At 40.3% G+C, this 72,089-nt stretch overlaps 1 protein-coding gene across 1 annotated transcript; it reads left to right on the top strand.

Moving 5' to 3' along the window:
• Positions 1-14,067: 14,067 nt before the first annotated feature.
• On the top strand, positions 14,068-32,292 carry LOC143033695 (uncharacterized). The gene is made up of 2 exons (XM_076199181.1): positions 14,068-15,431; positions 29,712-32,292. Exon 1 carries the CDS (start codon positions 14,115-14,117, stop codon positions 14,508-14,510), a length of 396 nt encoding a protein of 131 aa, XP_076055296.1. The 5' UTR covers positions 14,068-14,114; the 3' UTR covers positions 14,511-15,431; positions 29,712-32,292.
• The last annotated feature ends 39,797 nt before the right edge of the window (positions 32,293-72,089 follow it).

Here is a 72,089-nt window from a genome sequence, read left to right on the forward strand (position 1 = left end):
TAGTATTGGACATGTGATCGACAACAACTACCCTATCGGATCAATGGGTGATGATGTGACCTTACACACACACACACATAACCACAACCATAACCACACATACACACACATATATAAACACACATAGATCAGGCACATATGAGCTTTGATATCTTATCCGGGAGGGTAATAGATGGCGATAACGTGTCCGACACGTGATCAAAGATTATGGTGAATCACGTACACACACATACACACACACGCACACACACACACACACACACACACACACACACACACACACACACACACACACACACACACACACACACACACACACACACACACACACACACACACACACACACACACACACACACACACACACACACACACACACACACACATTTACATAATCATGAAAAGCATGGAAGTCCTTGACAGAGAAGGCTTATTAAAGTGGGATGAAAAAGGGAACCTGAAAAGAAAATCAAAAAGGAACAAACTAGTCGAAACAATAGTGTGTGCAAACACCATACAATATTTTAAGAACAAACTAGATGTTGCGAGATACAAAGACACAAAGACGGGTCATTACGACCATAGCTCCCCTTCCCGTATAATAAACCTAGGTAAACACACACACACACACACACACACACACACACACACACACACACACACACACACACACACACACACACACACACACACACACACACACACACACACACACACACACACACACACACACACACACACACACACACACACACACACACACACACACACACACACACACACACACACACACACACACACACACACACATACATATAACAAAGGCTTTTTCCCACTTACACGGGAGGTAGCCAAAAAGAAAAAGGCATAGAAACCACTCCCACCCATTCCATCCCCTACCTACTCCACTCCCCTCCACCCTCTTCCCTCCCTCACATCTTGGCACCTCCTGGATGACGGGTCTTCCCTGCATCTTGTCCACTACCCTGGATCAGAAGCAGTGTCGCAAGACAGCACATCTACAACAAGGCCGCTTCATTAATTCGACGACCGCCCCCTCTCCGTCCCCTCATGCAGAAAAGGAGAAGACGGGAAGAAATCCCTTCGGGCTGCGTCAATTTATTTCTCATACATACTCCCTCACCCCCCATCCCCCACCACCTCATGCATCACAGCATCATCCATACACAACCCTTTTCCATTCACTCCTATCTTCTGTCCTCTCCCGTCCTTCCTCAACAGACATTCCTCTCTTTCGTAATGCCCCTTTTACCCCATCCATCCACCTCATCCTAGGACGCCCCCTCATATTCACTCCTTCCACCTCTGCCTTCCACACCTCTTTTACTAATCTTTCTTCACTCATTCTTTCCATGTGTCCAAACCATCCCAATACTCTTTCATCAGCCCTATCTCCCAGCTCCCTTTCCACCCCTGTTCTCCTCCTCACCTCCTCATTTCTCACTCTATCTAGTCTAGCAACTCCTATCATACTTCTCAGACATTTCATCTCAAACACATTCAAACTCCTTCTCTCTTCCTCTCTTATGTTCCATGTTTCTGCCTCGTACAGTGCCGTCGGCACAATCACTATTCATACAATCTCCTCTTAGCATCCATTCCCAGATGTCTATTTCTCATTACAATTTTTAATCCACCAAGACATTTACTCGCTTCTCTCAATCTACATTCTACCTCTACCCCCACTCCTCCCTTTCCTGCCACATTCGCACCCAAGTATTTAAATCTATCCACTTTCTCCAGTCTTTCTCCCTTAATATTCACTTCCAGCTTGCTGCCACTCTCTCCCCTTGTACATCTACACTCACAATTGTCACCCTTTCCCTTGTAAAATGGAACTATACAGGCACTCCTCCAGTCCTCCGGCACTCCACCCTCTCTTAAACAAACATTAAATAACCTCACCAGCCAGTCCACCATAACTGTACCTCCTTTTTTCAGACATTCTGCATGGCATAAATCCAACCCAAGTGCCTTACCTGCTTTCATCATCTTAACAGCTGCTTTTACTTCATCCTTTCCTATTTCTCCTCCATTTTCCTCATTCACCACTCTCATTTTCCTAGCGCTTCCCACTGCAACTACCTTTCCCTCCCTATCCTCCTTCACATTTAGCAACTCACATACACACACATTATACATATACATATATATATATATATATATATATATATATATATATATATATATGTGTGTGTGTGTGTGTGTGTGTGTGTGTGTGTGTGTGTGTGTGTGTGTGTGTGTGTGTATACATATGTATACATATACATATACATATACACATATCTATCAATCAATCAAATCAGCCATCCTAAGTCCACTGCTGAACAAAGGCCTCTTTCATAGCATTCCACGATTCACACGACCTCGCCAATATCTGCCACGTCTTTCCTGTAAACTTCTCTTTCTCGTCTCTCTATCTTCTGTCCGGTCTACCTCTTCAACGCTTCCCATCTTGCGGCGTCCACTCAGTAACAAACTTGCTCCATCGCTCATCAATCGTTCGGGCTAGCTTACCTGCCCAATTCCACTTCCCTTTTACCGCCTTCATAATATCTTTCACTCTAGTCTGCTCTCTCACCCAACTTGCTCCCTTTCGGGTTCTCAGCGTCTTTCCCATCATTCTCCTCTGTAGATTCCTTAGGTTCGTCTCCATCGCTTTCGTCAGTTTCCAAGCCTCACATCCGTAGATTATTGTTGGCAGAATGCATTGATTGTAACCTTTACGTTTTAAACATAAAGGTAGAGAGCCTTCCAGGATTTTATTATACTTACCAAACACTTTCCAGCCAATTGTAATACGCCTTTTTCATTATCATGATCTCTGGTCACTTTCACCATCTGGCCTAAATAATTATACTCTTCAGCCTCTTTCAAGACTCTCATCAACGATTATGATCTCTTTACTTTAAACCTTCGTGTTGAACATTACTTTGGTTTTACTCTTATTCATCTTTAAACCTAGTTTGAGACTTTCCTTGTTCAGATCACTCAGCATATCTTGCAAATCTTCTGCTCTTTCTGAAATAATAATACTGTCATCCGCAAATCTTAGGTTGTTCAAATATTCGCCATTAATCTTCAAACCTTTCTCTTTCCAACTAAACCATCTGAAAATCTCTCAAGCTGTAAATAATTTAGGTAAAATTGTATCGCCTTGTCGTACTCCTTTCTCGATCTATCTGGATCTTTATTGTATCTTTATGTAGTCGAATTACAGCGGTATCTTTCGCATAAACCTTTTCTAGAACCCTTACGATCTGTTCGTTTGCACCCTGCTTGCGTAGCGAGTTTAGTATTACTATTTTTTCTACCGAGTCAAATGCCATCTCATAATCTACAAAAGCTAAACAAATAGGTATATCATATTTTGTCGTTTTCACGATTAGTTGGTTCATCACCTGCAAATGGTTTAAAACTTGAATTAGTTTATTTGTAAGGATCTTGGAGAATACTTAATATACATTTGATAACAAACTAATCGGTCGGTAGTTACTAAGGTCCTTCTGATTTCTTTTTCTATAAAGCAAAATCACTATAGCATTGCACCAGAATTCAGGAACACTTTCTTGACGTAAGCACTGGGTGTATAGCTGAGCTAACTTAATATGAACTTGTTTCCCTTCTTCCTTTGTAATTTCTGGTACACTACTAACATCTACAGATGGGTTTACTGACTTAACTACGGTCTTCGACAAATAAAGGTCTTGGTAAATTCTTCTACTCTTTTTACCATTCTGTCTCTGTATTTAAAGATCTCTCCATTTCTGCCTTTCAAACATATCATTTGCGGTCTAATTAAGGCATGTATGCGCTCAGTTCCTTTAATACTTTTATCTTTCTGAATAGTTTCTTCTATTTCATCCATGATTCTCTTTCTTTTCTCTGATCTCTGTTTTTTTTTATAATCTTGTTTAGTTCTACTCTCTCTATTTCGTCTCTCCTGCATTTAATTTGCATAGTCCTTCTTTTAATTAGGTCATTTGTTACTTTTGGAGTATATGTTTTCTCTAATACTTTTTCCACTTCCTACTTTCTCTGCCGATTCCCCAATGATATTAATTAAATTCAAATTCATGCCTTCGACGGTGTCCTCGTTAATTCTTGGAACTTCGAATCTATTTCTAATTTCTATCTGAAATTCTTTCTTATCCTTAACCTTTGCATAGCTTATTTTCTTTTACAAAAATAATTTATTTCTCTCGGCTCTGAAAGTGAATTTAGCTGTGCGACCTACCATTCTATGGTCACTACCTATGTTCATTTCATTTATGACAGTAACATTGATAACGCTCTTGCTCTCATCTTCTAATATGAAGTTTACTTCGTTCATTGTTGTTTCATTTTGACTTTTCCAGGACTGTTTACGACCTGCACGCTTTTGGAAGAAAGTGTTTATTATTTTCATGTTATAGCTCTCTGTAAAATTGACTAACACCTCACCTCTGTCATTTCTTTCACCTACTCCAAACTTCCCAATGTACGACTCATCTCCCATCTTCTTCCCCACTTCAGCATTAAAGTCGTCTATTATCAATATATATTTACTCTGTGAAGTTGGTGCATAAACCTGAATTATTTTTTGAGTGTACCTTTTACACAGCCTAAACACAATCCAAGCTACCCTGTTTGATAAACTACTGAAATTTACTACATTACCAGCAACCTCTCGGTTTATCAAGAATCCTACCCCTCTAGATCATTCTATTTCCTTACGTCCATAGTAGAACAGGTGGTGACTATCTTGTAACTGTATAAGTTTTTTTTCCGCTCTTCGGATTTCGCTCAGTCTCACTATGTCCCACTGGATACTGTCTAGTTCTTCCATTAAACTCTCCAGTCTGTGGTCTTCTTTCCAAGACTGGGTATGCTTGGACAGAGCTCACTCACATTCAGTGGCACACTGCCCGTAAGAAATACAAGGCTTGGATCTTTATGAGGCAATGATGCAAAAGGAACGCCCGGTTATCTTTTGGTTGTGCAATTCATTTTTGCTATGAAGGAATCTCACCTCCCTGCTAACTGGTTTCTGGTGAGATATTTCTTTGGTGTCATCTTATTCAGTATATTTGGAGGAGCCCTAAATATCTATAGTGTGCCCAATGGTCCACGCCGTCATTATGACGGTACCCCATCTATCTATGAGGAATTTCCCTTTTCGTCATCAGGGACGTGCCAGTTAGCAGTGGGCAGTGTCTCTTTTACAAAACCCGTTCGATATGGGTGACCCTGCAGAGATATCCTCTCTAACGACATAGCTTTTAAAATCATTAAGCACACATCGGTAATAGATGGTTTTGTCGGTATCCTGAAGTCCATGATGGCTGTAAGGCGCTCTTCGGTCGGCTTGTACTCGTATGTATCCCAGTCCGGGTGATAGACAATAACGTTGACCTCTCTGTGACAAAAACGAAACTTCTCTGTCATTAGTATCACTCCAGCCTTGGCACACTTCTCCAAGAAATTGTAAACGTGCCAAAAAGCCTCCTCCACACTTGTGTCGTAGAAGAGTTTGTCATCGATGCACTTGTATTTCCGCGGCAGGTCAATGATGGAATCTTCGAATCTTTGGTATATGCACCTCCTTGCCGTGCAGTGTCCCATAGGCATCCGACAATACTGGTACCTGCCCCACGGTGTTATGAATGTGGTGAAGCACTTGTTCTCCTCATCTAGCTCAACATGGTGGAATCCCCAGACCGCGTCCTCCACGGTCTTGTAAGAGTGTGCTGGAACCCCAGTGGCCATCTCGAATAGCACAGGATTGCAGTGAGTCTCCTGCCGACAGCATACGTTGAGCTTTTTGGAAGTCGACTGTGCGGCACGGTTTGTCGGACTTCTTCGCCACCACAACCACCCTGGCACACCATTCCGTGGCCTCTCCAGCGGGAACAGGACGACTCGCTCCTTTCTTGACGTCTTCGTCCTACTGTTGCTTGATCTCCGCCTCCCAATGCTTGGGGACGGGGTCAGGGGTGTGGCACACACAGGGAGCTGCGTCGGGGGACAGGTAGATGTGATGAAGGGGCCCCGCCATGACCGACGGTGGGTACCGTTCGGTGTTTGAAAGTAGACGCTGAGAAATAGCAAAGAAGCAACTCCTGCAGCCTTAACACGTTCTCCTCGAATACCTGGGTAGCGGGCCGGGGCTGCTCTCCTCTACTACGCTCGCCACCAACGAGGCTGGTAGTGCGGGGAGTCTGCATGTACCAGGACCAGATCCTTACAGGCGACGAGAGACAGGTAGATCTGCTGCTCGGACCTTATAAAGTATACATCCTGCTGGGTAGAGAGGCCCGGGATGATAAAATGGCAGGTTGTGGCCTCCAGGGTGGGTAGACTGTTGTTGACGAGATCGCGCAGGCTAGCGCGCCCTTGCAGCTTCTTGGGTGTGAGGCCTAGAGCCTTCATCAAGGTGGGCCTAGCCACGCAAACCTGACCCCTGTATCTGCATTGCTGTGGCGTAGTGTTGTGCTTCGCCCTTTGGCCCGGAGATGAGGACCTGAATCCGTGGATGGCTCATCATTTGGGCAGTCGCCACCACGGCACTGGCCACTGCGTCCTTCCTTGTAGGCCTCTTTCATCCCCTGTACACTTTTTGGAAATGGCCCAGCTTTCCACAGTCATAACACGTGGCGCCCGTTGCCGGACATACAATCTTGCCAAGCTGGTGTCGTTCTCCACAGTTCCCACAATAGCAGGGATGTGCTTTCCAGGGCCGGGCCACGGCGATGACGTCATAATCACCTGCAACGTCACATGTGACGTCGGCACTGGCCGCCTCAGGGTGGTGGGTTGGCGGATCATCTTGAGCGTCTCGTTGTGCTGCCTCAAACGTTAAACAGTACGCCCTTAGGCTGTCGACGTCTTTAAATTGAGCACAGCGCTGAAACAGCTCGCGTCTTAGAGTTGGATCACTTTAATCGCTATCACAGCCCGGGGATTGAAACGCACAGTCTAATACCATTTGAGTGCACTTTGTAAAGTAATTGCCCACTGACTCCCCCACTGTTTGCCCGGTACTAAAAAACTCTTAGCACTGCACTGCCTGGTTTACCGCACGTAGTACTAATTTGCCAACGCCTTTCAGGGCCTCTGCAGCAGAGAATATGCCCCACTGAGCCTAGAGGGATCTGACATGGAGTGCAATTTGTAGTCCTGGGGCACACTGCAACCGTTTCATGACAATTCCCCACTCCCGGTCTACAAAATTCTTGCTCTAGTTCGCCTCTGTGTTTCTTCAATTTTTTTTTTTTTTTTTTTCTTTCAGGACCAATTCTTTCGTCAAAAATTCGGTTGCAGTATGGGTTCTAATTTATCTCCTGTTTTGGCCAATTTATACATGGAATATTTTGAGTGCACCCTTCTACTCACCATCAGACCGCCCGAAATGATTTGGCTCAGGTACGTAGACGATATCTTTTCGGCGTGGGATGACAGGTGGGGCCCATTTGATGTGTTCCATGATAAATTGAACCAATTGACCCCGAACCTCAAATTCAAAACTGAATGGGAGGAAGGTCACCAAATCCCTTTCTTGAATATATTTATAAGAAGGATTGATGACAATTTACAGTTCACAGTGTACAGAAAAACCCATCCACTCAGGGAGTTACCTTCAATTTTTTAGTAATCGCCCCGATAATATTAAGAAAAGTGTTGCCTCTGGTCTTTAATTGAGGGCTTTCAGGATCTGCAGTCCTCAATTGCTGGACCAAGAAATTGAGGTGATCAAATGTCAACTCAAGAAGTTGGCATATCCAGTTTGGTTTCTGGATCAAGCCCTTTGTAAGAATAGAACCAGCCATTTCAAAATTTCTGTCCCCTCTAGTCATCACCGCTCTTTTAAAGATATCTAGAAAATTCCTTATAGTAAAACCATCAATTCTTCTATTATGTTGTTTCCTAATGAACGTCTCACAGTTGCTTATCATTACGCCAACACCGCACGTAAGCAAATTGTGAACGTTCAACAAAAACTGAAGGAAGTAGAGTAACCCGGTGTTTGTTTTCCCTGCCAAGATTGTGATTTGGGGTACTTGGGCCAAACCGGGAGAGACTTGAACACTAGATTGTCAGAACATAAAAGATCAATCAGGTATGGGCAGGGAAAATCGGCCGTGTTTCTTCATGTTAAAAATCAGAATCATTTTTTCGACTTTAATTGAAGAATGCCCCAACATTAATATTTATAAAGGGCAGTGGACTCATGAGATTATTTCCCGCGCAGTGGTCAATAAGCTTGTCCGAACCTTACAATCCACCTCTCCCTCTCCTTCCCCCTCCCCCTCCCCCGCCACCCCATCTTACCCCGCGTCTGAGTAATGTCATCAGTCCATGTTCCCTCACATTCCTTTGTATCTTTAGCTTATAAGTCCCAATTGTCCACTGTCTCATGTACTTTCCTGAAGAGGGCTACAGTTTGGAGTAACAGTAACAGGAAGAGAAATACTAGGGACACAGGTCAGAAAAAAAGGAAATACTGACTGGTATGTCTAGGGATAGGTTAGGCCCAGGGGTGTCTGGTGGATAGCCATAGGCCTAGGCCTAGTGTCAGTCATGAGTCTCCATCTCATGTCACATAGGCATAAACCAACAACACAAGTCATAACTTGAAAGTGTTGGGACGGTCATGTTCAGCTTCATGGTCTAAGGGGTGTCATGCACATCTTGTGAATATGCACAGATTATTATTTGTTAAAATGTGCAGAGCTAATAATGAATTCATAATTGGGTGCACAGATAACAAATCCATTAGGCACACACACATTATAAACCTGACCTTACCTAAATTAGCCTTTTTACGAATTTCATTTGTACATGTCAAATGGATTCGTTATCTGTGCATCCATGTATGAATTTATTATCAGAGATGCATATTTTATGGATATTCATAATCAATGTTTATTCACAAAATATGCGTTACATAGGTTACCTAGGCCTATAGTCTATCGGTTGGGGGGGGGGAGTTCTCGTGTGCGCGGAACGTTCTCTAAGTTACTCTTCAAAATCATGAACTAGACCATCAGAGATGAGAAAAAAAAAAAAAATAGATGAATAAATAAAAAAAAAAATAAATAAATAAATAAATAAATAAATAAATAAATAAAAAAATAAAAAAATCTGTAAACTTTTGCTACCCCGGAAATAACTGAGGAAATGAGGCTTTTTTATTTAGCCTCTTATATTAAAATAGATAACTTGCATGAACGTATGTAGCTGAAATTGACATACAGTCTTGTACAAGGAAAATATTGAAATAGATTTATAATTTTGAGATATAAAAATTATGAAAAATATATTTTTGTGCCATAAATGAGTCAAATTGGGTTATCAAATGGTGTCACTAGTATAAATCCACAACCAAAAAGCTAGAAAAAGCATTTCCCGTCTCTGTAATATACCTTGTTGAATATCCTGCAGGCATAGAGGGACTTTTATACTTTATAAGGGAACTTTCTGCATGAAAATTTTTGTATTTATATATGTTAGGATACTATATATTACAAGGGAGGCTCCCAAAATATCAGAAATAAGATAGGGGCAGATCAACAGGTGTTGGAAGCTTTAAGACTAGATCTTTAAAATCGAAGACCACGTCTTTAAAACTACATATGGAAATCGAAATTATTGACAGAGCTGTTTTTGTTGGTGTATTTCTCAATTTTTTTTTTCTTGCATTCGGCAGCTACACAAAAGATCATAATTTATCAAAAATTCTCACAGCTATTCAATGGATTCAATGTTTAACAATGGCGTGTGGACAGCGATATTTGACTACTCAACGTCACATTTTCGAATATTTTCGAAACTATTTCCGAAGTACAGACGATTTTTTTTTTCAGAGTTGAAAAATAGCGTTTTTGTTGTCTAAGTTCAAGTTTAGAGGGATCAGTCAAAGGAGCGTACGTGTTTTTACTCCCACCTATTCCACTCCCCTCCACCACCCTCTCTCCCCCTCTCATCTTAGCTCCTCATGGATGACGGGTCATCCCTGCATCTCGCCCACTGCCCTGGGACAGAAACAATGTAGCAAGACACAGTGCATCCACAGCAAGGCCGCTTCATTTAATCGGCGACCCCCACACACTCTCCGTCCCCACACTCAGAAAAAGAGAAGACGGGGAGAAATCCCTTCTGGCTGCGTCAAAATATCATTCACACATAAGCACTCCGTACATCCCATACCCCGCCCCTCCCTTCCTTGTATAACATTTGCATTATATTATGTTATATGGTATGACATATCATACGATATCATATACTATGTTATATCATATTATATCATATCATATTATATTATGTTATACTATATTATATTATATTATATAACATTTGTATTACATGACATTATGATATATTGTATTGTTTTGCAGTATATTTTACTTTGCATTATATTACATCACATATTACATCAGTTTAAGGATAAAAGTTTGTCCACCACGTCAAAATAGCTATTGTTATTTAGGCATGAAGAATACAGGATAGCACAGAAAGCCTTGGGTTCTCAAGGGCCGACTCCCTGGTCTTAGGTGTCACAGTACCTGCCATGGGAGCTCTGGACGTAACTTGAGTCTGTTGTCGGCGAAGGCCTACGCAAGACAGGTCAAGTGCGACCCTAAACGCCGGTTGCATTCCCGCCTGCTCACACAACCTCGTGCTCCTGTACTGTACACTACCATTCCTTCATAATAAAACAACAGGGCAGGACTCGCAGTAATGGGTATAAACTGGACAAATTTAGATTTAAGAAGGAAATAGGCAAGAATTGGTTTACTAATAGGGTGGTCGATGAATGGAATAAACTTAGTAACCATGTAGTAAGCGCTGAAACTATCAATTGTTTTAAAACACGATTAGACAACTTTATGGATGGGGATGACAGGTGATGATGGATACGGAGCTGCCTAGTGTAGGCCTTATGGTCTCTTGCAGTCTCCTTTATTCTTATGTTCTTATGTTCTATGGCTCATTCTCCTCCTCGTCCTCCTCATTCTCTCTCTCCACTTATCATTCCCCCTATTAATTTTCTTCCTTCTTTTCTTCCTTCTCCTACTATTTTTCCTTCTATTCATCCTCTATTTTTTCCAATCTTTCCTCCTCTTTCTCATCTTTTTTCTTTTCCTTTTTTCCGTATTCCTCCATTTCTATTTTTCTTAATTTTCTTTCTCTTCATTTTCTTCCTTTTTCTATTCTTCTTTCCTCGCCTCCTCTCCCTTTCCTTCTTTTCTTCCTCCTCTTTTTCTTCTTCCTCCTACTCTTTTTTTCCTTTTTCTATTCCCTTTTCTAAATCATATTCCTTATCCTCCTCCTTTTCGTTTTGGTATTCTTTCTATTTCTCCTTTTCTTTCTCCTTCTACACTTCTTTCTTATTCTTTCCCTTCCTATTCTTCCTCCTTTGTTTTCTCCTCATACTCCTATTCCTCCTTCTCCACCTCCTCCTCCTCCTCCTCCTTCCCCCATATACAAAACAGATACTCTGCGTAGTTTTCTGAATGGAATTCTTGTGCACATTTATATTTCCGTGAATTTCGACCATTGCTATGACCACGTGTGTCGGAAGACAGCATAGATTCAAGAAAATTACTTTATGTATACATGTTTGTACAAATTAGAAAGAATGATGTTTTGGTGAACTAATTTGAATGTCGAGTAGTTGGGGGGGGGAGGAGAAATAAGAGGTTTTAGGCTTCATAGTTCCGTTTCCTTTCACCATAAGACAGAAGATAGAGGTAAATAATTATAAAGGAAAATTGGTAATTTGTCGTAACCACAAGCAAGATAATATTTATCTGTATTGTAATGGTTATTACGAGAAAAAAAATGGTAGACTTCTGAAATATTCCAAGCTCGTTATATTAATTTACGTATGGCAAACTAACGAATCCCGGACAGGCCCCCATTTGTTAGGTCTTGTTGAGTGTGCCGAACTATTCCAGGACAATGAATAGTGGCCAGGTCTGTACGGGGTTGAAACTGATTGTTTCCAAAGGCATGATGCAGCCGTAACAAAGTACGTTCGTGGACGTAATGGCTCTCAGTTAATTTTGTACACATGTAAAGGCAAGTCGAGAAGTCCAACAACATGAAAACATATTCAATCTGTACCATTACCAATACAAATAAATATATCCCGAAGGATAACATCAAACATATTATAAAAAGAAAGACAATGGAACAAGAAACTTATAATAGGTAATTAAAATGCAAGGTAAATGTTCCCAGTCACAAAACAAATACATGTAAAGATAGAAGGGTTAGAAAAAAGGGGGATTCCACTTCTACTGGTCAAAAGTTGGTTAAATATATACTTAATTTTGTTGTGGGCGGAACGATGCTTGTGCACCACACTCGTAATCAATGAAGATGCCTAGTTACCATTTCACATAAGTGTTCGCTTGCATACTTGAAGCATTGCACTGGCTACTTGGTCGTTTCCGCCAGGTACCAACACGGGTAACATCACGACACTCTCTCTTCCACTCTACCCTCCCGCTGGTCGGCGAGGCAAGGTCGTGCCCCGGGCAGAAGACCGAGAGACAGATTGTATGTTACATCTGGAGTTGCTAGCAGCTTCCAAGCCTCGATCTGAGGTGAGAACTTCCCTCCCTCCATTTGTTAAGTATCATTGCTTCTTTTGTTCACTTGTTTCTCATCCACTTGCTTACATTATGTATGTTGTATATTGTTACCATTCTATGTTGCAAAAATTATGTTTTTGTTGTCTGAGTTAAGCCTGAATAACTCACGGCTACCTGGTTGTTTACATAGACCAAATGCTGGTCTACACATTAGCAAAATCAACGGTTCTTGTTTTATCTATTATTTTGATTATAATAGAAAATACCACCGTGTGTTTAACAATTCATAAAAAATCTTTCAATCTTATCGTAACCAGACGAAGTCTGTAACTTCCGTTGTGTTTACGAGTGTCATATTAGCTTACCTTATCTTAATTACTTATCCAAAGCTCTCGTAACATGAATGGCGATTTTGTGCCAGGATTAAGCCAGGGCAATTGAACTTTTTATTTTTGTGTTCTGTTTTTTGTATAGTGTCGTTTCTTAAGTGTTGTAAAATGATTGCCAGCCCAGACCACATAACGTTGAACGTAAAGCATTTTAATATTATTCGTACGTTTCTTACTTATTGCTTTGTTCGAGTCATTTGTCAAGGAGAAAGCCAGTACAGCTAAGGCACCAGCTACTTCACCACGTATCACGTCCAAGGACGACTCCTTGATGTTCATTGATACCCTAATAATGATGTCTACTACGGGGATATGGCAATCGCCGAGGAAATATTCCAACCCAAGTCCAGAGGTCTCTCACCTCGTTCAAATCACGTGAATCCATATGGAGGCCCAGTTGTATAATGATGAAAAACACGATCACGAGTATCGCATGCTGCAGCTACAGTTACAGATACAGGATGGAATGAGGGCAGTCGACCTAGATAAAGTCAAAATAGAAGTCAAACGGGAGAATAGAATGGGGGTAACCGATCTGAAAAACAAACAAACAAATAAAATAAAATAAAACAGAATAGAAAGCACTAGTCTTTAGGAATCTTGCTGCTACATATTTCTCAATCAAAGCAACTGGCTCAGAGAATGCAACATATCACAACAAACCATCACGCCACCGTTCAGCAAGGAATCAACACAAGTGCCTAATATCACCAGACAGTTCATTAACTTTTTCTTATATCTGCTACATAATTATAAATTCAATACATACACCATGTCTAACCACATCCACAAATACTACTAAAAGCATTACTATGCAACTAACACACATGTAATATATATTTTATCACAGACACATTTCACATGTAACAACCTACACCAAACATGCTTAGCTAAGCTAATTTTACTATATAAGGAGGCGACTGTGTTCGCCAGAGAGAGGAAACTGGGGAGACTCTCTCCCTTATTCTAGGTAGGGAAGACATTCCCCTTTTGGGAGATTATATCCCAACCTGTAGATTTCCACGAGTATCTGACAATAAATCAACAAAACCCAAGAGGGTTTACTTCACCTGCTAAACCCCCTTATGTAGCTAACCAAATACGGTTACATTTGCCGGAAGCGATGGTCCAAGAGTACCCACGCCTATCTGAAGAGAACCCGCTGGCACTACCATTGCAGCCCAGCCAATACGGTTACTTTTGGAGGCAGCGGTTCCACGACTTCCCACACCCCCGAAGAAGAGACCTGACTAAAACAGTGGCCGCCTGCCCATCCGCACATCCACGACAACCATACCAATCTGTCATCTACTGTCTACAACTAGCCATGTCTACCAGGTCTGCCGTCTACCGACTGCCGACTGCCGGGCCGCTCATCCACGACTGCCACAACCATCAGCCGTCTGCTGTCTGCCCGCTTGCACTAACTGTGTACCCGACTAAAAGCGCAGTCACCTGCCAGGTCTGCCGACTGCCAGGAACATCTGCCGACTGCCACAGGTGTAACCTGCAGTTGTAGCTATCTTGAAGAGAGACCGCTGTCTGAAGTGAGACAGCTGTCTGAAGAGAGACAGCTGTTTGAGTAGGAGAAACCGCCTATCCTCTACTCCCCACACTACCCCTCCATAGCATGTCTGGAGAGACCATCAGCTACAAAACTCACCACACTACACCCCGTAGCGTGTCTGAGCAGCCAATCACCAATTACACGACTAGAATCGTCAGCAAAGAGCAGTGATTTTCAGCAACACAATACTTCAATCAACTCAACACATGACCGCATCAAAACTCCAATCAAATCACAAGAACCCCCAGCACATCACATCGAAGTCCAGTATCAAGCAAGCCCAGCGCATCGACACCAAGACTTCAAACAAACGATTTCACTCAGCTCCGCGCATCCCCCTCCATCAACTCAATCCCATCTCCCCCCGAGACAACGACAAGTCATTACACACACCAAGCCACACCGTTTCCGTATTTACAGCACGCAAAGGACCTAGGCCCAGCGGGCTAATTTCAAGGCCAGCAATTCCAAAGAACTCCATTCAGCACGCTTCCCAGCGGGCGACGCATCTATACCCCACTCTTCCACCAACCGTCCCCTCCGAAGTGAAGATTCGACTTCTACACACTCCACCCCTCCCAACCGACCTCGTCAGACATTCGGCAGAGCCGTTTTGACAAGCAACAACCTCAGCAAAATATCAACTTCGTAAATATTACTACTAGCATTTTGACTCGTTCTCCTACTTCTAGAACGAAGCCAGGCGACTCCAACAAGCCGTGAGGGATCCAGACCCAGCGCGCTGGCTTGAAGGTCGACCCGGTACAACGCGATTTCAGTTAAGACGCATAGGACCTCCAGGGCGATGAGACTCGTCTAAGCAGTATTGAGGCATCTCCATATACCTCATCCACAATTACCTCACCAGTCATCGTGAGTACCAAATAACGTACATCCACTAGTTTCTTTTAATCATTCTAGCTCATCTTATACGGAGCTGGATGAGAACCTACCCTCCGCCCCTTTCCACCCCCGTGACGACCTACGAGGACCAAGAACTTTGCATCGGTTGAGCGTGGCCACCAGGAAATCGACCTCGCTATTCGCGTCAGTCGAGGGTAGCCGCCGTAATGACCTCTGTACTCTACACACCTCGACCCTTCACCTCGACCCTCTATGCTATCGCGTCGGTTGAAGGTAGCCACCGTGAACGAGCTCGATACTCTACCCACCTCGACCATCAATCCACACCCTCCAGGAACTTCACCAGGAAATCGGTTTCGCTATTCGCGTCGGTCGAGGGTAGCTGCCGTGAGTGACTCTACCCGCCTCGACCATCCATCCACATCCTCCTTACAGTGACCCACAACAAGAACCAATTCAACCACCTCCATCCGCCCACCGCCACCCTCCACCTGAGGCATAAGCAGCACGATGTAACTACAAGTCAGCAAAATCTGACACCCAGCTACCACTAACTCCTTGAAAGCTTCGCCAGTCACCATCCAACAACGATCTGGACTATACATCTCATCAATATATAACTATGTAACGTATGTAAAATACCCTGATTCCACACTGAAAATATACAATATGTATATACACTCATTTAAATAGAAAATTACAAACAAGTGCATACACATATAGGAAAAACAGTTATTAAACTAATGCATCCATATACTAAGACATAAAATGATCACATAATTCACCACAAATTCTTCAAATCAACATAGCTAAAACGTTCAACATTTCAATATAAGACGTAAAGTAAATAATATACAAAAAAAAAAAAAAATCAAATCCACATAGATCCACCACAATAAATGTACAAATCCACCAACATCTAATAGAAATCAACTAATAAACAAGCACTACAAATACTAAGACATAAAATGATCACATAATTCACCACAAATTCTTCAAATCAACATAGCTAAAACGTTCAACATTTCAATATAAGACGTAAAGTAAATAATATACAAAAAAAATCAAATCCACATAGATCCACCACAATAAATGTACAAATCCACCAACAGCTAATAGAAATCAAATAATAAACAAGCACTACAAATGATAAAGATATTATTCTTTGCAAAATACCAAACACCATGTAAACATATCAAATCTAAGAAATATACAGTAGAGATCAATACCAAACATCTCCCAGTGCACTTTGACACAATATACAATTCAAGATATTTTCAACTTCATTTTCTAAAACATAAACGACAATACACCTCCAAAGTACTATCTGCATCTCTATACTATTCTAGCTTCTGTGGTGGTTCATGCCCAGCTGGTAGCCCTTCATAATATGCATCTCTACATATCTGTACTTTACGCAGGCCATCTATCAATTTCCAAATAGTAGGATGTTGCATGCCAAGTTCGTAATTCAATCAACGGTGGTTTGCCTCCAGATGATTGTTTGTGCGATCTTCCCTATTTAATGTTCTCTGGCAAAGGTTCCAAATCTCAGGGGGAAATAGAGAAATTTGTCTTCCATTTCATTGTCTGTTCTGACGACCAACATATGTATCTTCAAACCAGTTGCGTAAATCTTCAAGTTCTTGTGGCAGTTCTGTCGCTAGAGTATCCAGATATTCATGAATCTTGTTCAAAGGTAGAAAGACAAGGGCAATAATTAATCAATCTAATTTTTAACCGTAATCTGGATCCGTCATGTATAAGCTAGTAAACCCCGATCTAACTAGATGTTTCATATTTTGAACAAAATGAAAAAGAGAAAACCCTTTAATTTGAGCATCAGGAAAAATGTCCTTCATAGCATTGTGCCCAGCTTGTTCAAAATCGCAGACGATCGAGGTCGGTTTTAAGCTAGGCTCCATTTCTTTCAATAATTCGAATATTCTTGCTTATGAGAAATGTTGTTTGCTGGGCAAAAGAGCACACACTACAGGGTGAACTCCTCAATTTTTTTTTTTTTCCAGAATGACATAAATCTCAGAAAAGAGACTTGGCAAACCAAATATCAAATGTTATTAAGTGTTGGAACAGCTCTGTCTTCCAAAAATTGATATCCGGTTGGAACCTAGTTCACTTTCACACAGCAAAAAAGAAAGAAAAAAAAGTCTACTCTCGATTGAAGGATATGAGGGATATTCTGGGGCCGTATACACAAAACTTTTTTGTTAGCCTTAACAATCTGTGCTAGCTAACAGAAAACCACCAAAAGTTATACTCCAATGCTTAACTAATAAATGTTAGCTAGTAAACAGTTGTTTGTCAAGTCCCGCTAAACAGTGCTGAAGTTAGCAGCTTATGAACATGTAAATGGACGTATTATTAAAAATTGCACACATAAAACAGTGTTATTAATGCAGTTGTTCAGAATTTATTAATAGAGTATCATGATAGCACATAGATATCGTATGTATGGTTTTTTAGGAGTACTTATTAACCAACGACAGATATTTTTGGACGAAGGCGCATTGTACAGGCGGCCGCACCGCGGCACCACATTCAAATCTTCCGACAGAAGACTCAACAATTGTTTCAGAGGATATAGACATGGCAGAAGAATCACAGAAAAATAAAAGGAAGCCAAACTGGTCACAAGAGGAAACACTCCTCTTGGTCAACGTGATTATGGAGAAAAAAAATAATTATAAATTGGCGATTCAAGCCAAGTTTAAACCACAAGGACAAGAGGGAGGCATGGCAAAGCACGTTGATGCTGTGGTATCGTTTTCTGTTTACATATAAATGTTCATCGACACTTGGAGCCACAATTCTAATGTTTGTGCCATCTATGGTACCCACAACACCGGGAAACCTAGTCTTCCATGAACTCTGCTTGTTTTACTTGCACTTCTTGGCGAGTCAATGGGAATTTTACAAATTGAGTTACAATATCTGGTTCTGATAGTGCATCAATTGTTTGAGTAATGACACGGCTGATTGTTGCTTGCGAGGTCCCAAAGTCGTCACTGCTGCATTTTACCTGTGGCTAAATATCATAGGGTAATTGCCACCTTCGTCTCAGGACTCAGTGGTCGATTCCGTTCTGTTCGGGATTGAAGTTTGTCCCTCACTAAATCAGCCATTGTTATTATACCAGCACGGTTCATTCTGAAGCGTTTAATGAGTTCGTCGTCATTGTACTCGTTAAATATGTCCCGTCGCTGTCGATAAACTCGCTGTCGTCTTTGTAGTTGTTGTTGCTCCGCCATCTTCTCTACCAACAGGAATTTGTTAAGAGCTTAATAGTCCTCCACAGCACTTTTACCTTAACAGTACTTTTAAGGCCCTAACAAGTTTTCTGTATCCACTGTTAGTGCTTAACAGCTAAATGTTAGCCTTAACAGGAATTTGTTACCCTTAACAGCTATTTGTTAGTGCTAGCAAGTTTTGTGTATACGGCCCCTGGCATATATAAATGATAATTGTGGGGAATCAGTTGAATTTGTGGGAAATTTCATCTGAATCGCCCTTTCTGCGTATCATTTCCCTCAAAGCTCACTTATTAGGAATGGCGGTTATACTAGCTTGAGATATGTCTGACAAGCATTCATTAATAACTACAGTCGGTGACTTGAGTTTCCTCTGATCTCTTTTCTTTATTTTAGCTTTCACTAGTGTATGAAAATTTACGGCTCAATATTTCAGTAATTCTTTAGAGAACTAACCGGTCACCTTGTTTTAACCTGCGTAGATTATCTAAATTTAGTTTGTTCAGAAATTCTGAAGTTCTTGAAGGCCTTCTGAACCGAAGCCGTGGTCCCTTGGTTAGAGGTTTCCAAAAAAAAGAGGTCCTTCTTCGTCCTGAGCTCAGGGTAATCTGACTGTTCCGACGTTAATATGCAGTGTTCCATGGGACTCTTATGAGTTCGAAAAAGCTCAGAACGCCACGGGTTAATTTTTACCTTAAATAATTTCTCAAAGTAATTCTCGATTTATTAAACCAAAATTGTTACATAGATTTAATAAACAAAATAAAAAGGAGGCGAGTTTAGTTGTATTTTATTTAAAGTAACGAAAGGCGCGGTTCGAAGTTTCAGGAAAGGCTCCTGAATCGAAGAAAATAACGCTTTGAGGGAAAGTTTCCCGAACTAAGGTAAACACTAAGATTCCCAATAATAATTACAAGTGCAATCTCTAATTGAGCAGAAGCCTAATGCAAATGGTATGGTTGTTCAGCTCTTTTACAATCTCCCAGTATGGGGTCAAGTTTTGCACAGGTTTCTTTTTTTTTTCTCTCTCACAACGCCAGAGTTTCATCTCACTGTCGGCTTTGCTTGTTTTGTCAGAGACATCGTAATCCCTTTTTGTTAATACCTCTTTAAACATTATATGGACAAAACTATGGTATTTGATCAAACAAATACGTATAAAGACAGCAAAAGAACATAACACTTGTGGCAGTGCACCTGCAGTTCACCCTACTGAGGCTATGCATAAACTAAGTAACGGTGTTGCCGAAATAAAGTCAACAGCCACAAAAAAACAAAATAAAACGTATCTATTCTTTTTGAGCTTCCAAATGAAATCACTATATCACCTCACGTTCTATGAATATTTTAATAAACAGTTTATTTTTTTTATAAAGTTACAGTTTAAAAAAATCTTTAAACTTCTACATCTGAATGTCGAATGATTTTGAAAAAAAAAAAAAAAAAATCAGCGCCTAAACGTCCGTCGTCAAATGGTCTGGCGCCAAAGTAGACTTGGCGCCTAAAAGGACGGCGACGAAACGGCCGTGCTAAAGCGTACCAAACTCCACCAGTTACATGGGAAGGTACGTACCAGTTATTGATAAAGATTGGATCTCAACTCGGGTCCATATAATGTAATACGAGATAGAAACATATAGAGACGGATAACCACCGAAGAATAATTGGCAGAGGTTCTAAACTGTATCAGTATGCTGGTGATGTGTTAGTGGTAGTACCTGCGGACAAACAATCTTCCTCCCACATGTAACGTTGGTGTAAGGGTAAAGTCCTTTCTCTGCCGAGGAGGGTATGCCACGTAGACAAATGAAACACCCGGGCGGTAGTAGCCACAATAAAGGAAAAATGCCACCGTGTACTACGAAAAAGTATTAATCAAAGTGATATATAACATCTTCGTTACTAAGGAAGTGCCAAGGAGATGAACAGAACAACAGAGCGGAAGCGAAAAAAAAGAAGGAAAAAATCACCCAGTAGTACTGAAGGGATAAAAGAGGCTACCATTGACTTGGTGCAGCATCTGTGTTGACCACTTTACATTAGACCTGCTCTCACTTATTTTTTTTTTTTTTAGATTTGTACGTATTTTCTCATCATGTAGGTGTGATAGATTACTAAGGTCGTGGTATAAACGTAGGCGTTGTTGGTATGTAGGGCATCCCCATGCACCACAATCGTTGGAGGGAGAGGCGCCCCGAAGGAAATGACTCGTCATCGGAATATTATTCCTGGCACTGGGGCGACCCTCGTTGGCACACGACAAACCTTGACGACATGCTTACACAGAACAAGCCCTGGGCCTCACCCCATTTCTCTTCTGTGTGTGTGTGTGTGCGCGCGCGTGTATACATACATACATACATATATATATATATATATATATATATATATATATATATATATATATATATATACATGTGTATTTATGTGTGTGTGTGCGTATTTACCTAGTTTTTACCTAGTTGTATTTTGCGGGAGAAGAGATATGCTCGTAGAGACCCGCAGTGTGTGTGTATGTGTGTTTGAGTGTGTGTGTGGATGTGTGAGTGAGTGGATGTGTGTGCGAGTGTATGTGTGTACATGCACGCACACGTATGCACGTTCATACACATGCGCGCGCGCATGTATACACACACACACACGCACACACACACACACACACACACACACACACACACACACACACACACACAGAGAACGAGATGGAGAGGGAAAGAATTAAGTGGGATATACTAACATAGACGGATTGATCTCAGGATTAAATGAAGTAAATTGTTATTTGTCAGAAGAAAAAACAGATATAACAGGAATAGTGGAGACGAAGTTAAGGGGACCATTACCACCAAATAGTGTTGGACATGGATTATATAATCATTGGACTAAAAATAGAGAGGAGAAACAGGGTGGAGGTGTCACGTTTTTGGCTAAGAAAAACTGAAATATGACGAAGGTCACAGATGGAGAAAACAGTGTGGAAATGATTATGATAAAAATTGAAGATAATGACATGAAAAATAGAAAGTTTGTGGTGATTTATGTGCCCCCAAAAACGGGGTCTTGGAAAAAGAGCAATTATTCTAAAACATTAGAAGATACAAGGCATTCATTAAATAAGATGCTGAAGGATGGAGGAAACGTGGTACTTATGGGAGATTTTAACTGCAAAGAAATCTGTCGGGAAGAGATGACAGTGAAAGGTGGAGAGGATCTATGGGGAAATGTATTATTTGACTATAGAACGTACAATGACACAATGGGCAAAAGAAAATACCAGATATAGAAATAATGAAGAACCGTCGAGACTAGATTTAATATTTACATCGGAACCTGAAATAGTGGATAAAATTGAATACAAGACACCAATTGGGAAGAGTGACCACATACTACTTGAGTTTGAACTAAAGGAGGAAATATATATAGAAAGAAATGAGAAATACAGAAAAGGAAGGCTGATGTATAACAAAACGGACTTTGGGAAACTTAGGATTTTTTCAAAAAGTGAATTGGGAAAAATTCTATAATAAAGAGACACAAGTGGAAGAAAAATGTATTATTTTGATGGAAATCTATAATGAAGGAGTGGATAGATATGTACCAAGACAAAAACAGAAAAAGGTGTACATTAAATACTGGTTTAACAGAAGATGCAGTGAGGCGAAAGATAGAAGAGATAACGCTTGGAAAAGATGTAAAACGATAAAAAAAAAAATCTGGAAAGTGTCAAATATACATCAATCAAAGGAATAAATATGTAAGAATACACAGGGAGGAAAAAACTATAAAAAAGACATAATAGAAAAATGTAAGGACCAACAAAAATTATTCTATAGATATGTGAACAGTAAACTAAAAAACAAACAGGAAATAGTGAAATTGCCCTAAGGGAATATAGAATACACAGAAGATATAGAAATGGTTGAACTCATGAGCAAACATTTCAAGTCGGTTTTTACGAGAAAACATATACAACATTGGGATAAAGGGAGTGAAGTGAGATCCCCCCCATGAGGAAAATAATAGTAATACGAAAAAAAAAATAATGAACCAAATAATGAACCTTGATATCAGGAAATCGCACGGCCCGGATGGGGTTGCAGACTGGATACTAAAAGAATGTAAAGATGAACTAATAGACAAAATATATAATGTAATAAGCTGCTCACTCAAAGAAGGAAAAATACCGGAAGACTGGAAAAATGCCAATATCGTACCAATATATAAAGGGGGAAACAAGGAAGACCCAACAAATTACAGACCGGTCTCCCTTACAAGCACGGTAGCCAAAATTTGTGAAAAAGTTATCAAAAATAGATGGACTAAACATCTGGAGGAGAACAATATACTAAATCCGAGACAATTCGGATTTAGACAGGGAAGGTCATGTGCCACAAATTTGATCTGTTTCTACTCAAGACTACTAGATATAATACAAGAAAGGGACGGATGGGCTGATTGTGCTTTCCTAGACTTACAAAAAGCTTTTGATAAAGTACCACACAAAAAATTATTAAGAAAACTGGAAACCATAGGAGGGATACAAGGTAAACTACTGAAATGGATGGAGGATTTCTTGCATGGAAGAAAAATGAGAGTAGTGCTCAGAGATAAGAGTTCTACTTGGGAAGAGGTGATTAGTGGAGTTCCACAGGGGCTCTCATAATGCTTGTTATTTATGTAATTGACATGGAGGAGTGTGTGGAATCTTACATGAGCTTCTTTGCAGATGACACAAAATTGCTGAGGAAAGTGAGTACTGAAACGGATTGTGAGTCACTGCAGAGGGATCTGAACAGGGTTTGGGAATGGAGTCAGAAGTGGGAAGTGGACTTCAACATTAAGAAATGTAGCATAATGGAATTAAAGAATTTGGAAAAGGTAATATATATATATATATATATATATATATATATATATATATATAAATATATGTATATATATATATAAATATATGTATATATAAATATATATTATACTAAATAAAAATATTTGTCTTCCGAAAAATGTCTTTTCCTGCGGCCAGCGACGCTTGGGGCAAATCGGTTACATCGCCCAGTCGCCTGGCGGGCATAAGTGTATATTCGAAGAAGAACTCGAAGAACTCGAAGAAGAAGAAGAAGAAGAAGAAGAACTCGAAGAAGAAGAAGAAGAAGAAGAAGAAGAAGAAGAAGAACTCGAAGAAGAAGAACTCGAAGAACTCGAAGATGAAGAACTCGAAGAACTCGAAGAAGAAGAACTCGAAGAAGAAGAAGAAGAAGAAGAAGATGAAGAAGAAGAAGAAGAAGAAGAAGAAGAAGAAGAAGAAGTAGAACTCGAAGAACTCGAAGAAGAAGAAGAACTCGAAGAAGAAGAAGAACTCGAAAAAGAAGAACTCGAAGAACTCGAAGAAGAAGAAGAAGAAGAAGAAGAAGAAAGACTCGAAGAACTCGAAGAAGAAGAAGAAGAACTCGAAGAAGAAGAAGAAGAACTCGAAGAAAAATTCGAAGAAGAAGAAGAAGAACTCGAAAAAGAAGAAGAACTCGAAAAAGAATAACTCGAAGAACTCGAAGAAGAAGAAGAAGAAGAAGAAGAAGAAGAAGAAAAACTCGAAGAACTCGAAGAAGAAGAAGAAGAACTCGAAGAAGAACTTGAAGAAGAATTCGAAGAAGAAGAAGAAGAACTCGAAGAAGAAGAAGAAGAAGAACTCGAAGAAGAAGAAGAACTTGAAGAAGAACTCGAAGAAGAATTCGAAGAAGAAGAACTCGAAGAACTCGAAGAAGAAGAAGAAGAACTCGAAGAAGAATTCGAAGAAGAATTCGAAGAACTCGAAGAAGAACTCGAAGAACTCGAAGAAGAAGAAAAAGAACTTGAAGAAGAACTCGAAGAACTCGAAGAAGAAGAAGAAGAAGAAGAAGAAGAACTTGAAGAAGAAGAAGAAGAACTCGAAAAAGAAGAAAAAGAACTTGAAGAAGAACTCGAAGAAGAAGAACTCGAAGAAGAAGAACTCGAAGAAGAAGAAGAACTCGAAGAAGAATTCGAAGAAGAATTCGAAGAACTCGAAGAACTCGAAGAAGAAAAAGAACTTGAAGTAGAACTCGAAGAACTCGAAGAAGAACTCGAAGAAGAAGAAGAAGAAGAAGAACTCGAAGAAGAAGAAAAAGAACTTGAAGAAGAAGAAGAAGAACTCGAAGAAGAAGAAGAAGAAGAACTCGAAGAAGAAGAAGAACTCGAAGAAGAAGAAGAACTCGAAGAAGAAGAAGAAGAACTCGAAGAAGAAGAACTCGAAGAAGAAGAACTCGAAGAAGAAGAACTCGAAGAAGAACTCGAAGAAGAAGAACTCGAAGAAGAAGAACTCGAAGAAGAAGAACTCGAAGAAGAAGAAGAACTCGAAGAAGAAGAACTCGAAGAAGAAGAAGAAGAACTCGAAGAAGAAGAACTCGAAGAAGAAGAAGAAGAACGAATGAAGAAGGAGGAGGCTAGAAAGGAACGGAGAGAGGCCAAAGCAAAAGCTTTAAAAATTCGCAAAGTTTTGAAACAAGAAAAGCATGTAAAAAAAAAGTTATTACTTAAAGGGAAAAAAAATAAAAAATAAAAAAATAAAAAGGGTGTTTTGAACGGAAATTTAACACCAGCACAAATCGCCTATATAGATGACTTGCGAAAACAGCTAGATGTTGACAAGAAATAAAAAGCAATATTATTTTGATATTTTATTTTCCTAAAAAGGGGCGTGCGCCCGCGCCCTAGGCAGCGCCGCAGGCCAAGCCCCCCAGCGTAGCGGGGCCGGCGCAGCCGGTGGGCTTGTATATATATATATATATATATATATATATATATATATATATATATATATATATATATATCAGGACAATATAAAATCTGTATAAATGAACTAAAGAAAGTGGAATCTGAAAAAGACCTGGGAGTAATCATCACAAAAGAAATGTCCCCTAATAAACAGATAAACAAAATTGTCAGAGAAACCTACAACTTGCTAAGATGAATAAAGGTGGCTTTTACTTACTTGGACGAAGAAATGATGAAGAAAATACTACTCACACTGATAAGGCTAAGACTGGAGTACCATCGACACTATGGTCATCTAGTACTAAAGAGAATATAAGGGAAATTAAAAGAATCCAAAGAACAACTACGAAGATGGCCCCAACACTTTCAAAACTGTCATACGGGGAGAGATTGTCAAAACTGGAGTTACCGACTTTGGAACAAGAAGAGAAAGAGGTGACTTGTTGACCATCTATAGAATCATGACAGGCATGGACGTCCTTGATAGAGAAGACTTACTAAATTGGGATAAGAGAAATACAAGGGGACATGAAAGGAAACTCAAAAAGGACATTTATAAAAGAGACCTGAAAAAGAAGTGGTGGGTATATAGAACAAATTGGATGAAACAATAGTGTGTGCAAAAACCGTAGACGATTTTAAGAGCAAATTGGACACTGCGAGATACAAAGACGGGATACCACGAGCGTAGCTCCCTTTCCCGTAAGATGCAATTAGGTAAATACAACTAAGTAAATACGTGCACACACACACACACACACACACACACACACACACACACACACACACACACACACACACACACACACACACACACACACACACACACACACACACACACACACACACACACCTCGTGGCGCAATGGTTAGAGTTCCCGGCTGCCACTACGGAAGTTCGAGTTCGAATCCCGCCCAGGGCTGAAATACTTTCAGTATCACTGTGCTGCGAGTTATTAGTCTAACTCTCCTGGGGGGGAGGTGTGTGTGTGTGTGCATGTAAGGTCACAGCATTACCCATAGATCGGTCATATATGAGCTCTGAGCTCTCTTCCGGAAGGGAAATAGCTGTCGATCACCAGTAAAACACGTGATCTAAGACCATAAGAAGTCTCTCTCTCTCTCTCTCTCTCTCTCTCTCTCTCTCTCTCTCTCTCTCTCTCACACACACACACACACATACACACATGCACACACACAAACACACACACACACAAACACATACACACATGCACACACACAGACACACATTTACGCAGACACACACACACACACACACACACACACACACACACACACACACACACACACACACACACACACACACACACACACACACACACACACACACACACACACACACACACACACAAACACATTTATCATTTCAGATGATAAAACTATCATCAATATATCTAAACCAAAACCTGTCAGCTGGCTAAATTTTAGGTAGTCGAGATATTCCATATACAATTTTGCGAACACTGGAGAAAGGTTAGAACGCATACCGCATCCATATCTATGCCTGAAGTAAGTCATCCTATAAGTAGGTGAGGTCATCTGCGATATTATGGGCCTCAGTTAAGACTCATAAATCTGGTAATCCCAACATTGGCCGCTGTAGAAACTAGGGCCTTCATTGATCACCAGAGCCCTAGGATCTACGCTAAATATATTGACGATATCTTCGTTACCGTCAAAGAAGAAAACGACGATATTAGGAAGCTAGCCGACAACTTTAAGGCCATTTCAATTCTCAACTTCACAATCGAGGACAATAGGGACAAGACCCCTTCCTTGATGTATTTATTGAGACGAAGCAGACTCATTACGCTACATCAATCTATACCAGGGGTTCTTAACCTTTTTTCTCCAATTCCCCACTTTTTAGTGAGCCAACTCTCCATTTCCCACCACAGCATCGGTCTTTGACAAATTCGATTTTAACCCATGCAGTGTTTAGTGCGTAAATACTGTATACGCTTTGCTTTTTTGTGCCATTTTACGGCCCTTAATTTTTGTTTCCACGAAATGTGACAATAAGAAGACACCAGAAAAAAAAAATCGATTAAAAAAAAAAAAAAAAAAAAAAAAAAAGACAGTGGTTCTTCTGTCCGACCGGTCATTCCCCACTTGGCAACTCCGCCATTCCCCACCAGTGGGGAATTCCCCACAGGTTAAGAACCACTGGACTATACGAAGGCTACCAATGTAGGGCGCTGCGTAGATGCCCGGGGAGAGTGCCTAGACTCTTACAAGATGTCTGTTGTTAGCGCTTACGTCAGGAGAGCATTCTCCCACTGCCGTACGTAGAACCGCGTCCATGCAAAACTAGAGCGTGTTATGCAGGTTTTAACGAACAATTGGTTTCCTGGTAATATCATAGAAGACGCAATTAGGAAGAATATGGGAGAATTCCTAACTCGAAGTAAAACCAGCATGGTTAACACGGAGAGGATCGTTACCATATATCATAAGACTTATTATGGCACGGTTTATAGACAGGAATTTGACACCTAAGAAGTCCTACGAGAGGGTTTCACTGAGAGTATTCAGCCGCCCAAACCTAGTAACTTCCCTCATTATGACGAATAACACCTCGCCTGGGTGTGTTAAGGAATGGACAATCGATGTAGTTGATCAATTTACATGCTCAGAAGAGGTATGTATGCCTCTCGATGTAAACTACGTCGGCTACACGATGACGACATTAAAGAGGCGACTGCAAGCCCATCGAAACAACGGAGCCATCCATCAACATTATATCGATGCCCACGACAAGAAGCCGCCCTTACAATACCTCATTAGGGACACAGAAATAATTAACTGTGTCAACACTTACGGACGTTTGGTAATTTCTGAGGGAGTGAGCATCACTCTCCAAAAGCATATTTTAAATGCCCAGTTATCTTCGGATTACGTTCTTTCCTCCAGTAGGAAACATAGATCGTCACCACTGGATATAAATCCAGTGGGGATATTGTCTTACTAGGTGGGACAAAATCCTTGGCTAGACGGAAACAAAACACCGTCTGAGTTACCTCTCCCCGCCACATCCATCTCGCCTTATGTACCCTTGTAATATTTTATTGTACATTGTATTACCCTGAAGATGACCATATATAATGGTTGAAACAGCTGTCAGTATAAATGGATCTACATTCTGAAGCTTTTTGCATTTTTCTCCAAAGCTTGAAATTTGAGGAAGAAGGAAAATATAGAAAGTTAGAGAAATGTTTTCCTAAAATCATTGACACTACTTGTACTTTAGCATTCAACAGATTTTGCTTACGAGAAAGAATTTGCCCAAAAGTTGTATAAATGTATTTCAATCTCCTCTTCTCTTCACTTTCTCCCAACTTTTCTCCACTGTTTTTGTTACGTATAAATGGTCACAATATTAGTCAGTAGGCCCTATTGCCTCCAATCATTCCTCTTTTCTAGTTCATATATTATATTCCTTTCCTCAGTTGTAATTATCCATATTGGGCAATGAAACTTGTACAAAGTTTTCTTCCTTTCTTCACAAATTCTTCTACAACGTGATTCTCTGAGGTACACTAAGGGATTCCCCTCGAGAACACGCATTTAGGTTCTAGGTGAGTTTTGCAATGACGTACTGATTTCTTTAATCCAATAATAGGAAAGGTGGCTGCATAGGATCTTTCTCGGAGAGACCATGGGTGTTGGTAGTGACGTGTGAATGAAGCAACAAGTTCTCTAGCGTGTCCTCACAATGGAGGAGGATGATATACAACACGTTCATGAACTTCACCGACAAACTTTAGGAATATATCCTACATCGAGAAACAAAGCCACAATATTCTACAGTATAGTGAAATGAAAAATTATTATGTTTTGCAAACAGAGGCCCAAGCCAGTACACTTTGCAGTCTGCTTCGTGACCTCAGCTAGAGAGCTTCAATCTGCTTCGTGACCTCAGCTAAAGAGCTCGTTTTCTGCACAGACACCAGCTAGCGAATACCTGTGAAATTTATATATCCTAATAGTGACAAGTGATTGTGTTGTGTTTTTGTAGTTGTATACGTATAGCGCTATACAGTTACATATATAAGATAAAGCGTGGTGTTCTATTAATTTAGAATCAAAACGGTATTCTGTTACTGTACTCCAAAGGTAGGAGTAATACTATAAGGTAAGCAGAGTAAGCTTAGTGTATTTAGTTTATTTAGAGACCGCTTTGGTTTCTTTTGTTGATTTATATTTTCTCTTTGCAGTTTGTATTACTGAAGGAGGAGTGAAATGGTTTGTGAAGGTTGTGTGAACCTGGAGGACCGTCTTAGGATGTGTGAGGAGGAAATTCGTCTTCTCAGGAGTACGCTCTGTAAGAAAAGTGAATCCTCCCCACAACCCAAAGAGCGTTCCACTTCTTCCCCTTCTGTCACTGCCGTGAGCAAGTAGCGCTCCGCGGGGTCACGTTTGTCGAGCCCGCGTTCGATAACCGGGTGCCCTGCAGAGCAACCGCTGGCTCTAGCCAATCGTTTTGCTCTGCTGGAGGATGAACTGGCTGAAAATCAGGAGTTCTTGGTGGTGGGGGGCTCCATGGTGCGAGGCTATAACGACATCCTGCAGCGGAAGACTAAATTTCACCACCCCAAGTCACCACAGTCACTTAAATTTGACTTGTAATATCACTCGTCTCGAGGCCCCTTGCCTCTCGTTACGTGAGGTTCACTAATATTCAAGTTCCTCTTAAGTAGTAGGCCCAATGCCTTCTTTTTCCTGTAGTCTCACTATTTTCTAGGCCCCATGCCTATTCCTCTCGTCCTTTGGGTTAATAAAAGGGTGGTGAATTTTCTTTCTTCTTTCACTGTAATTTCACCTTCAGCTTACACTCGGGATCTCTTTTCTCTCGTCTCTACATCGTCTCCTGATCCTCTCTCTCTACACCCTCTCTATATCTTCTCCCTATATCTTCTCTATCTCTTCTCCCTATATCTTCTCTCTCGAGATCCCGTATCTTACGCTGAGCTACCTTCGTCTGACGTCACTAATTTTTCTAAACCAATCCCCGGTGACTTCTCAAGTAAATGTCACTCCTTATGGGCGTGACTTTGAATTCATGCACCAATAGTTTTTTTCCTCCTTCTGCACCTTGCACCAATCCGGAAAGCTATCACAATGCCACTAGCGATATTGTTTATCTCAGCATTAGTCAAACGAAGGTAACCTGCGCTTACAATGTTGTGATTACATAATCGATTATAAAAACAGTCACCACCGTCGGTGTGTTTACATAGACAAAACGTCGCCCTCACATAGACATAACATCGCCCTCGAGCAGGCGTCGAGTCTGAATTATTCTAATACCCTAGCTCATTTCCATTCGTACACTACCGGCCTCTTACAGGGCTCGGCAGCTACCCTTGGTCGTCCCGACCAATTTCTTATTTCCCTCTTACAGGGCTTGCTAATATATTTCTAGAATAAGCTAATCTACCATTGCGTAATTGTTAATCTACCCTCCAAAATACATCATTCATGCAATAAATTGGGAATAATACATAAACATAATACCTATAAATGTGAATAACATGCATCTCAATATATATATATAAGGTATTGAATTAAGCGGTTACATGGTTGATTTGCTTTGACAGAGCCAATCTCCGGAATACAACAAAGGCAATCAGTGCTGCCACTAACACTGAAAGTAAGGGTATGATAAGGAGTGGTAGCATAGGTAAATCATTTGAGGGAGATCTTGACAATGGTCTTCTCTTAATTTTCAAGGGAGGGGAGTTTTCAGGCAATGTGAAGTTGAAGGTTGAAATGTAGGTGTCCTCGGTTAAATGCATTGTATTAAGGGTATTAGAAATGGTGGAAATAGTGTCTGCATGCAATTCGCAGTTATCTTGAATAGAGACAAGACCTTCAACCAAATCCAATTTAGGACTCAACCCGGGACAATTTATTGATACCTTTGTCTTGTTAGGGAAAAACAGGTAATGAGATCCTTGTATGTTACAATGAGGGATCTGGTCTACCAAAATTCGTTGGTAATGACAATTGTTCATAACAGACATATTCCTAACCAGAGAGTTCATGCGAAGCCTCTCGAAACACAAAAGAGATCATGCTTTCTCTTAGATTGTCTACAGTAAGGATGTAATTGATTATAAAATTCACTATGAGCACTAACTTTAAATTCTGAATGGTTTATCATCTTTCAATAGCAATTAATTTGCAAAACACACTAATCTAGAGTTTGAGTGTCTATTCTTGTTCAATATTATTTCCAACACACTTCATTTTCAAAGACAGTCTTATTACTTTAAAATGGTCACAATACGCATGTGTGTACTCAGATGAGAGGTCCTTAAGTCCTTAAGGTTCTAAGTCTGACCACAGCAGATCCTAGGTTTTAGGTTTCCATGTATCTCCTTTACACCAAGTTCCAGTTGTTTAGGTCTCCCATCCCAAATACATACAAATGGTCAATACTATCTGTAAAATACATCAAGATTAATATTCAACTCTTGAAAAATATCATTATAATATTCTCCATATTCTCCAGGGTTATCAATATTTATGCACAAAGTATTACTATAATCATCTTCATAGATCTGCAAGCTAATTTTCCTTATGTCATCTAAATGTCCTATCAATTCTTCTCTTGATTCTAAATGTTTAAGTTTAAACTTGTTTCCACCTGCAGAATCAATTACCCTATATGGACCAGTGTACCTTAGTGAAAGTTTATTATTGGGTGAGGTTGCTTTGACCATTACTAATTCCCCAATTTTCAATTCTAGTTTACGAGCTATTTTGTGTTGTTGTTCCCTCATCTCTTGTGAATACACCTGCATATGTTTCCTAACTCTTTGGTGAATACTTTGAAGAGTATTTATCCTATTGGATATATAATCATCCATATTATATATGGGTTTTTGCTCTGCAGTCAACATTTCATATGGCAGAGTTTTGTCCTCCCCAAAAATTATAAAATGAGGTGTATCCCCAGTTGCTACATTAATTTGATTGTTCAGAGTACACTTAACACAAGGAATCCAAGTATCCCAAGTTACACTATGAGGACTTATTAGGGTTCTAAGACATATAATTATATTTTTGTTTAACCTTTCTACTACTCCATTACTTTGGGGATGGTTAACAAGTATATTGACCTTCTTGATGTGGAACACATTACATAGATTTTCCAAGATTTTGTTATTAAATTCAGTCCCATTATCTGAAACTAGGATGTTAGGTGTAGTAAAATTACAGATTATCTGATCATAGATTACGGAAGCAATAGTTTCAGCTTTCTTATTGATTATGGGTTGTAATATACAAAATCTTGAAAAATAATCAATAGCAACAAATAGGTATTTAAAGCCGTTCTCGGTTAGTGGTAATTCCAAAGTATCCATGTGAACTCTTTCCCAAGGTTTCTGTGGAATGGGATAAGTGAGTATAGGAGCAGGTTTTGGTGTATTTCCCTTCACCTTTACACATTTTACACATTTTTCTATATAATCATATATAGTTTTCTTCATACCTATCCAAAAGTACTTAAGTTGTGCCTGTCTATAAGTTTTATCCTTTCCAGGATGTGAACTACAATCACTATCATGAAGTAACTTCAATATCTCATTTACCAGAGTTTGTGGTATAACCAACTGATTTACTTGACCTCTAGAAATATCTTTCCCATTTACAAATGTTTTCCTATACAAAATTCCATTAATCAAATGAAATTCCTCTATCTTATACCCCTTTGGTAGCTTTGGAGGATCTCCTCTTGGGTTCATCAAATGCTTGATTATTGAATCACATGTCTCATCATCTCCCTGTTCTCTTATTAGCATTTCTTCATCTAAAGTTACTAATTCTTCTATACTACAAACAAAATTAATCAACCCAGTCCCAGTCATTGGTTGACTAATGTTTCTAGAAAGTGGATCTGCTACATTCCTTCTACCCGGAATATAATTAAATTGAACATCATAGCACTGAAGTATCGCAAACCATCTAGCAAGTCTGCCTCTAAGATTCTTATGCTTAAATAAGTTCTGAATAGCTGTGTGATCAGTCCAAACTCTGATGGGATACCCTAGTATCATATCCCTAAAACTTTCTAAAGAATAAATTACTGCTAAAGTTTCTCTTTCAGTTATAGAATAGTTTCTCTCCGCACTATTACAAAGTCTGGATGTGTAAGCTATGGGTTTTAAAGTTCCATTTCTCTCTTGCATTAATATGCCTCCTAACCCTATGTCAGACGCATCAGTACAAAGAATAAATTCTTTTTCATAGTCGGGGAAAATTAAAATAGGTGAACTTGTGAGTTTATCTTTCAACTTGTCAAAAGCTTGCTGTTGCGCAGGTCCCCATATGAACTTTGAGTCCTTTCTCAACAAAGAACTTAGTGGATTAGCAATGTCAGCATAACTTTGAATGAATTTTCTATAATATCCTGTTAATCCCAAAAAGCTCCTAACCTTGTCTACATTGGTCGGAACTGGAAAATTCTTGACAGCGTCCACCTTTGAATTTACTGTACTCAGTCCGTGTCTGTCTATCTTATGTCCTAAGTAAATGACACTGTCTTGCAAGAACTTACATTTTTCAAGTTTTACTTTTAACCCAGCTTCTCCTAGTCTTGAGAATATCAAATCTAATTTCTTAAAGTGCTCCACTGCAGTCTGAGAAACTATTAAAATGTCATCTAGAAATACACTGGCAGTGTTTCCTAACAATCCATCTAGAATAGTATTCATTAATCTCATGTAAGTTAATGAACTATTACATAACCCAAATGGCATTCTCTTGAACTCATAATGTCCTGTTGTAGTAGAAAATGCTGTGAACTCTCTTGAATCTTCATGCAATTCTATTTGCCAAAAAGCTGATTTGATATCTATAGTACTAAAATATCTATTCTCAGTTCCCAAACTTCTCAAAATGTCACTGATAATGGGTAATGGTAACCTGTCACGAATGGTGTGCTTATTCAGTTCCCTGTAATCAATAACTGGTCGCATAGTCCCATCAGACTTTGGTACTAGGATCAACGGAAAATTCCACTCACTTTTACTATGTTCAATAATATCCTGTGATAACATTTCAGTGATGAGTTTATCTACTACAGCTAATTTAGAGTGAGGAACTCTGTAGGCTGGTATGTAGATAGGTTGTGTTCCTGGTTTTAACTTAATGTGATGTTTTAAAACAGTTGTTTTGCCTAAGGCGTCCCCCGGCAAAGCAATTGCTTTTTTATGTTTCATAAGCAAAGCAAATAAAGCTTCATCCAACTCAGGGCAATTAGTTTATTGTAATAATTCTTTATATCTATTTCTTAAGTCTATGCCTTCTTGTACTGAACAAATTGATGAAGTTGGTAATTCTATCTCCTCACTATTCTCATTTAAAATCTTAATAGGTTTAGTACACACCTGAATACATCCTATTTGTGTACCTTTCTTTAAAACTATCTCTTTATTCATAGTATTAATTACTAATACTTCTACTCTGTTCTTATTTGTCTTATAAATCCCTGAGTCCCACTTCAATCCTTTAATTTTAACTGATTCTGGAACTGTAATTACTTCAGAGTCTACATTGATTCCTTTCAAACACACTTCAACCTTATTAATTGACATGGGATGTAACAATGTCGACCTTGTTAATCCGCAATCTGCAATTCTCAAGGCATCTGTGGTTGATAATTTAGTAATCTCTGGGATTTCCTGAACTTCTGAGTTGGGTTCACAAATTGTTTTACTTTCTGTAGGGTTGGACCGCTCGGCCTCGCTATCTAGGATAGAAATGTTATCTAAGGATTCATTGATTCCTGTCACTGGTCTTAAGTCTGGTTGATTTAAGAATGGGATTAACTGTGACTTCACTAAAATTCCTAAGTCAGCAGGACAATTTACCATGTTTTCTTTTCTCATAGTTGCAAATCCTATCAATAAATCTCCTGGAAAAACAGACTCTTCTACCACTATCACTGGGATGTACAATTGTTCATTTGTATACAAGGCAACTTCTAGCTCAATCTTGCCTAATGTTTTTAACTGATTTCCAGTTACACCTTGCAATGTGTAACGGATTGGTTCCAACATTTTCACTCCTGGGTTCAACTGGTTTAAAACTTTACTAGTAATTACATTAACTACAGACCCTGTATCAATAAAAATTTGAATAGGCTTATTGAACACTTTACCCGCAATGAGAGGTCCTACAGAAGTTTTACCAACAGTAATTATCAGTTTGTCAGTTTCTTTCATCTCCCTTGCATTCCCATATTTAACACAATACCGCCTATCGGTATATATATGGGGAGGTCTGAAATGGTTTATTCTGTGTCTGGGGGTTTTCCTCTTAGCCCTGGGGGTACCCGAAAATTTCGGCACTCATGAGTTCTGTGTCCGATTTTATTATGGTAAATACAGAATGGAGGGTTCCTACATTGATACTCATTGTGACCTTCGTATTTGCAATTTCTGCAAATAATCCCATAAAAACATTCTTGTGCCTTGTGTCCCCAAGCATTACAATTAAAACATAGGATTCTGGTATCCCTATCCCTAGATGGACTTCTAGCATGCCGCCTATGTCCTACTTCTGTTTTCTTAAACTCTCTAGAGTTCCTATATTGGCTTTGTTGATTTATAGGCATTACATATGGGTTTATTGTTCTGGTCTCACTGTATCCTTGAAGAAGATAATCTACTTCTCCTAAACAGATATTTGATTTTAAATCTTTGTACAGCCTTTCTGCTGTTAAGTCATCAGAATTCTTTGCCAATAAGCTAAATGTAATCAATTTGATTACCTGTGAGATTTTCATCTTCTCACTAGATCTTTCTATCCAGTCTGAATCTTTCAAGATAGAATTCATGTCTTTTGACCATCTATCTAATCTAGCTAAGTACTCTGTGTCAGTTTCACTTGTCCTAACTTCCTTAATCATTTTTACCAATGATCTAATAGGATCCTGATCACATTTGGACATGAAATGCTTGAGAAATGCTTTCTTATAATTATCATATTGATTAATTGATTCCATTTGCTGGAAGTTAATGACAAACCTCGCCCTTCCATGCTCTGGATCTATATTCTCCTTGAGAATCTCAATCTTACGATTCTCATTTGTTATGTTTTTACTAACTATAAGTGTGTCAATGAGGTTTAAGAACTTGTTTACACCATATGTGTTAGACTCTCCTGTGAATTTTGGAATATTTGTATTTGATGTGTGAATTTCGTGTCTCAACACGTTAGAATTCTGAGGGGTACTCATACTTATTACTAATACCTTGCTTTAGCCTGGCTGCTTGCGATGTCGCTTCGTGATGTCAATGTCTGGTTTGACGTCCTTCTACTGTCTTGTCATTCCTCAACGACGTTGTTCCTCCTCCATCACACACTCTGCCTTGAAGACCGCCTTGTAGATGATGATCTCCTTGAAGAATCTTGAAGAATGCTTGTTCCCAACGTAGCAGTTACTTGAAGTTGTAGATTTCTCTCGTAGTCGTAATACACTCTTGATTTTGGTTGTCTTGTTCCCGTAGACTTCAGGCGCCACTTCTCTTCGGAGGTGTTTAACACCCAGTCGAATCCCACCGCTGAGCACCACTTTCACCACCCCAAGTCACCACAGTCACTTAAATTTGACTTGTAATATCACTCGTCTCGAGGCCCCTTGCCTCTCGTTACGTGAGGTTCACTAATATTCAAGTTCCTCTTAAGTAGTAGGCCCAATGCCTTCTTTTTCCTGTAGTCTCACTATTTTCTAGGCCCCATGCCTATTCCTCTCGTCCTTTGGGTTAATAAAAGGGTGGTGAATTTTCTTTCTTCTTTCACTGTAATTTCACCTTCAGCTTACACTCGGGATCTCTTTTCTCTCGTCTCTACATCGTCTCCTGATCCTCTCTCTCTACACCCTCTCTATATCTTCTCCCTATATCTTCTCTATCTCTTCTCCCTATATCTTCTCTCTCGAGATCCCGTATCTTACGCTGAGCTACCTTCGTCTGACGTCACTAATTTTTCTAAACCAATCCCCGGTGACTTCTCAAGTAAATGTCACTCCTTATGGGCGTGACTTTGAATTCATGCACCAATAGTTTTTTTCCTCCTTCTGCACCTTGCACCAATCCGGAAAGCTATCACAATGCCACTAGCGATATTGTTTATCTCAGCATTAGTCAAACGAAGGTAACCTGCGCTTACAATGTTGTGATTACATAATCGATTATAAAAACAGTCACCACCGTCGGTGTGTTTACATAGACAAAACGTCGCCCTCACATAGACATAACATCGCCCTCGAGCAGGCGTCGAGTCTGAATTATTCTAATACCCTAGCTCATTTCCATTCGTACACTACCGGCCTCTTACACTAAACGACGTTGCAAGCTTGAATGTCGACCGGGCCGTGGGATCGCCGATTGTACCCAGACCATCAGGGAGCAAAGGCGGACGAACACGGTTACGATTGTTCATATGGAAAGTAACGGTGTAGGTAGGGTGAGATCAAAGGAACTTATTCGGAATTACAAGGTCCTCCTTCAGGAGATGAAAGAACGTAGGAGCCGTCACGTAGACTGTGGGATCCTCCGGAGGATCTACGCAGCCACGTGTTAGAACAGTAGAGCCATAGGGATCAATGAGAGGATATCACGATTGTGCACGCAACTGGGATAACACTTTCTTGATCCTTGGTATCTCTTTTCCAGGCGTCATGACCTTTATGCTTCTGATGGGATCCACCATACCCGCAGAGGCAAAGATGTTGTTTCAAACCTCATTGTGGGAGTTTGTTATGAACTAGTTCCTTTTTTGGGGTAGAAACCCAAGGGGAACGGGAAATAGAGTGTGCTGGGGAAAACAGAGTAGAGTATAGCATTAATGTAGAACAATATGTCAGTATAGGACAAAATATAATTTTAGGATATAATGTCGGTAGAGGACGAAATGTTACATTAGGATGTAATGTCAAAGGACAATATGGCACGATGGGATATAATGACAATGGAGGACAAAAGATCACGATGGGATGTAATGATACAGGAGCACAAAATATCACGGTAGGTTATAATGTCAGTGTAGGACAAAATATAATTTTAGGAAGGGATGCCGGACAGAATGTCAATGAAGGACAAAATATCACGATGGGATGTAATGACAGTGGAGGACAAAAGATCACGATGGAATGTAATGATAGTGGAGGACAAAATATCACGGTAGGATATAATGTCACTAGAGGACAAAATACAATTTTAAGAAGGGATGCCGGACTGAATGTCAATGAACGACGGGAGGCCGGTGTGAAACGCAGTGACGTAGGGGGACAAAGTGTACAAAATAGATCGGATGACCGTGAGCGACCAGATGTCTGTGATGAGGGAAATGTTAATTTTGATGGGAGAAATGTTAATGAGGCATTGAATGTCAATAAAGGACCAAATACCAATACAGAGCAATGTGTCGATAATTTTTTTTATAATGTAAGGCATGATATTGAAATTCAAAACGTGTCAAAAAGAAATAATCACGAGTTTTTTAACACCATGTACTCTAAATGCTCGTAGCATTAGGTACAGCTTTCAAGAGATACAGGTGTATGTCAAAAACGAAAATTTCGATATGATGGGAATAACCGAGACATGGTTAAATGGTCCACAGTTTGAAGCTGAATTTAATATTGAGGGATTTAAACACTTTAATCAGGGCAGAAATCACAAGAGAGGTGGGGGTGTTCTGTTGTACGTTAAAAACAATGTCCATGCTTGTGTTTTAGAGAAAGTGAAACAGGATGCATATGATAGTTTGTGGGTAGAATTAATCCCAATAAATGGACAAAAAATGAATGTAGGTGTAATATATAGGCCAAGGACATTATTATTAGCAGACGACAAACTGTTATTTCAAGAACTGTCTAGTTTCTGCAACCGGAATTTATTGATAATGGGTGATTTCAATTTTACTGACATTGATTGGATGACCCTTTAACATAGCCATATAGGTAGTCGCTTGATTGATTTTCTCGGTGACAATTACTTAGTTCAGCATGTCAAAGAGCCCACAAAACATGGAAACTTACTCGATCTATTGATCACTAGCCGCGAAAATATGATAACTGATGTAGAAGTAGGTGAAACTGTTGCAAATAGCGATCACAGCTTAGTTAGATTCAAACTACTAAAAGATTTTAGAATAGATACTTGTGTTTCTAAAATACCCGATTTCAGTAATGCTCAGTTCATAGGACTACGTCAGGAGCTTCAACTTACAGATTGGGAGGCAAAATTAGGCGAAAGACTTGTAGATCAGATGTGGGAAATATTTCAAAATACGCTCTCTAAGATAATTCATACTTACATTCCTTTTAAGGACAGACGTCCCCCAAATTAGGCTCGCCCAAAATGGCTTGACAAAGAAACTGAAAAAAGTATTGCTAAAAAGAGGCAGGCTTATAAGAAATATAAGCGCTCGGGTGCATCTAATGACTATCAAAGCTATGTAATAATATAGAGAGATTTAAAAAAGATAATAAAAAAACGAAAACGACACTACGAAATGAATATCGCTGATAAATCCAAAGAGAATCCCAAAGAATTCTATAGCTACATTAGAGATAAAAAGGTTGTTAGGAATCACATTGGTCCACTATTATCTACTGACGGTCAACTTGAATATTCAAATGAAGGAATGTGTGATATTTTAAACAACTATTTTAGCCAGTATTCGTAAACGAAACACCTCAGAGTGAACTCCAAACTGAAACCTGTGAAAAATATAGGGTAAATTTACTCACTACGTTAAATATAACAAAAGAAAAAATTGAAAGGTGTATAGAGAAACTCAAAGTTAATAAAACACCAGGGCCTGACGGTTGGCATCCAAGAATCTTAAAGGAAATGAAAAATTAGATTGTTGTTCCATTAGAAATTATTTTCAAGAAATCCATCTTATCCGGAGATGTCCCAAGAGAATGGCAGCTAGCTGACAAAAAGAAACCAAATAACTACGGGGTAATACTCCGGAGGTTGTTTTGTATTTGTAGACCAGAGAAAAATCTGGAACATTAAAGCAAAGAGACACTCCGAGTTTGCCTCTCCACCGATACTTATTTACTTAATGAAGAGAGAAACAACAACTCTACATATGTATTTATGTACATATGTATGTGTGTAGGTATGTATGTACGTATGTATGTACGTATGTACGTACGTATGTATGTATGTATGTATGTATGTATGTATGTATGTATGTATGCATGCATGTACGTATGTATGTATGCATGCATGTATATATGTTTATATGTGTCTATACACATATTTATATATATGTACTGTATGTCCCAGCATTGTGCACGGTACAGGGAAGGCTACGACTTCGCGAGATGACGTTGTGTCCTCAGTATTGGCAAGAACACCGCTAGCTACCAGGGAATGCTACATTCCTTGCACACTGTGCTTCCGTCTACCAGATATATGGCCGTATCCACATTGTCGCGCCTTAGATGTTTCCCAAAAGGTGATAAACCTTGTCCTTGCTTTCGTCTGTAATGATCTCACAGATTACCATGTGTTCCTCGAGGGTACACTCTTCAGGCCGAGCATGGTCATTGTTGATCAGTTCTGCTCCACCAAATACGCCCCTGAGGGGGTAGCCAAGGTCACCGTGTAGGTCCTGTCAAGGTTTTACCGCAACCACTGACCTGTTCGTAGACCACATATACTAAGCACCGCAACGCAGCAATCCATGCCGGGACCAAATCAAGTGATCTTTGTTAATTCGCTATGTAGTTAGCGGAAACACGTCACAGGGAACGGCTTGTATTCCAGAAAGAAAATTGTACATCAGATAGAATGGGAAGTTTATGGTTGTTTGAAGCTACAAGCTAGATAAGATTTATTTTATGTAATCATAAATCGATAACTTTCTCTTGTGGTGAGGAGACAGAATTCAGCCACCTTTTTTCTCATACATGTTGTAAAAAGCCAAAAATTGGATTGGATTATGGAGAAACGTTTTTCTATGTAGACGAACTTGTTGTAGTTGAGGACTCGCCTGAAGCTCTACAAGAGGCAATAGATCGATGGCAAGATGGTATGGACGAAAATGGAACGAAAATCAATACTGGTAAGACAGGTATGATGCTTTTGAAAACCACACAGAAATTGGAAATACTATGTAATGAAGTGCAACTGGATTTAACGATTTTTTCATATCTATGAATTACTATAAACAATAAACTATTACAAGAAATAAAAGCCAACGTGAAAATCACAAAATAATCTAATAATACTTTTTTTTTCTCTCGCCTCACCCAGACGCCATGTCGGTGCTATCCTCTGTCAGTCGTCGGCCTTTTGATCAATCCTCCAACCGTCACCATCTTCGTATGATTTCTCTTGATTTAGTTCTCCTAGTGTTAACTTTTTTCTCTCTAAGTTCATCTTTAAACAATCTAACTATCTCCTTCTAGGTCTTCCCGTTCGTCTCTCTCCTCTTGGTTCCTACGTCATATATTTCTTAGGATGTCTATTCTCTTCCATTCTTTTTACATATCCACACCGTCTCAAGTTGTTTCTGCCTAGGATTTCGACAATCGGTTCTACTTAGAGATGTTTTCTTATTCTCTCGTTTTTTTTTTTATCCTATCTCTTCTGGTGACTCCCATAATAATTTTCAATACTTTCATTTCTGCGGCTCCTATCTTGGATTTTATTTCTTTATTTATTTATCTATTTATTTATTTATTTATTTATTTTTTGTCATGTTTCATGTCTCTGAACCGCATATTAGGACTGGTGTTGATATGGTAATGTAAACAAATAGCCTACAACACAATTCTAAAGCCAATTATTATATGTTGCCGAGAGTTGAACACTGACTACAGCACTGGAATCTAAGATACATGCTACAATTATCAAATTATCAGGACTTACAAGAAGAGGAGATCGAGTAAGAAATATATGGATTAATCTGGGCGTGGGTGCAATGCTGGATGAAGTAGATACAGTAAGACTGAGATCGGAAATGCTAAGAAAATGGAAGAGGACTGTCAAACAAGAAAGGTTAGGGAACAAGTTCAAAGAGAAAAACGACTAAGAGGATGACCATAGAAGTGTTGGATGGATGTTGTGTAGAGAGCTTATCAGGAAGGGGAAAGTTAGAAAGAAATGATAAGAGTACAAGGAATGTGGAGAGACAGGTGGAAGGGACACCTAAAAATATTTTGGCTCATATGCATTCAATATCAATCTGATTTGGTGAGGAAAATGAGGAGAACTAAAATACGAAAAGTTAACTGCTCATTTGTGGCAAATCATCCAGGGAAGAAATGACCAGGCTGCACTGACATTGTACTGACCTATATTTCACCCATGGCTAATGAACATTATTCATTACCCGCACGTGGTAGCAGAATATGTATGTGCACAACTATATATCTATTTATGTACGGATTAAATGAAATGCTACTATACATGTATGGTACCACAATTAGTAATATTATATCACTATGGAAACACTACAATTGGCTATATTTAAACTTTAAACATCCTTAATCACTTCCATAGAAACAATCTAGACCTTCTTAATTCTTCTAGAGCAACATTTCTATCAAGGTCACACACACACACACACACACACACACACACACACACACACACACACACACACACACACACACACACACACACACACACACACACACACACACACACACACACACACACACACACACACACACACACACCTCGTGGCGCTGTGGTTTGAGTTCTCGCCTGCCACTACGGCGGTCCGGGTTCGACTTCCGCCCAGGGCTGAAATATTTTCAGTATCACTTCACTGCGGGGTGTTATTCCAACTCTCGTGGGCGGGGAGTTGGGTGAGTGTGTGCGTGTAAGGTCACAGTATTACCCATAGATCGGTCATACTCTGAACTTTCTTCCGGGAGGTTAATAACTGTCGAGCACGAGTCCAACACGTGATCCAAGACCATGGTGAATCACACACACACACACACACACACACACACACACACACACACACACACACACACACACACACACACACACACACACACACACACACACACACACACACACACACACACACACACACACACATATATATATATATATATATATATATATATATATATATGTATATATATCTATATATATATATATATATATATACAGACTGAATGGTCCCAGTACATAGATATAGCGCAATGGTCTAACTCACTGTGCACTTGTTACGTCTCTGGGTTCGAGTCCTTAGCTTGACTACGTATCAATTTCCGCATATCCTTCCATCGAGCTCCTTCTCAGTCTCAACCGTGATGGCATAGAATTAGAGGAAAAGTTAATGTGGTTGAAAAGATGAATATATAAGGAGGAAAGCGGGATTGGGAAAAGATTTGGGGGACAGGGTTGATGAAAGATTATTATTAGGATGGTTTGAACATATGGGAATAAAGAGTGATGAAAGATTAATAAAAGAGGTGTGGAAGGTAAAGGTGGAGGAAATGAACGTGCGGGGACGGTCGAGGATGAGATGGATGGATGGGGTGAAAGTGGCGTTGAGCAAGAGGGGAATGTCTGTTGAGCAAGGGAGAGAGTGGAGAATGACTGTGTATGGATAATACTTTTATGCAAGGAAGGGGATGGGGGTAGGGGGTGCTTATGTGTGAATGAAATCTTGATGCAGCCCGAAGGGATTTCTCCCCATCTTTTTTTTTTTTTTTTTTGCATGCGGGGACGGAGTGGGGGGACTGCCAATTAAGTGAAGAGGCCTTGCTGTGGATGTACTGTGTCTTGCTGAATTGCGTTTGACCCGGGGCAGTTGGCGAATGCAGGGCTGACCCGTCATCCATGAGGAGCTGAGATGGGGCGGCGGGGGTCGCCACTACCTCTGCCGCCTGTCTCGGACACACACTGAGTCGCCGCCAGCCGCCCTGCCTTCTGGCTGTTGATCTCCCTGCCTGATGGCCGCCACCACTGCCGCCGCCTGTCCCGAACTGCCCGCTGAGCCTCCGCCTGTTCGGACACCCGCTGAGTCGCCTCCCGCCCTGGCGGACTCCCTATGGACAGCTGACTACTGGACCACCTACCCGTCCATGGACTACTGAACGCTGGTCCACCAGCCCGCCCACGAATCACGGACGTCAGCCACTGGACACGCACATGCGTCCAATGTCAAAGTTCCATGGTATCGCGTCACACGCTTTCCAGTAGATTTAACTTCTCCAGCAAGAAAGGACACTTCACCCACCAATATGAAACCAACAAAATCTGTATCGTTCCTCCTTCCTCGTCACTAGGGAGGTGATGTAGCCTATAGTCACCCCTTGTCTTTGACTAATATGTAATATGCCTTTCTTCCACAGATATTATGTTCACCAGCCAGTCATCTCGCCTATGTATAAACATGCCATTTTGTGTTGATAAATGTGGGAATAAGAATTGAGGAACAAGGGTTTTCTTAACCTCTTCTTACCGGTACTTATTACTAGCAGGTGCTTAGTAGTAGCAACAATGGGACTCCAGCACCAGCTACTGCATGCACACACACACACATTCACACAATCACATACACACACACACACATACACACACACACACACACACACACACACACACACACACACACACACACATATATATATATATATATATATATCTATATATATATATATATATATATATATATATATATATATACATATATATATACATACATACATATATATATATATATATATATATATATATATATATATATATATCTATATATATATATACATATATATCCCAAGAGCTTTTTCCCTTTATAATAGAGATAGCTAAGTCAAGGGCACGTACCTACTTCCACCCATTCTACTCTCATCCTCACTCTTTCCTCTCTCTTATCTTAGCTCAAGGTGTATATATATATATATATATATATATATATATATATATATATATATATATATATATATATATATATATAGATAGATAGATAGATAGATAGATAGATAGATATATACACTTGGGATGAGGTCATGATCTGCATGTTGTATGGGGTACCATTTTCTATCTAGCAGTCCGGTACTATTCCCTCTGACTGGAAAAAGGGTCTAGTCATCCCTATCTGGAAAGGGAAAGGGGGTCGGCAGGATTAATAGAACTACTGTAGTATTACACTACTCACTATGCCGGGTAGGATGTTCGCCCTTATGTTGCTGACACGGATTCGTTCACATCTGCTAAAGTTTTAGAGGCCTGAACCGTCTAGGTTCACGCCAAGAAAGTCAATTTCTGATCGGATTTTAGCGCTCTGTATTCTTGCGGAGCACTACCGTTAGTTTCAACAGGGGTTCCTCGAGGTTTATTTTGATCTTAAGAAAACGTTTGACTAGGTGCATCATGGGGTACTCTCAGATCTTTTGCGGATCCGTAGAATCCCTGTAAAAAGTGTTGATTTGATGACTGGCTTATACTCTGTGAGAGAAAGAGAGTGGCGTATCCAGCTTCTTTCCTGTTAATTTGCTAGTGAAGCAAGGTGTGTCCAGGCCTCAATACTGTTCAACACTTGTATAGACTGGGTATTGGGCAGAGTTGTGTAACCTATATATAAGGTGTGGTTACACAATGGGGCACAATAGCAGCGGGTTCTATTTAGACTTGGTCGAGTTTTCTGATATTTATTGGCAGGTACTTTAGATATATCTACAGGTTGGAATATTTTCCCAAAGAGGGGAAAGTCTCCCCGGCCTAGACTGAGGGAGAGAGTATCCCTAGTCTCCTCTGTCTGGCGAGCACTTTCGTTTCCTTATATAGTAAGATTAGCTTAGTTAAGCATGTTTATTGTAGGTTTTCACATGGACAATGTGTCTGTGAAAAAAATATAAATCATTTGTGTGTTGGTTGCGTAGTAATGGGTTTAGTAGTATTGTTTGTGGATGTGGCTAGACATGGTGTATGTATTAAATCTATAATTATGTGGTTGGTAGGTATTAAGGAAAAGTTAATGAATTATCTAGTGACATTAGGTACTTCTTTGTTGGGTGATGGCGCGATGGTGCGATGGCGTTGTTGTGATATCTTGCGTTATCAGAGTCAGATGTTTTGTGATTGAGAAATTCGAGGTCAGAGAGATTATTAAAGGCTGCCTTCATGTATGTTGGGGAATACGTATCATGGCGTGTGGCCAATCGGTGTGTTAGTAATGGATACAGTTGTTGATCACTGTCGTTGCAGAGCATATACTGGCAGTACTAAGGTCAATCAGCTTGTCTTTGCTGGTGATTCTGTCCTTTTTGCAGAGCCGTGAAGGTCGTAGTTGCAGTCATCGAGTCATTGTACAGGGAGGAGAGACTGATTGGACTTCAGTTCTCTTGAATCAAAACAAAGGTCTAGGAGTTCAGGGGCTTACTGCATGATGTAGTTCAGTCTGTCTATGCATGTCACGAAGACATCGAGGTCTTGGAAAGCTTCACATACCTTGGTAGTGTACTGCATAACAGAGGTGGGTCATGTCAAGAAGTATTTCGAAGAATTGACTTTGGCCATGGTGTTATGGACTCAACCAGAGTATATGGCGTTGTTGATATTATGCAGGAGGACTAAAATCTGAACCTTTAAGTCACTTGCATACCTTGTCCTGTTGCACGGCTGTGGGACGTGTACATAGAATTATGACTTGAAGAGGCGTATCGGTGTCTTTAGTACCAAGTGTCTTTAGAGAGTCATGGAGTATTACTGGGATGTCTTTGTGAGATTCAGTCTAGGCAAGTTACCAGCGTAATTCATGAATGTCAACTGCGACTAAATGGACATATGGCACATTTCCTTGATGTTGATCCCACTCACAGGGTTGTCTTCTCAAGAGACAATCCTCGATGGAGGAGACGAAGAGGACGCCCCAGAGTTCATGGTTGGGGCAAATAGATCGAACCTGTGGAGAGGTGTCTGGAATGAGAAGGGTGGCTGCTTGTGACCTCACTCGCAGAGACCATTGGGATTGGAGACGGCACGTCAGTGAAGCAATGCGCCCACTGATGTGTGGTCCCAATTGATGATGATGGTGATGGTCTTTCGATGACTGGCCGCTTTGCACTAACTCGCCTTAGATATATTGGGGTTAGAGAACCAGTTCAAATGATTTGCATAACTTCCTTTGAAAAACAAAAAAGTTATATTAGGAAGAAAAAGAGAATTTTTATGAAATGTCTGTTTAATGAAACAGGACAATTATAGTGGGAAGACAAATTAAGAACTTTGAAGAAACATCTGTTTAAAGAAATTTAGTATTAAAAACGTTCTCCACCATGTTAATGTAAAATGAGTCAAGTACTGTACATGGATAATTATCAGACATCCCCTAGACTTTTACCACTTTGCTTATCCAGATACGATGTAACTCCTTTGACACTGTAGAGATGCAACAAATATGAATAGAACAGGCTGACGGCACAAGAATATAGGTAAAGGTAGTAAGTGAGATGGCCGATGGCCACTCTTTGTCGTGGTGGAGGGCTTTGCGTGGTCGACAATCCTGAGAGCGATGCCGTCTGGAGTGTTGTACTCCCGGTAGGGTCACCTATAGTGTTAAGCTCGATAGTGAGCCTCAAACTAATCGCAGCCAAGAAGACTCAAGACTCCAACGGCGGACCAAGCGTATGAAGAACACTGGCTGATTCCGGCGGAAGAGGACTACGCCAGAAAGACTGGCTAGAAGGCGCCACTCGAGACTACACCCGATTCATTTAATTGCACTGCCGAGAAAGACGTCGACCACCAAATCAAAGCTACACATGCCACATTCAGAAAACTTGCCAAGAGAGTCTTCAAAAACAAAGACCTGAGCCGAACCACCACCAACCTCCCGGGCTATCGAGCAGTAGTCATTTCCACTCTGCTTTACCACTGCGAGACCTGGACCCTATACAGGAATAACCAGAAGAAGCTCGAGTGATTCCACCAACAAAAGCTTCGCTCCATTCTTAACATCAAATGGGGCGACTAAATCGTAAACATGTCCATGCTGGAGCAAGCCAGCGCTCAGAGCATGGAGTCCGTGGTCGTGAGGCGTCGTTGCCAGGATGAGCGACGCTCGCCTCCCACGGCAAACCCTCCACAGCAAGCTAACCACCGGGAAGCGCCCAGGAGGATGCCCTCTCCGCCGTTACAGGGACCAGCTCAAAGCTACATTCAAGGAAACTGGAATTGATCCGAGGATACGAGAGACGACAGCATCAAGTCGAAATGTTTGGCGAGAAACCGTTTTCACCGGGACTGCCGCATTTGAAGCAGGAAAGAGGCGCAAAGCCGAAGAAAAACGTGGACTGAAACGCCGCCTCTCCGCCCCGCTCCCGTGTCCCCACTGCCCTCGCAAAATCCATGCGAGAATTGGTCTCTAAAGTCATCTCGGACATGAGCTGACACCGACGACGACGACGACGACGTTGGGTAAGACTGAATAGATCATCGGTATGGGCTACAGCTCCTTTGCTACCAAACCGTACGGAGTATTAAAGCATAAGTTTTATGTAGTGAATATTCTATGGACTCTAGTGACACCAATCAAAGTCAGAGACACGTAGTGTTCTTTTGTGAATAGAAGCTTATCTTTATTTAAAAATATGTTCTTAACCTCAACTATCCCTCTTCCTATCCTCCTTAAATATCACCTTACCACCTGTCTCCACTTTTTCGATATGATATTGTTCCCAAATATAGAGGGTATGGTTTGCTGGCAACAACTACAATACCTTTTTTACATTGGAGTTTCTATGGCTATAAATAAAATATCCTGTCGGCAGCCAGAATAACGAAACAGAGCACTGCCACGTGAGACAGAAGGGCTAAAAATTAGCTCATGACGTCATCAGCGTTAAATTCTATGAGAATAGTGTTTCCTTGCGTGCGCATCATTATGTGAGTGCGTCCGTGTCTGGGCAGTGCGCATGCGTACGCATACTAACACATGCTGATGTCTACTTAGGTTTCAGAGAAAATATATCCAACACTTATGTTAGAGCCATTGACGTCACACCCTTGGCACAGGCATTGGTCTGTCGCCGAGCGCCCTCTCCCATACACTACCTGCTTGGCACTGGGAGCTATTCTACATTTACATCATTTTGTTCATTGTTATTTTGTGTGTGAGCGTGCGTGCGTGCGTGTATGGATGTGTGTGTGTATGTGTGTGTGTGTGTGTGTGTGTGTGTGTGTGTGTGTGTGTGTGTGTGTGTGTGTGTGTGTGTGTGTGTGTGTGTGTGTGTGTGTGTGTGTGTGTGTGTGTGTGTGTGTGTGTGTGTTTACTTGCGCGTATGTTTGTGTGTGTATGTGTGTGTGTATGTGTGTGTTGTGATTGTGTATGTGTGTGCTTGCGCGTATGTTTGTGTGTGTATGTGTGTGTGTGTGCTTGCGCGTATGTTTGTGTGTGTATGTGTGTGTGTATGTATGTGTGCATGTATGTGTGTGTGCGCACGCGCATCTGTGTACTTACCTAATTGTATTTATATAGTTGAAGTATAGAGGATAATAGCCATCCTCGTATGGTTCAATCTTTTTGTTCCCAATAGTTAATTCTGACCTTAAATTGGCCCAAATTATTTGAATATATCATTCCTTTATTGAAACTATTTCTATCTATCAATCTATATACCAAGACCTTTTTCCCCCTTATAAGGGAGGTAGCCAAGTCAGTGGCACGTACCTATTCCCACCCATTTAACTCCCCTCCACCACCCTATCCACCCCTTCCCCCCCAATCTTAGCTCCTCATGGATGACGGGTCATCCATGTATCCGCCAACTGCCCTGAGTCCAATGCAATGCAGCAAGACACAGTACATCCACAGCAAGGCCGCTTCACTTAATCGGGGAGCCCACCTCCCCGTCCCCTCATGCATGAAAAAAGATGGGGAGAAATTCCTTCGGGCTGCCTCAATATATCATTCTCACATAAGCACCCACTCCCCTCATCCCCCATCCTTCCCTTCCTTGCATAATAGTATCATCCATACACATCCATTTTCAACTCATCTCAATCTCCTGCCTTCTCCCTTCCTTGCTCGACAGACTTCCCCTCTTGCTTAATGCCCGTCACCCCATCCATCCACCTCATCCTCGGTCTTCCCCTCATATCCATTTTCTCCGCCTCTACCTTCCACACCTCTTTTACCAATCTTTCATCACTCATTCTTTCCACGTGTCCAAACCATCCCAATCATCTTTCATCAGCTCTATCTGCCATCTCCTTTTCTACTCCCACTCTCCTCCTCACCTCCTCGTTTCTCACTCTATCCAGCCTAGTAACCCTTACCATACTTCTAAAACTCTTCATCTCAAATACACTTAAACTTTTCCTCTCTGCCTCTCTTAAATTCTAAGTCTCTCCCCCACACATTGCCGTCGGCACAATCACCCCTTCATACAATCTCCTCTTCGCATCCATTCCCAGTTGCCTATTCCTCATAACACTTTTTAGTTCCCGAAGGTATTTACTTGATTCTCTCAATCTACAATGTACCTCCACCTCCATTCTTCCCTTTCCTGTCATATGCGACCCCAAATACCTAAAGCTATCAACTTCCCCCAGCCTCTCTCCTCTCAGATTTACTTCCAGCTCACTGTCATTCTCTATCCTTGTACATCTCATCACCTTGCTTTTACTCATTCACCTTCAACTTTCTTCTATCGCATACCTTTCCAAATTTCGTCACCAACTTCCTTAACCCCTCCTCTGACCCTGCCACAAGCGCAGTGTCGTCAGCAAACAACTATTCCATGAATTAACATTTCTGTGTGGAAAATTGTATTTTTTTAATGTCCTTGAAAATCTAGCCTTTTAATTCTATCTTGTGGCCTCTAGTCCTTCGTTGTTCTCCTACAAATAGGTCTTTATCAAATATGTCCACATATCTCATGGTTCTAAACACTTTGATTAGATCACCTCTCTTCTCTCTTCTAATGTGGGCAGCCCCAAAGTATTCACTTTCTCTTCATATGATTTAACAGCAAAATCTGAAACCATTTTTGTTACTACATTCTGAATTATCTCGATATTTATTATATCTTTTTGTGTGGTGACCAAACCACTTCAGCTTATTTCAATCTAGGGCGATTAAGGTTTTTGATCATCTTCATTCTCATTTCTTTGTCCATGTAGTAAAATGCTGCTCTCATTGTCTTCAGTAGATTATAAATTTTCCAGTGAGCTCTTTGAAGTATGTTTTGGTGACAATTTTTCTATTATCATTATTTCCAAGTCTCTCTTTTCCTTTGCTTTTGTAACTGAACCATTACCCACTCTATAAAGCCCATTTACACTTCCAATATCTTGTATTTCTTCATATAAAAAGTTTACTCACATTCTCGGTTCCATTCATGTATCCTATTCAGATAAGATGTTCTTGGAACATTCTATAATCCTCTGCATTCCTTACCCTACTCATTAACTTTATTATCACGAATAAGTTCGTATAACTTGTGAAACTATCCATCTTGTCGTCAATATATACCGAGAACATTAATGGTGCTAACAATGGCCCCTGTGAGACTCCACTAGTAGCTTCCCTTCATCCAGACATCCTGTCCTTCACTACTGTCCTCATTTATCTGTTCTTTAGAAAGTCTCTCGTCCATTTCAGCACCCTTTTATGACCTCCTATATGTTCTAACCTCCATAATATTTTTTTTGGAGTACCTTACGAAAATCTTTCTGTAGATCCAAGTAAACACAGTCCACCCAGTCATCCCTCCATGGGAGTCCATCGATTACTCTTGAATAAATACTCAAGAAACTAGAAAAACATGATCACCTTTTCATGAAGAGAGCAGGTGTAAAATGGGGTTAGTAGGAGCATGACAGAAAAAAAATGAACAGAATAAAGATATATATATTTAAATAAGGACGTGAAAAGAGTGAGGGGAGAGGAGTTAGGTAGAGAGGAAAAGGTAAAAGACGCAGATGGACAGATGATAATGGAAGTGAAGGCGGTAAGGGGAAGATGGAAAGAGTATTTTAGAGAGCTGTTGAATGCGGAGGAGGTTAGGGATTGATTGATTGTGGCAGTAGTAGGAGATAGTAAAATGGCTATGTTGGAAGAAGAAAAGGACAGGGATATAGGTAAAGATAAAGTACAAAAAGCATTGGAAATGAGTAAAGGAACGGTTATGCAGGAATGAGTAGTGAAATTGTTTAATGTGTGTCCAAGGGATGTGAGTGTGCTGGAGGACTGGAGAAGTGTGTATATAGTTCTGCTGTATAAAGGAAAAGGCAACAAATACGAATGTAATATTCTTAGAGGGAATAGTTTGTTGAGTATAGTTGGGAAGGCTCATGGGAGGGTGTTAATTTAAAAAATTAGAAGAGGAACAGAGGGAGTATTTGGTGAGAAACAGTATGGGAAATTGGAGGGTACGTGGATCTAATTTGTGTAGTATGGTAGATTTGTGAAAAGTATTTGGTAAAAGGTAAATTTTTTTGTGGGCCTTTATGGATTTAGAGAAATCTTCTGATAAGGTGGACACGAAAGTATTGTGGCAGGCATTATAGATATATGGAATAAAGAGAAAGCTGTTTAGGGCAGTCAAAAGATTTTACATAAATATTAGAATTTATGTTAGGGTTAGGATTGGTGAGAGTGAGTGATTTGAAATGAAGGCTGAGCTGCACCAGGGTTGCCTTATGTACCAATGGTTATTCAGTGCGTACATGGATTGGAGATGGATGGCGTGGAAGGAAGTAGGAAATGCGCTTGTGGTTATGTCAGAGGAGGATCTGAGGCAGCTAGTGTCGGAGTTTGGGAAGGTATGTGATATGAGGAAGTTGAAAGTAAAGTGGGTAGAAGAGATGTGACAAAATGTATAAGGGACGAGGGTGGCAATATGCTGAAGCTAAGTCTTAAAGGAGAGGTTAGAGGAAGTGGATAAATTTAGATATCTAGGGTCACTTGTAGCAAGGAATAGAAGAGTAGAGTGGAAGTAGACTGTAGGATGAAGCAAGCGAGTAAATGTCTTAGGGCAATGAAAAGTGTCATGAAAAATAGGTATTTGGGGATGAATACAAAGAGAAGATTGTATGACGGGGTGATTGTGCCTACGACACTATGTAGCAGAGGTTTGAAACTTAAGACGGCAGAAAGTAGAAATTGAGATGTATTTGAGACGAAGTGCTTGAGAAGTATGATGGGTATTACGAGGATGGATAAAGTGAGAAATGAGGAGGTGAGGAGGAGAGCTGGGGTGTAAAAGGACCGGGCAGAAAGGGCTGATGAAAAAATACTGGGATGTTTTGGATACAAGGAGAGAATGAATGAGGAAAGCAGAGCAAATAGAGCATAGAAAGTAGAGATGGAGGAAATGAACTTGAAACGAAGGCCGGGAATGAAATTGATGGATGGGGTGAAAGGGAGCTTCAGTAAAATGGTGTGAGTGGAGAATGGTTGTGAATGAACTATAAATTGACATGTCCCGAACGAAATTCTCTTGTCTTCTATATTTTTCCCATGAGGGGCCCTGCAGTGGATGTATTGTGTATCGCTGCAATGCTTCTGACCCGGGGCAATGGGTCGGGGACAGTGAGCTAGCATCAAACGGAAATAAACGTGTGACAGATGAAAGTGGGATGTTTGTGTGTGTGTGTGTGTGTGTGTGTGTGTGTGTGTGTGTGTGTGTGTGTGTGTGTGTGTGTGTGTGTGTGTGTGTGTGTGTGTGTGTGTGTGTGTGTGTGTGTGTGTGTGTGTGTGTGTGTGTGTGTGTGTGTGTGTGTGTGTGTGCGTGCGTGCGTGCGTGTGTGTGTGTGTTTTCTATGTTATTTTAAGGTTAAAAATGACTAGGAATAATCAATTTTTACCTTCATTCCTAAATCATTTAGACTCGATGTTTTCACGTGTCACAGAACAAACATTTTCTATATATTCTTCTCGTATTTCGTGTGATTCTATTTTTTTTCTAGGTATGATATTTCTAATCAAAGTTTCTTGTGCAGAATTTTTTTATTCTCTGGTTCCAAAACTATATGAATGAGGATAAAGGATGCAGAAGAGAATTATAATATGTACATGACAAACACTATACCAACCAAGCCTATATGGAGACATTTATGCGTCCATGTGAGAATTATCGCCTTCGCTTTCTATTGGTCCCATGGCGACATAATGAAATAACATGGTTGCAGACAGAATAAAAAGGAAAATTGTTCACCACGATTCGGGAAGTATTCATTGTGGTGTCAGGTCCTGCTATATCTTTCTCACCCGGCAGGATTTCTCGGATGTAAATGGAACAGTTAAAAAAAAAAGAAAAAAAAAATGCTTTACACACCCTCCATCGGTGTAGAATGGATTATTAATTAATTCCCCAAAGAATCGAGTGTTCTACGAGTCTGTCGAATACACGGATTTCCGCGAGTATCATTATATTTGTATATATATTTGTATGAATGTATGTATGCATGTATGTATGTATGTACGTATGTATGTCTGTGTGTATGAATGTATGTATGTATGCATGTATGTATATGTGCATGTATGTATATATGTATGTATGTATGTATGTATGTATGTATGTATGCATGTATGTATGTATGGATGTATGTATGTATGTATGTATGTATGCATGTATGTATGTATGTATGTATGTATATATGTATGTATGTATGTATGTATGTATGTATGTATGTATGTATGTATGTATGTATGAATGTGCATGTATGTATGTATGTATGTATGTATGTATGTATGTATGTATGTATGTATGTATGTACGTATGTATGTCTGTGTGTATGAATGTATGTATGTATGCATGTATGTATGTATGTATGTGCATGTATGTATATATGTATGTATGTATGTATGTATGTATGTATGTATGCATGTATGTATGTATGTATGTATGTATGTATGTATGTATGTATGTATGTATGTATGTATGTATGTATGTATGTATGTATTTATGTATGTATGTATGTATGTATGTATGTATGTATGAATGTGCATGTATGTATGTATGTATGTATGTATGTATGTATGTATGTATGTATGTATGTATGTATGCATGTATGTATGTATGTATGTATGTGCATGTATGTATGTATGCGCATGTAATGTAATCAACCGTGTATGTTTGTGTGGCAGAATTTATGTGCATATATGTCCACCTCATACGTGCTTCTTACAGCACTAGTACGTGACCCAGTTACCGCCAGGAAATATGTTTGACCTCTCCTGACGGAATAAAGTATCTATGTCATCAAGAAGTGGGGCTTTGTGCCCTACTTGAGTCTACTCCTGACTCTATGTATATTCTCCTTCAGAATGTTTCCATTGTCCTCTTTCTCTTCAACATCAAACTTGCTAGCCTTCAAGATCAAGGAGATTCAGACTAGCCACGTTGTTTGCGTTCCATTTTTTTTTTCTCTGCTTATTCGCTTCATTGTCTTTATTTGTGATATTTTTCTTACGTAATTAATCTTTATCTATGCACACACACATCATATCAACTTAATAAATTCCGAAATTGGTAAACTGCTATTTATAACGGTGTTCCGATTTATATCACTACCGTGTATATCAGGTGTTCTTAAAGCAGTCTCAATACTCCCCGGGGTTATCTAAACCGGTTCTTGAGGGTACCCCAAAAAGTATCCTGGAAAATACGAAGAAAAATTTTGGTAATGAATTATGCTTCATTCATCTATTTACTGAAAATAAAGATAAAAAGAGTCTCTAGAATTCAGCTGTTTGCTCATAACCGTCCTGGTTTTTTTTTCAGTAAATTACAAATTAAAAGTCGGTAATATTGGAAAGAATTATCATGTCGACTTGGAGGTGAACTTTGTGGTATTGAGGCTGAAAAGTTTTAAGAGCCACTGATGTATACAAACACACAGTTGCCACATTTACTCTCATCACGAGAGGCTGCCTAAACAGTATATCAATTATAAGTGTTGGCGATTGTACAATCACCGCTTCATATAAACTTTTCTTTGTATCCATTACTAGATACCCATTTCTCATGACACACTTTAGTCCCCAAAAACATTTACTTTCTTTTCTCAATCTACAGTTTACCTCCACCCCCACTCCTCCATTTCCTGCCATATGCGACCCCAAGTACTTAAAACTATCCATGTCCTCAAGGCTCTCACATTTAAGACTTAATCGCAACTCACTACCACCCTCTCCCCTTGCACATCCCATCACTTTATTTTCATCCACATTTACCTTCAACTTTCTTCTGTCGCATACCTTCCCAAACTCCGTCATCAACTGCCTTAATCCCTCTTCTGACCCCACCACAAGCGCAGTGTTATCCACAAACAACAGCTGGCTCACCTCCCACTTCTCTCCACTGTCTCTAACCATCTCCAACCCCCTGTCCACCACCCTAGCATTTTCCTCCCATACTACTCCATCCATGTACATATTGAACAGCCATGGCGACATGACACAACCCTGACACATCTCCACCTTTACCCCAAACCATTTGCTCTCTCCATTTCTGATCCTAGCACAGGCTCTACTACTCTTGTCAAAACATTTGACTGTCCTTAACAGCCTTTCCCCAATCCCATATATCTCCCATACCTCCGACAATAAACCAATCTAAAGTTCCGTCTTCACGGATTCGGGTGACCTGATATCCTGGCTTGGGGACATGCTGTTGTGTTTCCATTTTTATAATTTATGGCAAAATATTCAACCTTAGGAATTAGGAAAGTAATGCGTCATTGGAAGTGTGTATGTTCGTATGTATGTGTAATTATTCTCTAAGTTTCCGTGAAGTCGTAGTGATCACCATTCCTGAATGCTTATCTAATCATCAATTCAGTTCTTGTAATGTGAAAGTGGGATGAATGTGTAATAGAATATCTTGTACATATATCTATATTATTATATCATTTTGGGTGTCTGTTGTTTTCTACGTGAAAGGGAATAAATGGAACTAATTGGGAAAATAGCAACTTAGGTTAATTTCCTGCGTGCCCAGAAAGGACGCGTCAGTCAGTCAGAGCTCGAGCGTGTACTGGATAAGAAATAAACCAGTGATACGTGTCCCGTGTCTTCAGCCTCCTTATTCTGAATGTTGAATAAAACCATTCAACAGATGGTGACATTCAACAGTTGGTGACACCAACGGTGGGATCTTCGTTTATTCTACAAGACAAGTGGGTTCCGGTTAGAACTTCTTCCCACCCAACCACCCTGTTCCTTACACGGACACCAACGTACTTCGACGCCGTTCCAACCATACTAGAACTGCAAATTACCCAGTCTTGCTCCATCTTCACTTAACTGGCCAATATCCTGCTTTCTACGTCCTGTGTGGCCAACATTCTTCTGCAACAATTCATCTTCAACTCTCTAGAGAACGCCTACGAGACCTTCGTCTTCTATGGGGTCACCTCCGCCTCCACACCCACATTCACCAACTGCATAGCTCTACAGTGTGCTGATGAGACCCCCCCTCAGGAAGCTTCCAGACACTTCCTGTTTACAACTACGGCATAGGTCTCCATTACCCGCTCTCGGTCATGCTGTGGGCTTAGTTTCCTCAAGCAGTCGACAGGAAACTACCCACCCATCCGGTTTGCCCGTGACGCCAACTTCATCGCACCTCCTACTCCACCTACTACTCCACCTCCTCCAAGAGTGTTCGCCTTCTCCACCGCTCTGACAATTCCATAAAGTGAACTAAGTGACTTCATATATTTTTCATAGTGTTTCTTCTGTACTTCAAGTGCATATATTTTTCTACTGAACATAATTCACTCGCTTCATTGCATTGCATTTCTTGTATAATTATTATAAGTGCCTTATACTACATGTTATTTATATATATATTAATTACGCTTGTACCTCCTATCCATATCTTTTCTAATTCTTTCCACTGTTTACAGCCAAGAAATTCTTCGTGTTCCTTCATCTTCTTCCTTGTGCTTCTCCTACAAATTCGGTACTACCCACACAATTCAACAATTCCTCCTACTCCCTCCAAAGTAAGTGGAAAACTCTCTGGCACTATACGCATATATTACTAATGGTAAAATATCCCCGTTATCCCCTTCCAAGTCCTAAACCCCGTCGTCATTCTATTCATTTTTCTCCACGCACTCCCCCATTCATTACCCGTACGCCCTTGAACGCAACTACAGTGTCACAAACCCCACCAGTTTCAAACACTACTACAATGGCTTCCTCGTCCAACCAAACCTCTACCCCACAATTAATGACCATAGTCCATGAAACTATAGACGTCCCAAAATTTACTGGTGACAACATCCCCACCCACACCTTTCTTTCAAATGTCAATGCGTGTATTAACCACAGGCAATCTTCAACGGATTCAGAGAAAATAGCAGTTCTCCTCAACTTTGTTGACTTTAATTCAACTGCTGGTGACCTCCCCCATTCAAAAGCATTCCAAGACTGCCATGATTATTCTCAATGTGTTGCTAAATTCAAACGTACATTCGCAGAATACGACAGCCTGGGTTCCCTCACCCTCTTTACACCCTTGCACTTAAACACAACTTTCCTCCTTATATGCGAAAAGAGAGAGCCTTAAAACTCGCATCTGACCTTAAGTCAGAACTGCGATCAGCTCTCACATCTTCCAACTGGCTTGACGCTGATAACAAATTCTCGCTTGACAATGTTGTTTCCCTCATTTCCTATTTTCGATTTCTTTTTCTTCTACACCCTGACACCTTAGCCAAAACTTCGTCAGTGCCGTTCACTCCGGGTATGACCCTAACGGATTTCTCTCACAAATTTCATAATTCATCCAAGATACAGAATGACATTGCGGCTCAGTCAGTTCCTATCACCAACCCTACCTTCCCTATTGCTCATATTTCCAGATCTTCTTCTCGTTCTAAACACACTTCTTACGCTAGATCCAACTCACGTTCTAGATAAAGATCATCCTCCCGTAACCCTGCCATCTGCTACTTCTGTCAGAATCCTGGACACTATCCCAACCGTTGCTATCTCCGTCTTGCCACTCCTCCCGATAAACACTGCCCTATTCATGGCCTTTGCTTTCACTCTGCTGCTGATTGTCGTGTTTTGAACACCACCCATTCCAATACTCCCTTCCCTCCCCATCAGACTTCCACTTCCCGTTCTTCTTCTCCTAAATGACTATCTGCCTCTGCTCCTCTCAAGACTTCCCCTCCTAGAATTCATGTCCCATCCCCACCACCCGCCCCCTTGCCATCCCTTCCAGTTTGTACTCTTTCTAACTCTAACGAGTGGTCGCATGCCATTTCCATTCCTGCTACTGTCCATAACATCCCTATATCTCTCTTCATAGATACTGGTTCCCCTGTAAATATTATTTCTACTTCAAACTTTCTCAAACTCCACTCCTCCACTTACAAATTACTAACGTAGATGGTGTTCCATTTCCAGTTCTAGGTAAAATCCATCTTCAGATCAGCCTCACAGATCAAAGCCCTGAGATTCAAGCCCCCCTTTATGTTGCAGATATACAGTTTCCTGCAGATGTGCTTCTAGGTTTACACACCATGCAGAAATATGGCATTGGTGTCTACCCCTCATATCATGGGATTGCTTATGGTAGTCATTTCATTCCTGCCCTACCTTTGGCGCCTACTTCTAAACCCCTTCCTACAGTTTCTGGATCTGAGCAATCCCCCTCCCTTCAACAAAACATGCCAGTTGTTTATGTTCCCAATATTGCTGCTCCTCCTCCTTCTACCCCTGACGACCATGCTCAGTCACCTCCAAAGGATATTCTTTCCTCCCTGCCTGCTCTAAATTCCACTTCACAGGACACTGTACAACCTTCGTCAGAACCTTCCGATCAGACTTCACTCCCTCCTTCCAGTGAACCTGTCTTGACCAAGTCTTCCACCCGTACTAAGCGAATACGTTCTTCTCGCATGCCCTAAGCTAGAAAACTGAATACCAAATGCTACCCCCTTCTCTAGAATTCTCTCCAACAGAACAATTCTTATCTCCTACCTTAGATGAATTGGTAATTACTTCCTTCCCTGTCTCCACTGTGCTTTCCAACATGTGTCGCCTTACTCATGCCGTGTTAACCAGACCTGTGACTCTACCACCACATGAGTATTGCAAAGTGCAGCTTCGCATTTTCCGAGCTCCGGAATGTGACGTTCTCTCTATGCCAGAATCCACCCTTGTCAATGGTATATCACTAGTTTCAGCCTTATGCACTACCGCCAAGAAAGGTTATACTTCTTTTCTTATTGCCAATCACACTCATGCTCCCCTCCATCTCAAAATTAGTACAAACTTATGTGATTTTCTAGTGTACCCTTCAAAAGTAAAAGTCATCAATGACCAAAATTCTTCCTTGCCTGTTTTTACCATTACTTCCGATGTGCCTCATTCACAGGTTCCTATTGACACATCACACTTTAGTTCCCTCGATTTCCCCGATGCTCAACAAGATTTAGTTTTTCTATGCAATGCCTTTCGGCATGTCATTGCCTTGCCTGGTGAATTCCTAGGTTTTACTGACCTCATTCACCATCACATTTCCCTTCGAGAAGGTTCCAAACCTTGCTACATTCCGGCTTACAGAATGCCGCACAGCAAACGTAAAATAGTGGACAAGCTCATTGTAGACTTGCCTGCCCAAAGATATCATTGAGCCCTTAATTTCTAAGTGGAATTTCCCCTTGTTTGTTGTACCCAAACCGGATGGTACTTTCCGTCCTGTTGTGGATTTTCGAGAACTTAACAAGATTACCATCACGGAAAGAACCCTCACCCCTGTTTTACAGGAGATCCTTCACTCTGTTGGTCGGACCAATACTGTCTTTTCAACCTTAGACCTCATGTCCGGCTACTTCCAGATTCCTCTTACCCCAGAAAGCCGACCCCTGACAGCCTTCTCAACCCCTTCTGGTCACTTTCAATTCAAACACTTAGCTATGGGTCTAACCTCTGCTCCTTCTGTTTTCATAAGACTTATGCACACTGTTCTTGCTGGCTTACTTGGTGATAATGTCGTTATATATTTGGATGACATCATTGTAGCTTCAAAGTCGATATCAGAACACCTTCAAACCCTTCAACAGGTATTTTCTCGTCTTGCTGATGCAAAACTTAAACTCATGTTGAGCAAATGCCCCTTCCTTAAAAAAGAGATTCGTTTTCTTGGTCATGTCCTCACTTCTAATGGCATTCTTACTGTTCCCGATAAAGTCAGACCTGTTGCTGACTTTCCTCGTCCCACAGACGTTGAGCACATTCGCTCCTTTCTTGGACTTTCAGGATATTACCGAAGGTACATCCAAAATTATTCTAGTATTGCAGCTCCTCTTACTTCACTGCTAAAGAAGGATATTCCTTTTCACTGGTCGTCTGCGCAGGAACAAGCTTTTGCAGACTTAAAGAATCCCCTTACGACTGCTCCTGTCTTAGCTCCTCCTGACTATACCTTACCTTTCATTCTTTACACTGATGCTTCTTTCAAAGGTCTTGGTGCTGTCCTTATGCAGGAACAAAATACACATCTTCGCCCCATTGCCTTTGCCAGCAGACTCCTCAACAAATCTGAACGTAACTATTCTGTCACTGAGGTTGAAGCCTTAGCTATTATTTATGCTCTTCGAAACTTTAAAAAAATATTCTTGGTTACACTATCACAGTCCATACAGACCACCAGGCACTTCTTCAGCTTTTTAAATGCAAGAACCTGTCCGGGAAAATTGCTCGCTAGTTCTTGACCATTCAAGAATTCAACCCCACCTTCTCTTATGTGCAAGGTAAAGCAAACAATGTTGCTGACGCAGTTCCTCGTAATATCGCTGCTATCAGTCCCCTCCCTCAGACAGTCACTCTTACTCACGCGCGTATGCATGCAGCTCAAAGATCCGACCCCGTGTGGAAACGTGTGATATTTTCTCTCGAGTCAGGAGATACATAAGACCTTACAGACTTACCTACCTCCTTGGAACACTTCAGACTCGTCGATGACATTCTTTACCACGAAACCACACTTTTCAACAAGCATGAACCAAGCAGACTTGTACAACAACTCGTAGTTCCTTCTGACTTATTACCTGAAGTTCTGTTCCTTTTACATGATTCTCCATTTGCTGCACATCCAGGTAAAGGCAAATGGTTAACACAGGCCAGACTTCAGTTCTTTTGGCTTACTATGAGAAAGGATATCCATGCCTACGTTGACGCCTGTCATTCTTGTGCTACCCATAAAGGTCATATTCACAGTAAAGTTTCCATTTTGATATATCCAACCTCTAGCAAGCCCTTTGACATGGTTGCGATTGACCTTCTCAAGTTACCACTCACTCCTAGTGGAAATCAGTACCTGTTTGTGTGTATGGTGGCATTCAACAATGCTTTCCTTTCCCGCAAAAACATATAGTGTATGGTAGGGGTGGAAAATGTTGTCTTGCTGCTAAAGAGAAGAAAGTTACGTAGACAGATAGGGAGATAGGAGGGGGAGACTTCCACTCGGCCTACGTCTACACTTCCTACAAGTACTTGACATCACCACGAATCAAAATACTATAAATATTTTGTGTTCCTCCGGGGCACAAAAATTCTGCACCATTGCCTGAGGGTTTTTTTCTTGAATTGACATAGCTCCTCCCTCCCCCACCCCCAAAAAACGTAAATAAACAAATAAATAAATAAAATTAAATAACCTTCCCCGACCTGAGTAGGTCTACCGTTAGAACGGGTTGTGCTGACCACCCTTCCGGCGACACCTGTCGGCTCGCCTCACGTACCTCGGATGGTCGTTTGCCTTTCTCATTGGTGTTGAGAGGGCTCCCCAACCGGTCTCAGTCTCTGGTCAGCTAATCCCGGACTCTCTCCGTAGGGATCACCCCCAGAAGGATCTTCTCAGACATTCCAACATCCGCCTACAAACATTTCATGCACCTTCCTTCTATTCAGATTCGCTTATATCATGCATGCTCCAACTATCGCTTCCCAGCTTCCTTTCCGGATAAATGGTGACTTACCCACCGGGTCCTGAAGTCACTCCACCCAACCAAGTGTAACGATTTTCGAGGTGAGCGCAAACTTCGCTCGAATTAAAGAGCTCTCCTTGTTCAACACCGAACGCGCTGTGCCCAGTCCACCTGAGTCACGCTCATAAAATCATAATTCCCTCGAACAACCATCTAAACTAACCATTCGTCAGCGTTTGGGTCGGTATTCTTATCTTCCCTTAACCCCTCATTCGAAATCCTTCACACATCTTCTGCGAAACTTTTGTAGAACATACAAATAAACAAATATGCCAATACTATAATAACCCACATGCAGACAAAAAAAAAATGAAAATAAAAAAAAAGACAGCAATACAATAATACAACAATAATGATAATCCACTAATAATAACAATACAAACTTGTACACCTATATAAAATTTCCAAAAATAATCGAAGAATGCAATCAAAGACAAATGCATACCTGCGAAACTAGTCAGGAATAAAATCAAGACTAAGACTCCTGTGTTTCCTACTCCACTTACGTCAATGCAATCAAGTTTATTTTAATATTAAGTAATAATTAATGGTGTCTTAACGATAATTGAACACTAATAATATACAAACTGCTATTCGGGAGAACAAACTTTGTAGTAATTAACATAATAAAAATTATGCAAAGAAACTGACATTCTTGCACAAAACTAAACATTTTCATCGTTACTTCAAAATAAAATTTTCAATCAAATAAACATAATTCACTTAAAAAATAAACTAAACATTTTGGCATTCATTGATAACTTGTGGTGACAATTGCTCGTCCATTTGGTTCAAATTGCACTTATTCATTATTGCTCTACTGGCCACTTTTCCCGCACTAAGATTGTCTCCATTACACTTCTCGGGATGACTCTGATCAGGGCGGCTCACCGATTCTCAGCGTCTCGTCGATTCGCGAACTCTCCCTCATCGGTGCTATGGACCGCCAAGCTCCACTTCAAGGCGTCTAGTATGTATGTATGTTTATTGTGTATGTGAAAAGGCAGTCTGCAACAAGCCATCGCGAGAGATATATCTGTGACCTAACACTAAAATTTCTCACCTGTTTATTCTTAATTCACTTTGGATCATCGTAATTAACGTAAGCAATACCACCGATGTTGCCACCATTGTATTGGTGGGTTTTAAATAATTTTATTTAGGTTTGAAATCTTTATTGAATAGTTCTACATTTATTTCTCTCGTATGTACTTTAAACTATTACATCATATATATATATATATATATATATATATATATATATATATATATATATATATATATATATATATATATATATATATATATATATATATGTGTGTGTGTGTGTGTGTGTGTGAAACAAATACAGGAGAAATTCAAATCGTAGACGGTAAGATCTCTTGAATATTACATCTTCAGACAAACTTATGTATATGCATATATACATATATATATCTATATACATATAAATATATATGTAAATATGAATATATATATACACACACACACACACACACACACACACACACACACACACACACACACACACACATACACACACATATATATATATATATATATATATATATATATATATATATATATATATTGTCACGTATCCCGGTGTCACGTGGTTGCCTTTTTGTAATGATGGTCGAAAGTCGTCGGCTAGCACTCAGTCCCCCCCTCCCCTTTCGGCCACCTGTCAGCTGTGTAGTTTGACACACAGGGTCAGGGGCGTTCTTTTGTTAAGGCCTTGCGCTCAGGTCAAAGTAGCCGTGGCCGTTAGTCATTATTGCCAAGTTGTATTATCTTGTATTTTATTGTGGTATATTTTAACTTTGTCTGTTTACCTTTTAAGATTTTGTGATGTAACCAGATTTCTTGCAACTGGTCCTTTTTGAATCTCAGATACGATTTGTCAAGACGTACGCTGCGTCGTACGGATGTATTTAATTTTATTTAAATGATGTTCGTTTGGCAACAGTTATCAATTGTCGTCCGGACATGTGTGCTTCGCGCAATGTCAAATTGCCACCTTTGTAGTTTTTCTTTCTTGTAATCCTTTCTACTATGTTGTGATTAGTATTAAGGTTTTCATTTTTGTTACGTGCATTTCTTGTGTGTGTAATCTTAAGTTTTGTAACTGGGTTAGGCTTGTTAGCTACCAGTTGGAAGTGGGATAGGAAAACACTTCGTATTGACCTTTCGGCCTCTGGCTCCAGTGACCATCAGGTCAATTGGCGAGCCTTTATAGAGCGGGTCAACCCGTTTCTCGTGGCTTTTTTTCATCTTCTTTCACCGAAGAGGAAGCTGCCGCCTTCCGTAAGTTTAAGGTAAACCCCTTTGTTTAAGTGTTCTTCTAGGTAACCTTTTGTTGTACTACAGTGCTACGCGTGGTAACCAGACTTTTTATCTTAAACTTAGGTTTAGCAATAAGTAAATGCACGTAATATTTAGATTTGTATTTTCCTTGTACTGTACCTTTGATTTGCATATTCTCATCTTTCATAATTCTGTTTCCGTTGTTTAAATAGGCCAAAATTGTTAACTATATAGTTTATTGTTAAATTTATAGTTTAATAAAGTGTATAAATGTTTCATTTTAATTTTTTCTGTCACCGTACTACGCCGGACCTGGCTGATAACCTAATTGTTTTAAAGTAGTACATCTGTCACGACCTTGTCCGTAGATATTCAATCTCTTTTTTTGATACGCCAAGGTCGTATTATTGACAATATATATATGTATATATATGCATATATACATATATATATATATATGTATATATATGTATATATATGTATATATATATATATACCCCGTCTGGGGTATTGGCTGCTTGTTATTGTGGCAAAGTAGCATGCAGTTGATACTTTAGGGTCTATATGGGCGCCCCTACGGACCAGAGCCACACATAATTTTGTCTATGATAGAGGAAAACTCTGTTCATAGAGAAATGATGACACTTTTATACTACGACTGTCCCTCCGTTATGCTGTCCCCCAACCCCTTGTTGCTGTCCTGTACCATTTCTCTGAGTATTCTTTTTCTGTGGTGGGGGAATTCCCTGTGGTGGGGGAATTCCCTGTGGTGGGGGAAAAGAATACTGCCACCAAGTATTCCCACTTGGATCGTAAGAGGCGAGAAGAAAGGGACGGGGATTGGGACTAGGCATCCTTCTCCTTGTAGCCCCACAGGGGACATTCCTAAAGAAAGTAATGGCATAAGAGGGTCTGGGAGTTTTCCGACCAGCACCCTAAGGTTTGGGTCTTTTAATGTGCGTGGATGTGGTACAGATGAGAGTAAAAGGGAAGAGATAGGTAGTATGTTTGTGAGAAGAAAGATAAATGTGTTGGCTTTGAGTAAACCTAAATTGAAAGGGAAGGGTGAGTGTAAGTTTGGGAGTGTAAGTGGGAGGTTATCAGGAGTGAAGAGAGGGCGAGGGAGGGAAGGGGTGGCTATTCTAGTAAGTGAAAAGATAGGCAAACGTGTAGTGGAGTGGAAGGAGGTTTCCTCAAGGATAATGTGGATGAAGGTGAAACTGGGAAAGGAGATGTGGGTCTTTGTAAGTGCATATGGGCCTGGCAGTGAGAAGAGTGTAGAAGAAAGGGAGGCCTTTTGGATAGATTTAAATGAGTGCATAGAGGATTTAGGGAGAAATGTCAATGTATTATAACTGGGAGACCTTAATGCTAGGGTAGGAAATGGTCCAATTGATGGAGTGGTTGGGAAATGTGGAGTTCCAGGAAAGAATCGTTGTGGAGAGTTGATGGTGGAGATGTGTCTAGAAAGAGAGTTGATTATAGCAAATACAGTGTTTCGGAAGAAAGTCAAGCATAAGTACACATGGGAGAGGGTGGTGGAGGGAAGGGTGGTAGATAGAGTGTTGATGGATTATGTAGTGGTAAATAGGATTATGATAGGAAGAGTTAAGGATGTACATGTGCTAAGGGGAGAGGGTGGGGGAATATCAGATCATTTTTTGGTGGAAGGTAAGTTGAGAGTGGAGGATAGATGGAGAAAGAGGAAAAGGACAAAAGGTAGGGAGGTTCTTAGAGTGAACTCTTTGAATGAAAAAGAAAAGGAGAAGGAGTACAAAAAGAAGCTGAAGGAGGAGTGGGAGGGAGTGAAGGATAGAGTAGAGCTAGGTGTGGAGGAGGAATGGGGATGGTTCAAGGAGAGAGTCACAAAGTGTGCAAGGATGGTGTGTGGAACAAGAAGGACAGGAGGAAATAGAAGGAAGGGTAGTGAATGGTGGGATGAGGAAACAAAGAAGGTTGTAGAAGAGAAGAAGCGAGCTTTCACAGATTGGTTACAAAATAGGACGAGGGAGTCATATGAGAGGTACAAAGAAAAGAAAAGAGAAGTAAAGCAAAAGGTAAAGGAGGCAAAGAGGAGAGCAGATGTGAAATGGGGTAAGAGTATGACAGAAAATTTTGAAAGTAATAAAAAGATGTTTTGGAAAGAAATTAAGAGAGGAAGAGAAGGCGAATCAAGTAGAGAAGAAAAGGTAAAAGGTGCAGATGGAGAGATGATAATGGAAGAGAAGGCAGTAAGGGGAAGATGGGCAGAATATTTTAGGGAGTTGCTAAATGTGAAGGAGGATAGGGAGGGAAAGATAGCTGCAGTGGGAAATGCGAAGAAAATGAGAGTGAGGAGTGAGGAGAATGGAGGAGAAATAAGGAAGGATGAAGTGAAGGCAGTTGTTAAGATGATGAAAGCAGGTAAGGCACCTGGTCTGGATGGATGCCATGCAGAATGTCTAAAAAAAGGATGTACAGTGATGGTGGACTGGTTGGTGAGGTTATTTAATGTTTGCTGGAAAGAGGGTAGAGTGCCAGAGGACTGGAGGAGTGCCTGTATAGTTCCTCTTTACAAGGGAAAAGGGGACAAGTGTGAATGTAGTAGTTTCAGAGGAATTAGCTTGTTAAGTGTAGCTGGGAAGGCTTATGGGAGGATCTTGATTGAGAGGATTAGGAGATGAACAGAGGGAGTAATTGGTGAGGAACAGTGTGGATTTAGGACGGGTAGAGGTTGTGTAGATCAGATCTTTGTGGTAATACAGATATGTGAGAAAGCTATAAGAAAGGGGAAGGATTTTTTGGGGCTTTTATGGATCTGGAAAAGGCTTACGATAGGGTAGACAGAAAGGCACTGTGGGAGGTTATGCAGATATACGGGATAGGAGGAAAGCTTCTAGGAGCTGTCAAGGGTTTTTATGAGAGTAGTAGAGCTTGTGTCAGGATTAGAAATGGAGAGTGAGTGGTTCGAGGTAAATAGATTTTTTACAGTTACAAGTCGTTTAATAAAAAACTCTCCTTATAAGGAAGAAGGATGCATATATTCAATTCCATGTAAAAATTGCGACAAATGCTATATTGGTCAGACTGGAAAATAATTAAAAGTAAGGTTAAAACAACATCAGTATAGCGTCAAGAGTGGGCAAATTTCTAATGCATTATTTATTCACCTAAGGGAATTTAATCATTGCATAAATTGGGAGGGTGCTACAGAAATTGTTAAAAATAAGTCATATTTGACTAGAAATATAATAGAATCCAGTCTGATCAAAGATACATTTGTCAATAACTTAAATTTAAGTCATGGCATGTACAAACTGGACAATTTTATTGTGAAAAAAGTAGTAGCCCAAACGTCCGCTGCCGCGAACAGGTCAGGTCGACAATAGAGCCCCACAACCTTTCCCGGTTCCCTTCCTGACCTTATACTCTGTGTATATATTCTTGTACTCTTTTTTTCATTTCTATGTACCCTGAGGATGTCTGAATAGACGAAAGCGCTTGGTCATCAGTTTATCTTTTTCCTTTGTGGTTTCTTCCGCATATTTAGAATCACGAGTTTATGTGATTTCTCATGCATATATGTATGCATGTATGTATGTATATGCAAGCAATCACATCACCGTGATACAAAATGCAAAATAACCACAGGAGAAGGGAAACTTGTAGACAGTACTTTCATATATTACATCTTCAGACTAATGTAATATACGAAAGTACTTACTGTCTACAAGTTTCCCTTCTCCTATGGTTATTTTGCATATATGTGTATATATATATATATATACATATACATATATATAGATATATATATACATATATACATGTATATATATATGTATATATGTATATATATATATATACATGTATATATATACATACATACATACATACATATACCAAGGCTTTTTCCCCCTTACAAGGGAGGTAGCCAAAAAGGGAAAGGCATAAAAACACTCCCACCCATTTCATCCCTACATACACTCCACACCCCTCCCACCCTCCCTCTCATCTGAGCACCTCCTGGATGACGGGTCATCCCTGCACCCTGCCCACCGCCCTGGGTCAGAAGCAGTGTCGCAAGACACAGCACATCCACAGCAAGGCCGCTTCATTTAATCGGCGACCCCCCCTCTCCGTCCCCCCTTGTATATAAGGAGAGGACGGGGAGAAATCCCTTCGGGCTGCGTCAAAATTTACTCACACATACTACCCCACCCCCCCACCCCCCTGCCCATTCCTCCTCATGCAATCACAACATCATCCATATACAACCATTCTCCACTCACCTCTGTCTTCCGTCCTCTCCCGTCCTTCCTCAACAGACATTCCCCTCTTCCCCAAAGCCCCCTTCACCCAATCCATCCACCTCATCCTAGGACGTCCCCTCATGTTCACTCCCTCCACATCTGCCTTCCATACCTCTTTTACTAGTCTTTCTTCACTCATTCTTTCCATGTGTCCAAACCATCCTAATATTCTTTCATCAACCCTATCTCCCAGCTCCTTTTTCACCCCTGTTCTCCTCCTCACCTCCTCATTTCTCACTCTATCCAGCCTAGTAACCCCCACCATACTTCTCAGACACCTCATCTCAAACACATTCAAACTCCTTCTCTCTTCTTCTCTTATGTTCCACGTTTCTGCCCCATACAGTGCTGTTGGCACAATCACTCCTTCATACAGTCTCCTCTTCGCATCCATTCCCAAATGTATATATATATGTATATATATATATATATATATATATATATATATATATATATATATATATATATATATGTGTGTGTGTGTGTGTGTGTGTGTGTGTGTGTGTGTGTGTGTGTGTGTGTGTGTATGTGTGTGTGTATGTGCGTTTGTGTGCGTGTATGTATGTGTGTATACGTATGTATACACACACACACATTCACACACACACACACACATATATATATATATATATATATATATATATATATATATATATATATATATATACACACGCGCCTGCACACACACACGCACACACACACACACACACACACACACACACACACACACACACACTCACACACACACACACACACACACACATATATATATATATATATATATACATATATATATATGTATATACATTTATATATATATATATATATATATATGTGTGTGTGTGTGTATATATTCAACAGGTAAAAGTAGTAGGAAGGGAGCAGTCACCGGTTGCTAGTTCTCCTTGTGGAAATAGAAAAAAAAAGAGAGAGAGAAAAAAAGAGAGGAAATTCTAAGTTTAGAAGGAGAGATCTTGGGCTTGGTCCGGAGACCAAATACCTGTCCATCCAAGCTGCACCTCCAGGTGGAAATGAGACGGTTGAAGGGGTTTGAGAATGGGCAGCTCTTTGCAGACCACCACTACCAAACACGCGTCATTTCTCACGTGTACTGTACTCATAGACAAGGAATAAATGTTGTTGCGAGACAACTACAATGAAAAAATAGAGACTCAATAACGGAATTTTTACTTTCATTGTGTTTAAGAACACTGGAAGGCATTTAATCGATAATGTTGATAATGCATAGAGTAGTGTACGGCAGCTGCGGAGTTGACACCCGGCTGAGGAATTTGTTGACACAGCGCCCGACCCTCAGCCACTCCGAAGGGCTTCACTGGACGTGACGTCACGTTCTAGGATTGTATACGCGGGAAGCTTTACCACATTGACTGACTACTCTGTCGTCATGTATTGCCAGTCAAGAATCTATTGTTACAAGGAATTGCTGGGAGTATTACAAATATCACTCCTGCTCCAAACGTCGCTCCGAAGGATTAAGAAAGATTACATGTGTACTTCTTGTTGTAACAGAGGAAGAATTGTTTTAACGGATCCTTTTGTATCCTTTTATACAAAGTACTTACGTACATATCAGCACGCAGAGCAATGATAAGTACCTATCTCAATAGGTTGTCAGGCTTCAGTAAATTTTATCGGTTATATCGGGAACATGTTTTTACGTACACACTTGCTCAAATTACTGATTTCATAAAAAAAAAAAAAAAAAAAAATTCTGTACCGGTAAATCTTTTGACTTTTCCTTTTTCAAAAAAGGTTTCATCTACTCTAATATTTCTAATGAAAATGTACTAGCCAAACTCTAGGAAAGTAAGAGTATGATTATCTATGGTTTTACATGTACTGTATACACATATCTCAAAAGATACAAATAGTTAACTCGTCAACGTATCACAAATGTTAAGATGCATGAATCTATCATAGGAAATCATATACGAACTCTTAACTGAAATCTAATTATCATCATCATCATCATCATCATCATCATCATCATCATCATCATCATCAT

The sequence above is a fragment of the Oratosquilla oratoria genome, chromosome 2, assembly GCF_046742065.1.
Source record: "Oratosquilla oratoria isolate Oo_2021 chromosome 2, ASM4674206v1, whole genome shotgun sequence".
Classification (NCBI taxonomy): domain Eukaryota; kingdom Metazoa; phylum Arthropoda; class Malacostraca; order Stomatopoda; family Squillidae; genus Oratosquilla; species Oratosquilla oratoria.

Bases quoted from the DNA above. Each gene is read 5' to 3' on its own strand.
- LOC143033695 (XM_076199181.1), top strand. From the start codon at position 14,115: ATGGTCCAAGAGTACCCACGCCTATCTGAAGAGAACCCGCTGGCACTA.